Raw genomic sequence first — 72,089 nt, forward strand, 5'->3', positions numbered from 1 at the left:
AATGGTTAAAAATAAAATTAAAAATGTTATATGTATGATTCGAATTTGCAACCTAACAAAAACAAGTAAAAGCCTTTAACGAACTAAGCTAATAAAACTTTATATTTTAAATTTTACACAAAATTTGATAAACGCGCGACATTCATAACAATATATATATTATATATATATATATATATATATAATTTGTAACTTATAAAAATATGTATACATATACAAAATTATAAAATTCTTTCAACAATCATAAATAGTCTACTAGTTAAAGTGTTAACATTTCATACTTAAAACAAAAGTTTGAATCTCTCTAAAAGTAATTATTATATTTTGGTGCGCAAACATTGGTAGATGAAGTAAATGTGAAAATTTATGTCGAACTCTGTAATAGAGGTTTGAGTTAAGCATTATAATAAATACTGGTAAATTCGCATGAGATACACACAAAAAAGATAAAAAAAAAAAAAATTAACAACAAAAAAATTACTATAATTTGCAAATATTTATTCAATGTGTCTTTTACTTAATAAATAAAATTAGGATAGGAAATTTATTTATTTTATTATATATAATGTTATATATATATGAGTCTATATATATATATATCATTATTAACGAAAATATTTTTATTTAACATTATTATAAGAGATATAATTATTTTTTTTGGGTAAGAGCATGAAAAAATTATATAATATATAGTTATTCAAAATGTAACTTACAAAATATATATACATACACAAAATTATAAAATTATTTTAACAATTGTAATTGGTCTGGTGGTTAAAATATTAACATTTCATACTCAAGACTATGGTTCAAATCCCTTTAAAAGTAATTATTATATGTGGATGCGAGAACATTGATAGATGAATCGGAAATGGGAATGTTAGCTTGAGTAACGAAAAAATGGTGAGCACTATTAAAAAAACACCATATACTAATTGGTACTTATCACCTTACCAATCGGTATAGACCAATCGCTCTCAATTTACATAAGCTCTCTCGGTGTTACCTTATTAGGTAACGCCGATTGATTGATGACCAATTAGTGAAGGGAAATAGCGATTGGTTTATTAATCAATCGTTATATGCTTGTGGGGAAGTAGCGATTGGTTTATTTACCAATCGTTAAAGGCTTGGGGAAGTAGAGATTGTTAATAAACAATTTCTAAAGGCTTGTGGGGAAATAGCGATTGGTTTATTAATAAAAATTATAGTTTAGTTTAAAACACATTATATTTTAGTTTAAATAATATTACAATTCAGTTTATAAGATATTACAGTTCAATTTAAATGACATTACACTTCAGTTTATCCGACATTACAGTTAAGTTGAAAACACATTACAGTTCAATTTTATAAATATTACATTTAAGTTTTCGACATACTTGTTAACGTATTTAGTATTTAGAGGAACTTGTCTGATGATCCGCCATTACAAATTCGTTTTAAGAACTCAGTGTTTGAGGAAGGGTAGTCTTTTTCACGATTGTCTTCTTCGTGATAGTCGTCTTCTTCGCGGTAGTCGTTTCTTCACTTTGGATTTTTATAAAAAGAGTTGTAGAATGGAAAAAAGATGAAGAGTCGAGATACAGAGACAAGGCGGAAATGGAAGGAGATAAATGGCTAGGGCTTTGTGAAAATTGGAAGAGAAAAATGAGCTATTTTTGTAAAGAAAAAAAATACACCATGGTATTAATGTGGAGTCGCTCCCTATATCATTATTCTTTTAATTAAGGGATTTTTTTAATTTGTTTGGATTTTATCTATAAATATTTTGTTTGATAAATACTGTGGTATTTAAGATTTGTTTAAAATAAATTATCAAAATATTTTTTATTTAAATTTTAAAAAACAATTACAAAAAAATAATATTTTATTTGATAACATAAGTTATTTGATGGTCGATGTGATGGAGTTTTCAAAAATCCAATAAACTTTGTAAATAAAAATATCCAAAATCAAACGAGCTTAAAGGCTTGTAATTGTTAGGTTATTTGAGGATTTTGTAAAAAATAAAATTGATTGAAATGTAGATTATTTAAAATATTTAATTGTTAAATAACTATAATTTTTTTTATACTTAAAAATGATTTTTTAATAAAGTAATGTATTTTCATATTTTAGTGAATAAAATGAGTAATTTAGTTGTTAAAATAGTACTAATGTATAAGATAGAATTTATAAAATAAAAACTTGGGGCTTGTTCGATTTGGGTTATTTTAATAACACAAACAAAATTAAACATTATTGCATTCTTGCATCATCTATCACATCACTCAATTCATTAATCAAAATAATAAAATAATCTTCGATTTTAAATTATTATTTTTTATTTTATTTATATATCAATACTCTTTAAATCTTTTTTATCAAAAATAATTATCACCTCCTCAAAATCATTCACTTGTATTTTTCCCCATCAGGTCATTCAAATAACCTCAATCCGAATGAGCTTTATAAAATCTAAAAAAACAAATCCTAAAAAACCCAAATCAAACTAGCTGTAAGAGATCTTTGAGGTGGATTATTTGATATTTTTATCCATAACTCTCGTATCTCATTATATTTTTTTTCATCTATATAATCACTCTTTTTATCCACTAAAATACAAGAATATTCTTATTTTATATATTTATAAAATTTAAATTTTCAATATAAGATAAGAAGACATTAACTTAAATAATATATATTTTAATCAAAAAAATATTTAAAAAAACAAATAACAAACACCAAACAAGCCCTTAAAAGGTACTACCTGCAGCGAACGAAAAGAAGACAAATATGTGCCAGCTTCGTATTGTTTCAGTAGGTCGCCGTCAAACATTATATTATTAAAACTTTTCTTTTATTCTATTTTATAAAATAAAATATAAAGAACCCACAGCCGAGAATGTTCGTTGCCACAATTCTATTTTATATGCTTACCAACATCATCATCAATCATTTAGTTTACTTTCCATATTAATTTGTTGACATTTAAAAAAAACTCTAATTACATTCTACCATTTTAATTATTAAATTAATTAAAATAAATATAAATACATTTTAATGATTCATTTTATAAAATTTTCAAATAAATGTTTTTATCAATAAAATCTTTTAAAAAACAAATTCTATAAAATACCCAAAATCAAACTAGCTCAGAATAATAAAATGTCAACTTCCATCTACCACGTAGGATTCCCTGCCAGGTTGTATGGCGGCTGTCGCTAGCTGTTCTTCACCAACTAATTCCTTGCTACCTAAAAACTAAAAAAAATAAAAAATAAGTTGAATCTCTTTTGTGATTCGATTCGATTCAATCTCTTTCCTTCGAAGTTTACACTTCTATGTAGAAAAAAAATGTATTTCTAGGTTGAATCTTATTAATATGAATTTTATTTTATTAAGAAGTGACATAACTAAATGTTAAGGTGGATCATGTAAATTAAATAATTTTTTTGTAAACATTTTATTTTACCGAGATTGTAAAAAAAAGAGTGGAACTCGTTTAAAAATTAATTATAAAAAAGTTGGACGAACTAAATAAAAAAAATGAAATATAACATCTTATTCAATCTCAATTATTACATAATTCAACTTAATCAATCCTTCAAATTTGGTAGATGAGGAAATCGGGATTTCTATTTGTTTTCTAATTTCGTCTTCTTAATTATTTTTTAGTATAGTTAATATCACTATAAATTTTATATATTTCTCTTTTCAGGTAAATTTTTCTAACCTTTTCTCATTTTCTAATTGATTTGGTTATCAACTTCTCTTTGAGGAACTTTTAAAATATAAGACTTAAATAGATCTCTCATGTTATGTTAAATTATAGATCCTCTTTCTCATTTTCAAAATCTACTTCAATAAAATTCTCAAGCTTCTTAATCATGTCTAATTATGATAGTTAAACTATATCTCGTGTCTCTCTTTCTCAACAACACTTTAGACTTTGAGCAAAGTAACTCTTTCATAATTCACATCCGAATTGAGATATCTAGGAGGTTGGTTCTATTTGATAAAAAGTAAATTATTTATATTTTATATAAAATTACAGTGGAGTTATTTTGGTTGATTAATTAAATAATTTTATAATTTAAATATTTATGATTTTAGTAATAACTTTATATTAATAATCAAATAAGAGATTAAAAAAAAGTTATTAGAACTTGTTTAATTTTTTTTTGATTTTTACAAGTGTTCCTATAAAAAAAAAAATTGTATATCACTTTAGATTTAATTATAAAATCACTCCTTTCATTTATTAAAATATTTTAAATTTATTTATATTAAATTTTAAATATAAAAATACATTTTTAATTAAACAAATTAAAACCAAATAACATACTTTTTTTTATCAATCATTTTTTTTACAAAATCCAAAAAAATAATAAATATGATATTGTGGTGGTAGTAAAGTAATAATCTTGGGTACATATTTTCCCATAACTCTTTAGAGCTTATCCCTACAGTTTGGGAACGTAAATTTGGGAACGTTTTGAGCACATATTTGATTGGACACTTTTCGGAGTCCATCCCTAAAGTCCACAACATGTTTGGACACATAATTCAATGGACGGTATTTTCTAAGCTTAACTCGAAAATCTAATTTAATACATAATTTGGGATTGGACTACCGAAACTAAACTCGAATTGTCCTACGCGTTTTTCATTCGTCAATTCTATTTATAATATGTATTTGTCACTAGTGGCGAATCCAGAGTCAAATTTACGATTGCTCCAAAATTTATCAAGTATAAATTTTTTTTACTATATCAAAAATAAAAGTATAATTAATAATGATAATAATAAAGATACAAAATCACTTCGATACTAATAAAATATTTATCCTTTTATAATTAAACTACTACTAGACTTACAAACAAATGGAGACAATTGAGTTCTTCCGGTGCTTATTTGTTGAAAATGTTGTAAAATTTGTTTATTTTTAATTGTGACAAAAATCTCCTTCTCGATGTATACATCAAACTGTCGTTCATCCACTCATAACTAATTCTATTACGTAAATCAGTCTTGATAATTTTCATCACAAAAATGACCCTTTCAACAGAAGTAGTCGTAATAGGTAAAATCAATGCTAACTCAATCAACCGATATACCAATATAAAAACTCTATATTTCCCAGTTTCAACCATCTTCTTAACCAGACTTCCCAAATTTTGAATCGTAGAAAGTTCATTTCGTACATTTAATTTTGAATGTAAGTCTGAAGCTGTTTCTCAAGTACTATACGGTTAGTTAACGAAAAATTCTCTAGATAAAGTTCAGTAAGGTAGAGTATTTTACCAATATCAAATTGAGAAAATGAGTCATTTGGATCTAAACAAGCAATGCAAGTAAGTACCTTCGTAGTTGATTCTGAAAAACGATTGTTCATCTCTTGAATCATCGTATCAAGAACCTATAATTATATAAAAAAACGAATAAAAAATGCTATTAGAAAATAATAAAATTCAATAGATTATTTGACCACGAGTGATAAAAATTAATACCTCACAAAACATTCCAACACGATAGTGATGAAAATTAGTAATCATTTGCCCATTACGTCTGTTTCGATCACGAGTTCTCATATTTTCTTTCATATTCGGTATTAGGATCATATGCTTAGTACAAATGTGTTGAATGTTTCTCTCATCCTTCCTCTCTAAATTTTGTAACCTATCTTTCATCGTCTTAATCAAACTGACAGCTAGTACCATGTTTTGATAATTTTGTTGTAAAGCAAGTGACGATTCATTTGTGATCCCCAACAAATATTTCATGAAATGCATCACAAATATAAATTCATAATTCTCCATCTTATAAATCAAAATTCCTGTCATACCACTATTATCATCATTAGTACCATCATCATACACATTTTCTAGCACTTTTAAAACAGAAATCCACGAAGAGATCAAACGAAGAATAGTGATATTATGTGAACCCAACGAGTATCTCCTGTCCGTGTTAAATTGATTTCCCGGTTCTTTCATTTTCCACTAACAATATCTCCTTTCTGTAAACCTTCTAAGAGTCTATCATGTTCAACTTGTCTGAATTTATCTTTTCTTTTACATGAAGCACCAACAATATTTACAATCAGAGTAATATACTGGAAAACATCATTTACAATTCGATTACTTTTAACAACTTCCACAACAACTAGTTCAAGTTGATGAGAAAAACAATGGACACATATTGCTGGTGAATTTTTCTTCAATATGAGACCTTCAATCCATTATACTCACCTCGCATATTTGAGACTTCGTCGTATCATTGGCCCCTCAATCTTGATAATGATAATTTATGTTTCGCAAATAATTCATCAATAACTTTCTTCAAAGAAATAGCAGAAGTGTCAGACACATGCACAACAACAAGAAATCTTTCAATAACATAACCAGATTTGTTCATGTATCTTAAAACAACTCATATTTGCACTTTAACTGAATTATCTCTACATTCATCAACCATAAGAGAAAATACATTGTCTCTTATATCATTAAAAATGATATTTGTGACTTCATTGGCACAAGCTCGTCTTAAATCCTTTTGAATTGTTCGAGACTTCATTTGATTTTTTTCTAGGGCATTATCAATAATTGTCTTGGAAACCTCGACATTCAACTCTAAAAAGTTACCTTTATTTAAATATTTAAATGACTCATCATGTCCACGAAAAGGTAAACCTTGCTTCAAAAGAAAGTGTGTAACATCCGAAGTTGTTGTTAATCGAGTGCGATACGCAACCTTCATTACGCGCCCTTGTGGTAGTAGCAAATGTGACAGACTTTGTCTCTGATTTTGAAAAGTCTCAAGTTTTGTTCCTGCATTATTATGAATACTAGCTACACCACCAACATGCTTATTAAATATTTCCATTGCTTTTCTCCAATTACGTATTCCTAAATTAGTAAATGCCCCATCTCTAACTCGACATCATGTGTGAGAATTTACAAATAGATAGCACCAAAAATAAAATACAACATCTTTTGAAATGTTATACTCTAACCATGTAAACCTTTTGAACCAAGCGTCTTGAAAGCTCCTATGCTTTATACCAAATTGTTTTTGAGGATAGCTATCACCAAATGGTTAACAAGGACCTCTAATCAAATATTTTCTTCGAATTTGATCACTAATAGAAATATCAAATTCATTAATCGGTTTGCGTAGTCCTGGATCACTAATAACCTCATCCGGGTCGAATTGAACGCAAGATTGTTTATTCTTATTACTTTCTTCATTAGAACTTTTAGAAGAGTTAATACTTCGTTTTAAATACTTCTTCGTTACCTATATTACAAAAAATAAACACAATAATTAAATAAAATCTATCAAATTTGATTACTGTTTATCATTTTTTTGATTGAATGATTGATTAAAAACATAACAAGAGGAAATACAACATTTGAAACCCCCTAAGTTCTAATTCCCCTAAGTTCTAACCAATTCCAGTATTAATCTAATAATGAAATACATAACAAAAACCAAACAACCTCTTATGTTCTGATTGTTCTGAAGAAATAGAATGGAATTAATGAATAAATAATAAAATACAGAACATATGAAGAATGTATGAATAATAACATAAACCTATAACCTATGCATTTGAAGATTGAATGAATAATAACATAAACCTATAACATTACCACTTACTAGATATCAAATCAGTGTGTCGTCTCCAAGATTGATGACAAAAGATTTCAGGTCGGGGCATCGGGTTGTCGAAGGAGAGTCTGTAAACCTAATTTAATTATGAATTTATAATTTATATGGTTAAAGTTTTTGAAATTAGCCTCTTATTTATTGAATTTTTAAATAAATTCTTAATTTTATTATATATTCAACTTTATCTTTAAACAATTAATTTGTATAAATTAAACCTAAAATTTTCACAAATGTTAGAGGGTTCTTAAGCCCCTTCTTACCCTCTAAGATCCTCCACTGTTTATCACCACAACTCTGTATAATTAAAATTCATAGTTTTGTATAGAACATAATACCTATAGTTTTTTATAGAACATAATTTCTATAATTTTTAGTATAAGGGTTAGAAGATACTTTTAAAGAAATCATAAGTAACTGCATAAAAAAAAAAAACTTATCCTAATTTGACATTTTAACATAACAAAATAAACATGATGAAAAAATATAGCTATACATGGATTTAAAAATAGTTTTTGAAAACAATTTCAGCAAACTTTTCATAATTCACATATGAATTGAGATATCTAGGATGTTGGTTCTAGGTTTTCATGATGATCTTATTTTTTGTGACACTATGTCAGAGTTATTTTGGTTGATTAATTGAATAATTTTATAATTTAGATTTGAGTAATAACTTTATATATAAATAATGAAGTCACTGAGATTAAAAAATTAATCTATTAGAACTTGTTTTATTTGGTTTCTATTTTTTAGATTTTTAAAAGTTTTTTTATAAAAAAATTATATATCACTCAATTTAATTATCAAATCACTTATTCCATTCATTAAAATATTAAAATAATTTTCATTTATTTATATTAAATTTAATTTTTAAATTTAAAAATTCATTTTTAGTAATTAAATAAATTAAAACCAAAATAACTTACTTTTTATTTATAAATCATTTTTTTTACCAAATCCAAAAAAATGATTATTTTAGGATTTTTATCATGAATCTTAGTAATTAAATGAAAATTAAGTTATTTGAATTTTTAATTGATAAATTGTTATAGTATATTTTAATATTTAAATTTTATAAAACTAAAATAAAAATATTTTAATTAATGAATAGAGTGATTTGATGGTTAAAAATATATATATAATGAAATAATTGGGTTACAGTTAAAATCTAAAATATAATGAGTTTTTTGGAATTACTTTAGAATTTATTTAGTTTTATTAATAGTTTTCAATCAAATTATAATGTTAAATAACTAATTTCATAATTAAAATATTACAATACATATTTTTAAATTTTAAATAACAAATATTATTTTAATAATTAAACTAATTAAACCAATTAAACATTTAAATAACTTACTTTCATTTTTTTTAATATTTTTTCCAAACAGAATTGTTTTAATAAACACTCAAAAAAACCCATCAAATAGCCCGATCAAATAAGGTTTTAGTGTAAAACATAGTTAATCGATATTTTTAATTTGGAGCTAGTTTTATATTGGTTGTTTTTCTAAATTTGACCTAAAACTCAATAATATTTTTTTTATTTCTTTTCAACTATCTAATTATTATTATTATTTTTTTTTTGACATTCATTTTTTTTAATTTATATTTTTAAATAAATTTTTGGAGCCTACTAAAATAATTTATTTTATACTACTATTATTAATAAAATAAAAAATAGTTTGATAAATAAGTTAAATTTAAATGATTTAATCTATTATTAAAATTATTATTTTATATACGCGTTAGTAAAATAAATAATAAATAAACAAACAAATAAATAAATAAATAAATATACTAATATATATATATATATATATTAATGTTAATTTAATAAATTTATATTAATATTGATTTGTTTGTTTTTTAAGAGATTAAAAATCAAAATAAAGAGAAAATGAAAAATTATTTGATGTCATACATAAATGACCAAACAAACTAGTAACATAAATTTCAAACTTATTTCCTTAAAAAAACTCATAATTTATTGTTTAGCAATACATTCAGATCATTATAAATAACAAATCAAAAGAAGAAGAGAAAAAAAAAGGTAAAATCATATTTATATTTTTTATTTCATTTTTTGAGTGTAAGTGTTATTTTAGTTTAATTATCTGTTTAAAAATTTTCTAACAATTAAAAATCATTGACTGTAAATTAGAATTTTGTCTTAATTTCATATTTTAGTTTGAGTTATTTAATATATAGTTAATTTTTTTTAAATTTATATGGTTAATTGAAATAATTTATGCCTACACCTACACGAGACAGTCACACATATGTTGACAATTAATAATTTTTATGGACGTGATAATCATGCTAACACTATAACTGATAACGTAATTGACGTTTGTACCCTTGGATTTCGTTTTAAAATTCTCCAAACTCGATTTATTGATTTGGGGTTTTGGCCACCAAATTACGCCACTACTGTGAACGAAGCAGTAACTAATTAGTGCCTGTGTTTATAATTATAAATTTCCTAATATCTAATGTGAAAATGATATCATAACAGATTAATACATAAAGTAATGGTTATTTAAACCATATTTATTTGTGGGTGAAAGTGACGAATGCAAAATTTTCAATTAAAATCTAATTAGTTGTTGCCAAGTCTTTTTTACCGATATGATGGCAGGGCATTCTGGTCAATTTTGTATATATAGTTATGGGGAGGAGTACCGTTCTACGGTGATGTCTAGTTGTCTACAAAGAAATGAGCCACTACGGTCAAACGCGCAAATAATTTATTAAATTATATTTTTAGCTATTAATTAATATTGAAATATTAAATTATCTTATAACAAGAAGCTGGCAATACAACACACTCACCTTCCTTTCCTTCCCTTCCATAGTATATTATATTAAATTTATTATATTAACTATAACTATAGAGCTATGTTGAGTTGACTTAAAACTTAGTAATAATTTATTACACCCCTCCTCTACTTAAATTAAATAAAGAGCTCCACTTTTCTTTTCTTGTAACTAATTAGCATTTAATTCATCGTCTAAATATACAACCAAATAACAATTACAAATAATTCTTAAACACAAAAAATATATATAATTAAGAAAAAGATAAAAATAAGACAGTTTTATTTAATTTAACATTTAATTAGAACTACTTCAATTTAAGGGTTTTTTTAGTAAAAAATTACAATTCATCGTGTCATTTAGGTTCTAATTTATATTTTAACCTTACTAACCAGTTTAGGTAAAGTTATGCATCCAATCATGGAAAATTACTCAACCTTAAAACCTTTGTGAAGAATATATATATAACTAGGATTAGAATGATTTAACTTATTTATTAAGTATTTAAGTAGTATTTAGCTTATTCAAATTACTACCATCCTTATTTATGCAAATTTAAAATGATCAAGTATACTTAATTTTCTAATTAGTTAGCGTTTGTAATTGTGGGTGGTTTATAATAATTAATTAATAAAAACCTATATAGGAAATTTCTTATCATCAAGGCGGCCTGCTAAATAAGGTCAAAGAAAGGTATCCAAACAAGACTTATATTGTAAGCTTGAAATGTGACACGTGCTACAGTATTATTTGACCATTAAAACATGATAAAGAAAAAAAAGTATAACGCCTGATTGTCACCTCTGACTGCTCCTTTTTAAATACGCTTTTACCAAACGCGGTATGCATCTCCTCTTCCCTCCCGCAGTTTCTTCTCTCTCATAACTTTCCGGCGACCACCATAAAAACGTCAAGACTCCTCTCCGGCGGTCACACCTCAATCAATTCTTCACTGTTTTTGGTCGACGGAGAAAAAGGGTATTATATAATTACGATGACGAAGCAAAAGAAGCAGTTAGCTTACATATCAGTACCTTCTCAGATCATCGGAACTCTTTCATCTTCATCTCTTCAATCACTCCTTCTCTCTCCTAAGAAATCTTCCTGCAGCAATACCAGATTCTGGAAAAGTCCAAAGTTCTGGTTTTTGTCCCTCTTTCTATTCACCTTCATTGGAATGTTAAAGATGTGGTTCAATCTGGAACCCTGCTATCTCACTCGTGATCAAGATCCTCCATTTTCAGATGGGTTTTCGAATTCCAAGCTCGTCGTTGCTCCGACAAGAGAGAAAGTCATGAAAACAGAGATGGCGTTCTGGAAACAACCGGATGGGAAAGGGTATAGACCTTGTTTGGATTTCAGTCGTGAATATAGAAAAGCAAGCAGTGAGATTGTTAAAGACAGGAAAAAGTATTTGATGATTGTCGTCTCCGGCGGAATGAATCAACAGAGAAATCAAATTGTTGATGCAGTCGTGATTGCTAGAATTATTGGAGCCACTCTTGTTGTTCCAACCTTACAAGTCAATGTAATTTGGGGAGATGACAGGTAGGTTTGTTCTTATAATCTTATTAATTGTTGAATTCGAAATTATCAATTTGAATTTATTTTCATTGAATCTGTTTATTCTTTCTGTAAACAGTGAATTCTCTGACATATTCGATCTGGATCATTTCAAGAAATCTCTGTCAAATGATATCCATATAGTTTCATCACTCCCATCAACTCATCTGATGTCGAGGCCGGTGGAGGATAAGAGAATGCCGGCAAATGTCTCGCCGGAGTGGATCCGATCGCATTATCTCAGAAAGGTAACTAACACATTTATATACAACACTTTTAAAATAACTGTTTCTGTTGCTGCTGCTGCTGCTGATCATGATGATGATGATTTTGATGATGAACAGTTTAGGAGAGATGGGGTATTGCTATTACGTGGTCTTGATTCGAGGCTTTCTAAAAACCTTCCATCGGATCTTCAAAAACTTCGATGCAAGGTAATAATAACTAATGAATTATTACTTTGAATATTCTTAAATATTTAGTGGGTATTGATTCAAATTATTGTTTGTTCTAAATTCTAATGAAGGTTGCATTTGAGAGTCTTAAATTTGCACCGAAGATTCTGGAATTAGGAAATAAGCTTGCAGAAAGAATGAGAAGCAAAGGACCTTACCTAGCTCTTCATTTAAGAATGGAAAAGGATGTATGGGTCAGGACGGGTTGCCTGCCCGGATTGAAACCGGAGTACGATGAAATCATCCGCCGTGAGAGAGAGCTGAGACCGGAGCTCTTAACTTCGAAAACAAACATGACAGCCCATGAACGCCGCCTTTCTGGACTCTGCCCGTTAAATGCGATGGAAGTGACGAGGTTAATTAAGGCACTTGGAGCTCCAAAAGATGCTAGAATTTATTGGGCAGGTGGAGAACCGTTTGGTGGGAAATTAGAAGCATTGATGCCATTGATAAAGGAGTTTCCTAATTTGTTTAATAAAGAAGAACTTGCTTTGGAAGGAGAATTGGACATGTTTAAGAACAGAGCTTCTTTAATGGCGGCGATTGATTATATTGTTGCTGAGAAGAGTGATGTTTTCATGGCTTCTCATGGCGGAAACATGGCTCATGCCATACAGGTAATTGATATTAAATGAAATCAAATATGTTGCTTTAGTTAATTCAATTTGAACTAAAGAAAGAAGGAAAAAACAACAGGGACATAGGGCATATGCAGGGCACAAGAAATTCATAACGCCCAACAAAAGACAGATGTTGCCTTACTTTTTGAATTCGTCATCTTCATCTCTAAGTGAGGAAGAGTTTAATGGGATTATGGTGGATCTTCACCGTGATAACATGGGTCAACCGGAGATATCGACGGAAAAAATGGTGAGAGATGTCACAAAGTTCCCCGTCAGCGGATGCATGTGTAATGATCATCGGTGATAAAGCCGGGGGAAGAAGGACAGCAAAAGTCCTTAATGAAGACTGACTTGTAATTAATTCATGAACACGGCGGGCGGTTACACGGGAGAGTTAAAGATGGAATTTTTGCAGATTGATTCTTTTATTCTTTTATTACAAGAATTCGAGTGAATTTGATATGTAAAGTCTCTTATTGCATTGGATTTGTATATACCATGTAAAAAAAAAGTCAATTCTTTTGTATAATAAATAATAACATATACACATTTCTTTTTCTTTTACTTATCTTTCTTCTTTGATGATAACTAGGAATCTCAATTTGCCTTCTCCCTATTTATTATTATTTTTTTGGCACAATGTATGTAATATTATCTTATAAAAAAAAAAAAACTATAATCAAATTATATAATTTTTTATATATAATATATATTTTAATATATTAAAAATTTATATTATTATAAAAAAATAAACTTATTTATTTATTAGTGATCAGGACACAGAAATACAAAAATAATTTTCCTTCTATACTTAATTAACTACGGGTTAAATCGAAGAAAAATTGTCTCAAACGAAAACTCTAAGATGATAAAATAATACTTAACTATAGATTATCGGGTTCTCACACCCAACGCACAACTCATTATTATAGTGTTAACGAGTCAGATTGTTGGTTTACGGGTTGACACCGTCCTCGAAAAACATGGGGTGGTTCATTAAAAATGCATATAAAAGTCTTTAATTTGCAACATATACTTTATACTTTTCAAGTGCAAGATCTTAACCAACTAAAATTTAATAACTTTTACGTTTTAAATTCAACCAAGTATTTTTAAATACATATGTAGATATACTTGCAACATTTTAATATTTCTTATAAGTTTATTTTTAATGTTAGAGAATAAAATTTCGAGTGATTTTATTTTGAATTGTTAGTCATATAAATGATATATATTTATACACAAAATTACAAATATAAATTAATAATATTAAGTAGTCTAGGGGTTAAAGTGTTCATGTTACCTAATAAATAATAAAGACCAATATTTGAATCCTGCTAGGCATGTGAATACATTAGTATAAAGTAAATCAATAACGACGGAAAACACAGTCGTTATTGCTCATTCACTGTCGATAAAAGTGAATAGCCACAATAAAAGGTTTTGTCGCCAGCCGTCACTATTGCTTCTATAGCTAAAATATGGCCACATGAATAAATATTGTAGCTAAAAATGTGACCACAAGAATAAATACCATCGCTAAAGGATACTATGTTATTTTTATTTTTACTAAATCTATTAATAACAAGAAGAAAAATATTACAAATGACTTCGAAATTTAAATTTTTAATAAAAAATTATTAATATATTACCTAAATAAGCAAACATAACATTTAACAAATTTTCATCATCATTAAACTCGCATATAGATTAACAAATATTTAATCACATTACAATAATTAATAAAAATTTAGTTTAAGAATTATATTTCTTTTTTTTTTGTTGAAGTTAGTTTCTGAATGACCTTCCAAATCATTTTGAGTTATGCACTCATCAATCCGTATACCAAATCATTTTGAGTTATGCACTCATCAATCTGTATACCAAAATAATATAATTGAATAATAACTTCTGGTAACTAATTAACTAGTATAAAAGAAATACAACTAATTTTTTTAAACCAATTCTTGGATGACCATAAAATTTCTTATATATACGTAATTAAAACATGATTCTTTTTTTAGTTGGGAGGCTAGCCTGTTCTAGGATTTGAGAGGCCAGGAATCTCATCCACCCTTTAGAGTTATATACTGCCTTTGCTTACTATCTAGAAGATGACGATGGTCTGAACAAGATGATCTAATATTTTCACATTAAACAAAGGGAATAATGATATTCAAATTTAGCACTCTTCTAATATTTTGTCATTTATAAAACTCTCCTTTCATTGTTTAATTATATTTAAAACTATCTCTAATGTACAACGTATGTTATTTATTTAACATTAATTTGATTTTTATTTATTTCTTTATTATTATTCTAACCTAAATTATTTTTTCTTTCTTTTCTTCATACAATTGGTGTCCGCACGCGATTCGGCAACCAACAGGCGACCGCGACCAACCTTCTTCTTTATCAACGTCTTCTTCATCATGATTTTTCTTCATCGTTTGTTTTCCTTCTTCGTCCACCACTTCCTTTATTGACGGGTCTTCTCCGTCATCTGTTCTTTTTACAAGTATTTTCAGTCCTTATCTCATATCTAGGTTTCTATTTTTTACAGTTCTTCTTCTATTTTCAGTCCTTCTATTTTTTCAATTCTTTCAAGATCTATTTCATTATTCTACAAAATGAATGGATCCCCAAAATGAATTTATTTGCATTTACAGTCTTTATCTCAAATTTAGGTGTCTATGTTTTCAGAAATATGGGTTGATTTAGAGTTACTGCATCAATATGCAAATCTGTTTGTTTAGTCTTATCTCAAATTTAAGTTTCTATGTTTTCAGAAATATGATTTGATTTAAAGTTACTGCATCAGTATGCAATTCTGTTTGTTTATTTATTTTTGAAATGACAGACTGATTTCATAATATTTCACTTGATTTCATATTATTTCACCTTACTTACATCCGTTTGCTAAGAAACATATTGTATTCTGTTTATAGGCTACTTTAGTCTTACAAACTTAAAGAATTTACATCAGTATGCGAAAATTATCAGCTAATTTGAACATTGATAATGTATTATGTTTATGCTGATTTTATTTGTTTAAAGAAGACGTTGATGAAGAACAAGGTCAGTCGAGGTCGCCTGTTGGTTGCCGAATCGCGCATGGACGCCAATCGTTTGAAGAAAAGAAAGAAAAAATAATTTAAGTTAGAATAATAATAAAGAAATAAATAAATAAAAATTAAATTATTGTTAAATAAATAACGGACGTTAGAGGCAGTTTTAAATATAATTAAACAAGAAAATGAGAGTTCTATAAATGACAAAATATTAGGAGAGTCCTAAATTTGAAAAATCGCTTCAACCACATTCCTAGATTTATCATTATTCCCATTAAACAAATCAACACTCATAAATGCTATCTATATATAGAAATTACCTCTCTTTTTTTTATAGTGGTGATGGGACATGAAAATTCTTGCTCTTATCCCATACAAATTTAAGATAACCATTCAAAATTAATTATTATTATATGATCAGAATAAAATTTATTTATATATTTGAATTATAAGTTTAATTTATAAAAAAAAACTCATGTAGTTAAAACAATGTTTACAATGATAATCACTTAATCAGAATGAACATGAAACATTTAAATTATAATATAAAACTCAATTAAATTAAATTATCTAGAAATAAGTGAAATAAATTACTCCCATAAAATAAAGTTGGAAAGGAATCAACAAACCCCACCTATTATTGAGATATGACAATTCCTTTTTGATCCTCTATTACCAAAACTTGCTTGCTCCCCTGTTCCATCTCATATGGAGAGGCAATAAAGTAATTAATTTAATTTTTTAAAATAATAACCTTAATACCTCTTCCTGTGAGAAGAAACATGTGGAACATACAAATTTTGGTAGTAGAAAACCTTTACTTGACACAACTTATAAATAACAAACAAAATCCATTCTTACCACAAGCTTTTAATAATATGGCCGTGATCTGTCATTACGTGCGACTATCTTCACTATAGAAGGGGGGAAATCCGCTAGTAAATACTAGAAACAAATAGGCTTTCTACATATGCATCGTATGGTCTAAAACAACGATTTTTATCAGCTGTAGCAAAGAAAGAACCTTCATAGAAGCCAAAGTATGAAGAAATAGATATGCCTAACTACTTATTCTATGGATAAATGCTAGATCCAATCTCCTGGTCCCTGCGGAAAGGAAAAAGAATTCCACGCTCTTCCTTTTGGGAAGGGAGGATTAGCGAAATTCTATTGATTGGAGCTTTCTCCAGACCTCCGGGAAAAGCAGCATAAAAAAAACGGCTCGAATGGTACGATCCCTCCGTCACCCCTGAATGAAAGGGGCGATCTCGTAGTTCTTGGTCTGTGAAGATGCGTTGTTAGGTGCTCCATTTTTTTCCCATTGAGGCCGAACCTAAACTAGTGCTCGAGAGATAGTTGTCCATACACTGATAAGGAATGTATGGATTCTCGAGAAAGAGGAGCCGCGACGGTTCCCTCTAGACCGCCCGGATCAAATAACTATAAAATTAATCCAGAGTACTTGCAATTCACTAAACAAGTTGTCTAACATCAATAATGATTCAAATTCAAATTTAAAAATCATATTATGTGCAGAAAAGAATATTGATAATTTTAATGCCTTTACACTACAAATAATACAAAATTCAACTAAAGAAAGTCAAAAGCGTCATAAATGAATGATAATGATCAAAATAATAACTATAGCAGAATCCTATGAACTTACTCCAATAGGAATGTAAACTGTTTCTAAATTTTATGAATATCTTGTTAGGATTCCCCTTGTCCGTACCGGTTCTGAGGTGACTGTTCACTACTCGGAGAAGGCCCCATGAGGAGCCGTTCCCAGTCCGTCCCCGACCGACACACAGTGACCCACTCTCGCCGCAAAAGCATCTTGAGCAATCCGCAGAAGCCAACGGGCTCGGGACTAGGACCCCGTACCCAGCCCTCAGAGCCAATCCTTTTCCCAAAGTTACGGATCCATTTTTCCGACTTCCCTTACCTACATTGTTCCATCGACTAGAAGCTGTTCACATTGGAGACCAAATGCGGTTATGAGTACGACCGGGCGTGGGAGGCACTCGGTCCTCCGGATTTTCAGGGTCGCCGAGGGCTTACCGGACACCACGCGACGTGCGGTGCTTTTCCAGCCGCTGGACCCTACCTCCGGCTAAGCCGTTTCCAAGGTGGAAAGGCTGTTAAACAAAAAAGATAACTCTTCCCAAGGCGCCCACCGACGTCTCTGGACTTTCTAACGTTGCCGTCAGCCGCTATGTTCCGGTTCAGGAATTTTAACTTGATTCCCTTACGGAGTACGCGCGAAATGCGATATCTGTCGGGGTTCCCCCAACCCTTAGGATCGACTAACCCATGTGCAAGTGCCGTTCACATGGAACCTTTCCCCTTTTCGGCCTTCAAAGTTCTCATTTGAATATTTGCTACTACCACCAAGATCTACACTAACGACCGCTCCGCCCAAGCTCACGCCTTAGGTTTTGCGGCGACCGCTGTGCCCTCCTACTCATAGGGGCCTAAAACTTGCTCTAACGACCGAGTATAGGTCATGCGCTTAAGCGCCATCCATTTTAAGGTCTAGTTGATTCAGCAGGTGAATTGTTACACACTCCTTAGCGGATTTCGACATCCATGACCACCGTCCTGCTGACTTAATCGAACAACACCCTTTATGGGATCTAGGTTAGCGCGCAGTTGAGCACCGTAACTCAGCTTCTGGTTCATCCCACATCGCCAGTTCTGCATACGAAAAATGGCCCACTTGGAGCTCTCGATTCTATGGCACGGTTAACAAAGTAGCTGTACCGTCCTACCTATTTAAAGTTTGAGAATAGGTCGAGGGCATTACACTCCCGATGCCTCTAATCATTGGTTTTACCTGATAGAACTCGCATTCGAGCTCCATCTATCCTGAGGGAAACTTCGGAGGGAACCAGCTACTAGATGGTTCAATTAGTCTTTCACCCCTATATCCCAAGTCAGACGAACGGTTTTCACGTTAGTATCGCTTCGGGACTCCACCAGAGTTTACTCTGGCTTTGCCCCGCTCAGGAATAGTTCATCATCTTTCGGGTCCCGACAGGCATACTCATAATCGAACCCTTCTCAAAAGATCAAGGTCAGTCGGCGGTACAACCCACAAGGGGATCTCACCAATCATCTTCCTTACGCCTTACGGGTTTACTCGCATGTTGACGCGCACACACGTCAAACTCCTTAGTCCGTGTTTCAAGACGGGTCGAATGGGGAGCCCATAGGTCAGTGCTTGAAGCATGAAGATGCCAAGGCACGCCAAAAGGCTCACGCTGCAAAAACAATCAGAACGAAGGCGTGTCCACAAGCGTAACAAAAGCTCGGGCTTTGGCCTCCGTTCCAATCGACACTAGTCCACACCACGAGCCAATTGGTAGACTGAATATTAACCGTTCCGCATCCGACCATGGTGCATCGCCGACCCCCATCCACTTCCCTCCCGATAATTTCAAGCACTCTTTGTGAAATGTCTGTAAATCTAAATTACAGGTCTAGTATAGAGATGATAGAACCTAAGCATGTTTAAACATATAAAATACCAGAAACTGTCACATAAGCGGAAGCTAAAAGGTGAATTCATCATTTAAAGACATGTTTTACAAACATAAACATTTGATGCCAAAAGTTACCATAAAACATTCTGTTCTTTACTACAAAAAGGTCCAACAGTTTTGAAACATTACAAAGTACTTAGACTGTTTTAAAACAAAATGCAGCCATACAACAAGAGTTCACAAAAATACACAAAAAATAATCAGCTAAGGTCCCTCCTTCCACACTCAATCCTTTAAGTTGCTTTCACTCCAAGGATTCTCTCCAGTTACCATATAAATCTAAGGAGGAGTACCTACACCACACAAGCATAGTGAGTCTAATGACTCAACAAGCATTTAAAGGATTTCAAAACAATGTGTTGGGTCAAATTATTTGGACTAACGGTATTTTGATGATGAACTTGGTTAAAACTTAAATAAGAATGAAACTAAGCCGTCTAATTGTTTTTGTGCAGGTGCATCGAATCATACTTAGCTTGAAATAGGCTTATTAGACGTATTGGTTGTTAGACGTGCTATTAGTTAGACGTGCAGTCTAACAGATACGTAGTTAGACGTGCAGTTTAACAGATACGTAGTTAGACGTGCAGTCTAATAGATACGTAGTTAGACGTGCAATCTAACAGATACGTAGTTAGACGTGCAGTCTAACAGATACGTAGTTAGACATGCAATCTAACAGATACGTAGTTAGACGTGTAGTCTAACAAATACATAGATAGACGTGCAGTCTAACAGATACGTAGTTAGACGAGCAATCTAACAGATACGTAGTTAGACGAGCAGTCTAATAAATACGTAGTTAGACGTGCAGTCTAACAGATACGTAGTTAGACGTGCAGTCTAACAAATACGTAGTTAGACGTGCAGTCTAACAGATACGTAGTTAGACGTGCAGTGTAACAGTTGAAAGTTAGATGCAGAGAGTCTAACTCCTTCAGACTAGTTTGAAGTGACTTGTAGTTAGACGTACAGTCTAATAGTTGAAAGTTAGATGCATGACATCTAACTCCTTCAGACTAGTCTGAAGTGACCCGTAGTTAGACATGTCGTCTAACTCCATTAGACTTGGCGGTCTAATGGATCCTGCTATTAGACGTAGGTGTCTAACTTCATTAGACTTGACAATTTAATGGAGCACGTCTAATGCCTTGCTTCAGCAGTTGCTTGAAGTCAACATCCGTCTACCCACAATCAACTAGTTGTACGCTACTCCTGCTCCACTCATCTGTGTAGATCAATACGCCAGCCAGTTGCATCCAATGAATGAATGTCACGTAAGTAAATATTCTTCCCATTATTTGTTCCATGCAGAATATACAACGCACTACTAGATTGGTACGGCCATGATCTTTGTGCATAGAGTCTGATGTACTCATGTAATATGGAGGCTTTCCAATGGGTTCTTTTCACGTTTCAATACAGAAGATTCGACCGTTGGTACACGCTCTCTATTTAAAGATCTTCAAGGACAACGGACGAATTGCTGGACACTGTAGACACTCATTTTTCACCCCCAATTTTATAGTTTATGCTTTTATTAAATCTGATCCTATAAAATATTTTGAATTCATTCACGGGCTCATTGCACGATTTATTTTAAAGATGATTATTTTTAGAACAATTGAAGTTTTTGAAAATAATTGATTTTGGATTCTTAATAAGTTAAGATATTAATTTGTCTATGTTACAACACTTAGGAAAGTTATTATACTTAGAATATTTAAGGTTTTATTTAATTAATTATCTTGAATATTTATAAAAAAAAAGAATTACGAAATATATATTAACGTTTTTATATAAAGTCGTTAATTATATATTGTGTATTTTGTTTTAATTAGATTAGTTTTCTTAATTTGTTAGATTAGTCGTCTTAGATTAGTCGTCTTAGATTAGATTTGCGATTTTATTTTTTGAATAAGTTAGTTAGCATCTTATTAATTAATTAGAATTGTTCTTTAAAATAAGGAATAATTAAAATTAAAATTGTTTATTTGTTTTTTTTAATAAAATATTATTTTTTTTAGGATGAAGGGGTGTGTAAAGGGATAACAGTGAAAAAATAAAAATATAATGGTGCCTACCCAATCGTGAGAAGCACCCTGGTCAAAGAAGAAAAAATGATGAAGGAAGAAGTTGCCAAGAAAAAAGGGAAGAAGTTACAAACATGATTCAACCGTGAGCATGAAGACTTGGTCATTTTTAATTAAAAATTTAAATGACCAAGTATTATATCATTTATTAATTAAAACTTAAATCCCATTGGATATCACTTGACATTTAGTGACATGTCAAGTGGAGAGTGCTCCATTTAAAATATTTTGACATATTTTAAAATGGAAAAATCTTTCCAACGTCAATAGTGTTAAATGGGCCTTTGGGCCCTAAGGTTTCCCTTGTGAATTCTCTATAAATACCCCTTCTTAACACCCTAAAAGAGGACTCTCTACCGGTACCTTCACCTTCTTCTCTCTCTTTTTCTCTCTTCTTCACATTAAAAAAATGTCCTTAGACTGCATTTTTTTTCTAAAAATCTGCTCTCTTTCTTTCAAGAATCTAAACAAGAGCTCCAACTTATTTTGTTGGGTCATAAGCCTCATGTTTAGAATTTCCATCCTTCTTTGCAAAGAAGCAACCCCATTGTAAGCCTCTTTGCACAATTTTATTTTTATATATTTGAATTTGAATTAGAAATTGTTTTTTTATTTATTTTATCTTTGCACTCAAATCCCATACATTATTCCTCTTAAGTTTGCTATTTTGATAGGCGTGTAGGCTTTTTTTATTTTGTATGTATATATGTAACCTAGAAAAATTAAGACAAAACATAACTAAAAACTAAAATAAAAAGTTCAATGTAAATAAAAGGTCCTTGACAAAAAAAAGGTTTCTTTTTAAAAAACCAAAACCGGCCCTTGAATTGGCCATTTAAAAAGACTCTAAAGCATAACAAAAAACAGCAAGTAAAAAAAATAACAATTTGTTTTTGTATACAGTTTTATTTATTTATTTTATATATTTTTTTGAATGATTAGATTTAAGTATTTTTCATATATAAATGTATACTTATATGTTAATAAAGTTTTTTTTTGGATTTTTTATGCAATTTGGGATTCATTTGGATCACCATAAGTAAGTTAGAATAGGGTCATGTTGAAAAAAAGGCAATCTGTAAGTTTTAGCGACGTTTAGGACCTCTTGCACTTGAAGCTGACCCAGGACCGAGGATCCAGGACATAGGACCGAGCACCAGAAGACCAAGGATCGAGGATGGAGGACCGAGCTGCATTTATTTATTTATTTATTATATATTTATTTTATTTTCTGTTTTCTTTAGTCTTAAGGTTTGTTTGTTTGACATTTTTTTATTTTGCTTAGTTAAGAGTTTGTGGCTTGCTTGATCTTAGGTTAGAAAAATAAAATTAAACCCTAACTAAAATTGAACCTAGCCCAAGTTTAGACTTAGGATTTTTCTTAGACTTAGGACTTTTTTTTTGAATTTTTTTTAAAAAACCCAAAAAAAATAAAATAAAATTCTAGACCCTTTAAATAACTCTCTAATGTTCTTGAAAATTAATCTAGACTTAGGCCAATTAAATTTTGATTAATAATTTGTCTAGTTTTGATTTTTAGGATAACATTATGTGTAGATTATTTGCTTTAGTTTTTCTTTTGTCTTTGTTTATTCTTTCTTTTTTTTATATCTCATGCAAACTCTTTAAATGTTTAAAATGGAAAAATTCTAAGATGTAAAGCGTAAGAACTTTGAAAAAAGACCAAAATTAATTAGTAGAGACCTTAGGAGCGTTGTGGGACATAGCGTCTAAAAAACCCTTTACCACACGTAACCAAACGCCGAACTCACATCTCTTAATTTCCTAATTTTTGAAATTAGGTGGCGACTCTCTAGTCGTGAGAATGAATTAATATTGAAAAAAAGTTAAAGTAGGCCTATTACATACTTCCCATTAAAAAAACTCCCAATCTCTCCCAGATTCGATGGGAAGGTAAGATATAAAGTTGTCTATAATGCCTCATTTTTAAACTTCAATTTTTCAAATATTAAAATTAATTCCCCTCACGTTTTCAAAATAATTTTTTTTAAAGAGCTTCTTAGAATTTTCAAACTAGTCGATCAAAAAAATGTTTTTCAAAAATCGATCATAGACACACACGCTTTCTTACAAATTGCTTACTTGCTTACTGAGTTTTGTACATCAAGTGAGAGATATAATCAAAGTATTGTCTAGCTGAGTGATATTCTTAAACATACTGTAAGTTGAACAGAGTCTGTTTTGTTCAACAGTTAGCTAGAACCGAAACTGTATTTGATTCAAAGAAAAGTATAGTGAATCCTTCTGGTGGTTGGAAGAAGGGGTGACGTAGGAGAGTTTGCTCCGAACATCCATAAACAATCTGCTGTGTATTTTACATCCTGTCCTCTACTCTTCCATTGGTTCTTAGCTTCAAACCTGAGCAAACGTTTCCGCACTTGAATCGCTTCAAGTGTTTGCAAAGGTTTGTGAAGAATAGAAAGTGATATAAATCCCTACAGGATTTCTATCAAATTGTTTTTGCAAGAAGTTGCCATCAATAGTTTAACCCCCGTCTCTATTGATTACACCGATCCTATCAATTGGTATTAGAGCCCTATTTATATTCTCAAGTATCAAAGAACCTGAATCATGTCTATCATCAATGAGATCTTTTTGCTCTCGAAAGAAAAGTACGACTATTGGATGATGAGAATGCAAGCTCACTTGGCTGCTCTTTATTGTGATATGTGGAGTGTTATTACAAACGGTCCCATAAAGATTGCTAAGCTAAGCTGTGAGTGGACAACGGAAGATAAGATGACAAACAACTTGAATAACGTTGCCAAAGATATCATATATCAATCAATCAACATGAACATATTATGCGAGATCAAGTCCTGCTCCTCTACTAAAGATATTTGGGAGAAGTTGATTCAAATTTATGTCCGTAACGTTCAAAATAAGAAGAACCAAAAAGATCAGAAAGTTTTTATGTGTGCTGAAAATAAGTCCAAATGGGCCGATAACGATTCAAAGGATTCTCCTATTGAAAAGGATATAGAAGTCGTTACATGCTTGATGGCAGATGATCAATCCAAGGTAAATGATCTTTCCCTACAAGAATTTACCAACGATAAGTTAACTACTACACTAATGACATGGCCATTGAGTACAAGTAGTTATCAGATTCTTTTTATGAAATGAAAGCAAAATATGAGACCAATATTTCTTCTTCATACAAAATCTCTAAATCAAATGTTCTTGAAAAGAAAGTGGTCGAGATCTCGTATGAGAATGAGATGCTCAAGGAACAGATTCAAACTCTTTCTTCTGAAAACAAAAGGTTAAACTATATTGTTAGTGCTTGGACAAGGTCTGGAGAAGTTGTCAAATATCAGATTAGTCTGTTGAAACCTGATGGATCCAAATCTGGTTTAGTATTTGATAGCAATGACCCAAACCAGTCCTGTAAGAAGTTAAACTCAGCAACTGATAAGTTTAAGTCAATAAGCTTTGTCAAAGGGAGCCTAACTGACACTGAAACTGATCTAATTTATGAAGAGTTAGCATTAAAAGATGAAATAACTTATGTTTCAGCAAATATTAGTTCGTTGAAAATTAAGTTAGATGCAGCTAGCAAGTTAGGCAATCTAAAACCTAACAAGAAGTCAAAGATTTCTAAAATAAAATCATCTTCTAAAGCTAAGGGATCAGTGACTAGCATAAAGACGTTTGCTAAGTCAAAAACACATGCATTAATCACAAAACAAAATGTGAAATCCATCAAAATAACTCAAATATGGATTCCTAAAGGACTGATTGACCGAGGACCCAAGTGAATGTGGGTACCAAACGATTGTAAATAATGTTTTGTGTAGGTACATGCAAGTGATTTCCTAGAGGACTCTGTTTAGTATCTGGACAACAACTGTTCCAGACACATGACAGGAAACAAACGACTTCATACAGATATAGCAGATTGCTCAGGTCCTAAAATCACTTTTGGTGATAACAAGAAGGGTAAGACCATGGGTAAGGGTAAGATTATCCATGGTAATCTAACCATTAATGATGTCTTACTTGTTGACAATCTGTGTTATAACTTGATTAGCATTAGTCAACTATGTGATAACAGTTTGTCAGTTGATTTTCAGACTCATGCATGCCTATTTAAGGATCAACATGGTAATACTTTGCTAACTGGAAATAGAGTAGGAAACTCTTATAAAATGAACTGACAAAATGAGACTCCTGATCCTATGTGCATGACTGCGAAGAATGACCAGAAATGGTTATGGCATAAAATATTAAACCATCTGAATTTCAAAACTATCAACAACATCTGTTCACATAATTTAGTGTTTGGTTTACCTAAATTAAAGTTTTCTAAGGACAAGGTTTGTACTGCTTTCTAGTTAGGCAAACAGGGTAGATCATCGTTCAAAAGTAAAAGAAAATCTCAATCCAGCCGCTACTTAGAACTATTACACATGGATCTGCTTGGTCCAATTCCTGTAAAGAGCCTAGGAGGAATTAGATTTACCCTAATTGTCATTGATGATTTTTCACGATTTACATGGGTAGCATTTTTGCAATCAAAGGATAAAACTGCTAAAAATTTGATTAAGATCTTTAGAAGAATTCATGACCAGAAATCGTTAAGTATTGCTTGCATTAAAAGTGATTAGGGAGCTGAGTTGTCTAGTGCTAGAACTCCATAATAAAATGGCATTGCTGAGAGGAGAGTGAGGACACTGAAAGAAAAAGCGAGATCCATGCTTGCTGAATCAGATGTTCCTTAGACACCCTATGAACTATTTTACGGAAGAATTCCTATAGTGTCATACTTTAAAGTATTCAGGTGTAAATGCTTTATTCATAACAATGGAAAGGATTATCTGACAACTTTTGAAGTTAAATTAAATGCTGGATTCATGCTGGGATATTCATCAGTAAGCAAGGCTTACAGAGTATTTAACAACAGAACTCAAACCATTGAGGAATCCCTACATGTTGTTTTTGATGAGTCTGTTGAAAGCAATTTCATTGATCCCATCGACTATGCTAACAGATTAGAAGCGACAAGTCTTGAGTCTTTGTGTGAGGATGAATTTATAGCTAAACGGATTTCATTGTCTGATCCTATGGCTGATCCCGCCGAGATTTAACCAGACGTTCAAACTCCTGTTCAACAAGATGTTGAGAGTTCGGACGCAAAGCCATCTGGTTAGATGACTAATCCTTTAGGACCCAACTTCAGATGGAACAAGAATCATCCACCAGAATTGATCATCGGAAATCCTAACTATCCTCGTAGGACAAGACGTCAATTGATGGATGAAATGGCCAATTCTTCCTTTATTTCTCAAATTGAACCCAAAAAATTGGTGAAGTAGTGCTTGATCCAGATTGGATCAATGCTATGCAGGAAGAGTTAAACCAATTTGTGAGAAATAAAGTGTGACATCTAACTCTAAGACCAATTGATCAATCAGTTATTGGAACTAGATGGGTCTTTAGAAATAAGCTTAGTGAAGATGGCCTAGTTATTAGAAATAAAGCCCGATTGGTTTCTCAATGATACAGACAGAAGGAAGGCATCAACTTTGATGAGTCTTTTGCACCTGTAGCTAAACTTGAGGCAATTAGAATCTTCTTGGCTTATGCATCATTTAAAAATTTCAAAGTTTTTCAAATGGATGTGAAAAGTGCATTTTTAAATGGTAAACTAAATGAAGATGTTTATGTTGAGCAACCACCTGGTTTTATAGATCACACTTTACCAAGTCACGTTTTTAAACTTGACAAAGCTTTATATGGTTTGAAACAAGCTCCTAGAGCTTGGTATGACTCGTTGACTAAATTTTTGTTTGATCATGATTTCGTTATTGGAACTGTTGATAAAACACTGTTTAGCTTTACTAAAGATTCTCACATATTGCTTGTTCAAGTATACGTTGATGACATTATATTTGGATCAACTAACCCCAAATTGTGTGAGAAATTTGCCAAGCTGATGCATGACATATTTGAAATGATCATGATGGGAGAGTTAACCTTCTTTCTCGGCCTTCAAGTTCGTCAGCTGGAGAAATGAACATTCATCAATTAATCCAAATATACCAAAGAGTTTCTGAAGAAGTTCATGATGGAGAACTGCTCTGCTGCAGCTACTCCAATGAGCTCCTCCAGCAAACTAGACAAAGATGATGGTGGACAGGGTATAGATATCATTGCCTATAGATGTCTTATCGGATCCTTTCTCTATCTCACTACAAGTAGATTAGACATTCAATTTGATTTTGGTGTCTGTGGAAGATTCCAGGTTAATCCGAAACTCTCTCACTTTACTGCTGCTAAACGCATTCTTAAATATCTGAAGGGAACTCAAAATGTGGGACTATGGTATCCGAAGGATTCCAATTTCAATTTAACTAGCTTCTCAGATACAGACTATGCAGGGTGCAAAATCGATAGGAAAAGCACGAGTGGAACTTGTCAGTTCCTTGGAGATCGTCTAATCTCATGGTTCAGCAAGAAGTAAACATCGGTTGCCACGTCTACAGTTGAAGCTGAGTACCTTGCTGTAGGGAGTTGTTGCTCTCAGTTTTTGTGGGTTCAACAACAACTAAGGGACTATGGGATTGGGGCAGAAGAATCTCCAATTTTCTGCGACACCACAAGTGCTATAGCTTTCACCTACAATCCAGTTTTGCATTCTCAGACAAAACACATCGAAATCAGACATCATTTCATCCGAGAGCATGTTAGTTAAAAGTAGATTTGTCTTGAATACATTCCAACAGATCAAAAAACTGCAAACATTTTCACGAAGCCTCTACCCGAGAATAAGTTTTCTCACTTTAGAAATATATTAGGACTCTTTGATCTTGACTGATTTTATTATATGCATGAACTGAGGGGGAACTTATTGTTCAAATGTTACTGGACAGACAAGTAGACAAAGGTCTCAATACATCTAATGGATTAGTAATTTAAGAAGCACAACTACTTAGACATAAATTTGCTCAAGCAATTTTTATCTTCATTTGGATTCATGTCTTGGTTAATAACCTGCACCGTTAAATGCCTCCGTCTAAATAGATGTTTAGACGTTTATAAGACATGAGCAATTGGATGCTCACGTCTAACCAAACACACGTGTTACACGTGGTGTATATGCGTAATTAGACGTTCAAAGTCTAATAGACTTTTGACCGTCTACAAGACAAACATGATTAGACGTTGACGTCTAATAGACGTATATCCAAATTAGAAGTAAAGAATGTAGAAAGTAATTAGATGTCTAACTACTTATGTAATTAGACTGTTCATCTTCTGGCTATTAGGACAACTGTCCACTGTCATCGTATCTGTCCATGTACTTTTCCCGCCAAAAATAAAATAGTCACTTCTCAAATGAATTGAAGACATGTGTCTTTCAATTTTTAAAGAGTAACAAAAATTTCTGATGACTTTCCTCTACACGTCTATCATTAATAGATCTTTTTCATGATTAAAATTAATTGATAGTTGCGTCTCTTGGGAATAGGTTTCTTAAGTTTTTGACGGTTCATATAATCATAAAGTTAACAGTCACACGTTAACTTTCCTATATTTAAGAAACTGTCATACTCAAGGGTTTGAGTATCTCATTTCTGAATCCCCATTTCTCTCTCTAAGAAATCCTTCCTTTAGCATTCGAATACCTAAGTTCTTTCGTTCAACTTGCTAAAATGTCTTCTCTTTCTCCAAAATCTCTTCAAATAAATTTTAAATTTGTCTCCACGTTGGTGATTCCTGAAATGGTTTCAATGTTTGAGTCTCTAAAAGCTTCCGGACTAAAGTCATTTCTCCGTACCCACTACATCTTTCACGAACATGCAATTCTTGAATTCTTTGAAACTGGCGGATTTCATCATAACAAGTGCATCCGTGCAACCATTCTTGGTAAAAGCGTATGTTTTTTCTGAGGAAACATTTGCCATGTTCTTTCGGCTTCCAACTGAAGGGATCTATGTGTTTCTTCCCTCCTATGATGAAATCCTGTCCGAGATGAAAATAGCTTTCTCGGATAAATCGTTCGAAGGGCATGTCTTTCCGGTCGCCTCTCACGGAAAGAGTAACTGTCTGAAGATTGAGTATGCCCTACTCAACTACATAATTTCAAAATCCATTTTTGCTAAAGATTCGTCCTACATCTACTGCAACAAAGTTTTTGAAATAATGGTGGACATCACGAGAGGTGTAGCCATCAACTGGTCGAAACTCCTCTTCAATAATTTGGTGAAAATGATTTCTTCTTGTAAGAAGATTTATTTATACAATGCTCCTCTCAGCACGTTCCTCTATTGTCTCCTCTCTAAAGCCGGTCACGACTTTCACTTCAATCCTTCCAAAGTCCTGAACAACCAAAAGGTTCTCGACTATGTTCTACGGGTAGGTAGGTTTAGGTTGAAAAGAAGAAACCGGGCAACATATCTAGCTGAAAGGGCATACTAGATTTTCTTCCCCTAATGATGTTAAAAAGGGGGAAAGGGAAAAGATTAGCCTTAGAATTAGGCGGAAGAAAATATTTTTGATGTTTATAAATATTGTTGTTTTTGAATATTTTTGAAATTTTTTTCTAATGTTATGGATCTTTTGCTTTGAAAAATATGAATAGTCTTTTGCTATCTATTGCGATATGAAGTTTTGACTGTACTTATACATTTATAATCTTTTATTTAAGTTTTAACATCATCAAAAAGGGGGAAATTGTTGGGTCAAATTATTTTGACTAACGGTATTTTCATGATGAACTTGGGTAAAACTTAAATAAGAATGAAACTAAGCTGTCTAATTGTTTTTGTGCATGTGCATCGAATCATTCTTAGCTTGAAATAAGCTTATTAGACGTATTGGTTGTTAGACACGCTGTTAGTTAGACGTGTAGTCTAATAGATATGTAGTTAGACGTGCAGTCTAATAGATAAGTTGTTAGACCTATAGTCTAACAGATACATAGTTAGACGTGCAGTCTATCAAATATGTACTTAGACGTGCAGGTTAATAGATACGTAGTTAGACGTGCAGTCTAACAGATACGTAGTTAGACGTTCCGTCTAACAGATACGTAGTTAAACGTTCCGTCTAACAGATACGTAGTTAGACGTGTCGTCTAACAAATACGTAGTTAGACATGCAGTCTAACAGATACGTAGTTAGACGTGCAATCTAACAGATACGTAGTTAGACATGCAGTCTAACAGATACATAGTTAGACATGCAGTCTAACAAATACGTAGTTAGACGTCTAGACTAACAGATACGTAGTTAGACGTGCAGTCTAACAGATACGTAGTTAGACATAAAGTCTAACAGATACGTAGTTTTGACGTGTAGTCTAACAGATACGTAGTTGGACGTGTAGTTTAATAGTTGAAAGTTAAATGCAGAGAGTCTAACTCCTTCAGGCTAGTCTAAAGTGACTTGTAGTTAGACGTGCAATCTAACAGTTGAAAGTTAGATGTAGGGTGCCTAACTCCTTCAGACTAGTCTGAAGTGACCCGTAGTTTGACGTGTCGTCTAACTCCATTAGACTTGGCGGTCTAATGGATCCAACTATTAAATGCGGGTGTCTAACTTCATTAGACTTGACAATCTAATGGACAACGTCTAATGCCTTGCTTCAGTAGTTGCTTGAAGTCAGCATCCGTCTACCCACGATCAACTAGTTGTACGCTACTCCTGGTCCACTCATCCGTGCAGATTAATACGACAGCCAATTGCATCCAATGAATGAATGCCACATAAGTAAATATTCTTCCCATTATTTGTTCATTGCAGGACAATCCTAGAAGAATATTCAGCGCAGTACTAGATTGGTACGACCATAGAGTCTGCTGTACTCGTGTACTATGGAGGCTTTCCAATGGGTTCTTTCTACGTTTCAATACAAAAGATTCGATCGTTGGTACCTGCTCTCTATTTAAAGATCTTCAAGGACAATAGACGAATTGTTGGAAACACACGCTTTCTTACGAATTGCTTACTTACTTACTGAGTTTTGTACATCAAGTGAGAGATAAAATCAAAGTATTGTCTAGCTGAGTGATATTCTTAAACATAGTGTAAGTTGAACAGAGTCTATTCTGTTCAGCAATTAGCTAGCACCAAAACTGTATTTGATTCAAAGAAAAGTATAGTGAATCCTTCCGGTGGTTGGAAGAAGGGGTGACATAGGAGAGTTTGCTCCGAACCTCCATAAACAATCTGTTGTGTATTTTAGATTATATCCTCTACTCTTCCATTGGTTCTTAGCTTCAAACATGAGAAAACGTTTCCGCACTTGAATTGCTTTAAGAGTTTGCAAAGGTTTGTGAAACATAGAAAGTGATATAAATCCTTAACAGGATTTCTATCAAATCATTTTTGCAAGAAGTTGTCATCAATAGTTTGACCCCCGTCTCTATTGATTACACCGATCCTATCATAATGCAATGAAATAATATCATTCTTGTCCAAAGAGTAAGTTATGCAGAAACATGATCATTAAAAAGATGCATGTGAATTGTAAACGAATTTAATCAAGGTGAATGTACAGTCATAGCTTGAGCACATGAATTGATCCTAAACCCTACAGAGCTGAACCTGAAGGGAAGGATCCGTGACTTTTTGAGCACATGAAGGGTACTCTTCAGAGTCCATCTCTAAAGCCCACATTTCTGTTTGGACACATGTCTGTGTGGGTAGATATTCTGGGAGCTCATCTCTAGAACACAGTCCCATATAATAATAAAATTAACAATAATTTTTGGTATCAAACCACCATAGCTCATCTTGGTTGGCCATCATTCCATAAAATCCATCAATGCCTTATATGGTTTCACCATGATTATAAAAACAGAATATGCTTTCTAAAACAAAACCATGCAAGGAAAACTTGATCAGCCTTTGTAAACCAAGAACATGCAAGGCAGAACATATTATAATTTTGGAAAACCATGATATAAATCTATAAAAACGTCTCATACTTTGAAAGCATGATGATCAACCTTGTTTATCTTTAAAATCATGCACATGCAAATTCAAATCAAGCTTTAAGAATAACATGCATCAGTTATAGAAAATACATGAATAATATTGCATGTGTGGGTTTCTAAAGTGGGTTTTAAGAAAGATACTTGCCTTATATCCTTAAAGCTTCTAAGATTGATGGATCTTCAAGGGCTCTAAGATTGGCCGTTCTTCAAAGGCTTCTAAGCTTGCTGGTTCTATTTCGTTTTAGAGAGAGAAAATGGTATCACTAAGAGAATGACTCAATAGTGAGCCTTATATAGCCCAAGTCCTGATGGGGTGGGATGAACAAGTGTCAACCGATCCTAAATAAAATGCATGTATCTATATATTTTTGACATTTGGCTAATGCATGTGCTATGCATGGGTTATTTGAATAAAACCATGGGCTGTTTAACAAAACCATGGGTTGTTTAAATAAACCATGAGTTATAATATAAAACTATGGATAGTTTAAATAAACCATGGGTTGTTTAATTAAAACCATTGGAAGTTAATTAGACTATGAGCAAGAGTCAAATAATGAACAGGACTTGTCCAATGGAATCATGGGTCTCGGTCTAACGCAAGATTCTCGGTCCTAAGTCAACATAAGGGGTCTTAAGATAACATTCTAAGTCCTAAGACAACATATTCTGGGTCCTAAAGAAAATGTCTCGGTCTTAAATCAGATTTCACGGTCCTAAGGCATCCGTCTCGGTCTCATGTCTTGGATTTTTTGGAATTGTATTTCCTCGGTTGTGTAGAAAATTATACTAAGTTTTTGTCCTTGGCCAGGACCGAAGACCCTTGGTCCTAAAGTCATATTTGGGTGTCACAATTCTACCATACTAATAAAATTTTCAATCTCGAAATTAAACATACCAAATAATTGGGGATAATCACGTTGAATGTTCTGCTCTACTCCCCATGTTGCTTCATCACTTGAATGGTTGCTCCAAAGGACCTTAACCATTTTGATCTTCTTGTTCCTCAACTTTCTAATTTGTGTAGCAATAATCTGTGTTGGGACCTCTTCATAAGCCAGATATGGAACCCACTGCACTTCTTCATGATGAATGACATGGGTTGGATTGAGAATATATTTCATGAAGTTGGACACATGAAACACATTATGAATTGTATCCAAACTTGGAGGAAGAGCTAGTCTATAAACCACATTACAGACCTCTTCAAGGATCTCAAAGGGACCAATATATCTGGGATTTAACTTGTCTTTCTTCCCAAATCTAACGATTCCTTTGCAAGGAGAAACCTTGAGGAAAACGTGGTCGCCTCTATCAAACTTCAGGTCGCGCCGCTTTTTGTCTACATAACTTTTCTATCGACTTTGAGCTGTTAATAACCTTTCCTTGATCTTTCTTACAAGTTCCACGGTATTAGCTACTAATTTTGGCCCAATGAAAACACGCTCACCCACTTCATCCCAATGCAAGGGAGTCCTACACTTCTTCCCATACAAAGCTTCAAAGGGTGCCATACTAATTGAAGTCTGAAAACTGTTGTTGTAAGCAAACTCAATCAAAGGTATCATTGGCTCCCAATTGCCTCCACAATCGATTAAACAAGCTCTCAATAAATCTTCTAAAATCTGGATCACGTGCTCAGAATGACCATCTGTTTGAGGATGAAAGGAAGTACTGAATGCTAACTTGGTGCCTAGACCCTTGTGCAATTTTTCCTAGAAATGCGAAGTGAAACGTGGATCATGATCTGATACGATTCTTGATGGAACTCCATGTATCCGAACGATTTCTTGTAGGTATAACTCTGCATATTGGATCATTGCGAAAGTTGTTTTAATTGGCAGAAAGTGATCTGACTTTGTGAGACGATCCACTATGACCCATATTGCATTCATCTTACGAAGGGTCACGGGTAAGCCAACAATGAAATCCATAGATATATCATCCCATTTTGAAACAGGTATGGGCAATGGGAATAGAAAATTAGAAGGCTTTTGATGCTCAATTTTCACTTGCTGGCAGGTTAGGCATTCACTCACATACTTCATGATGTCCTTCTTCATTCCTGGTCACAAGTATAACATCTACAGATCTTTAAACATCTTGGTACTACCTAGATGAACAGAGTATGAAGTGGAATGTGCCTCAGCTAATACTTCTTGTCTTAATGAGTCAACAAATGGTACCCATAAAAGATTATTTTAATAGACCATGTTGTTCTTAGTTGTATACAAAAAGGTGTATTTCTTTTCATCCCTTTGCCTCCAAAGAGTTAGTTGTGGATCTTGAGCTTGACCCAACCGAATTCTATCAATAAGATCTGGAACAATAGCCAAAGTTTCTAGAATACACTATTGCTTTGGCTCTATCACTTCCAGGTTCAGCCTTTCAAATTCCAGAACTAAGTTTGGTTGTGAAGTAATCTGATTTAGCGTACTTGACTTACGGCTTAACGGGTCTGCTACCACATTAGCTTTACCTGGTTGATAAAAATTTCGCAATCGTAGTCTTTAACCAACTCTAGCCAGCGTCTTTGTCTCATGTTAAAATCCTTTTGATTGAACAGATACTTCAAGATTTGATGATCTGTGAAGATCTGGCACTTTTCTCCATAAAGATAATGCCTCTAGATCTTCAAATAGAACACAACTGCTACTAATTCCAAGTCATGCGTGGGATAATTCTTTTCGTGGGTCTTGAGTTGCCTTGAAGCATTTGCTACAACATTTCCATTCTTCATAAACACAGCCCCCAAGCCATGCTTTGAGGCATCAGTGAACACAGTAAAATTTTCTACTTCATCTGGAATTGTGAGAATAGGAGTTGTTATCAAACTGTTTTTCAATGTTTCAAAGCTGTCTGCGCACTCCTCAGTCCAAACGAACTTGTGATCTTTTCGGGTCAAGGTAGTAAGAGGCAAGGTGATCTTGGAGAATCCCTTGATGAACCTTCTATAATAGCCGGCCAAACCCAGAAAACTTCTCACCTCAATCACACTAACGGGTGCACCCCATCCCTTTACTACTTCTACATTCGCAGGATCAACCTCAATGCCCCTAGGTGAAATAATATGACCCAAGAATGCTATTTGACTCAGCCAAAATTCACACTTGCTTAGATTTGCGAAAAGTTGGTTCTTCTTTAGCACTTGCAAAAAAAAATCCAAATGTTGTGCATGATCTTCTTCTGTTCGAGAGTAGATCAGAATGTCGTTGATAAAGACCATCACAAACTGATCTAAATAAGGGTGAAATACTCTATTCATCAACTCCATAAAAACAGCTGGTGCGTTAGTTAACCCAAAAGGCATCACTAGAAACTCGTAGTGCCTATAACGAATTCTGAATGTTGTCTTCTTCACGTCTTCATCCTTGACATGAATTTGATGGTAGCCTTATCTTAAATCTATCTTGGAGAAGACTGAAGCACCTTTTAATTGGTCGAATAGATCATCGATTTTAGGTAGAGGATATTTGTTCTGGATTGTTACTTTGTTCAACTCACGATTATCAATACAAAGACGTTGGGATCCATCATTCTTCTTCACAAGTAGCACTGGTGCCCCCCCCATGGAGACACACTTGGGCGGATAAAACCCTTACTCAAATAGTCTTCTAGTTGATCTTTCAACTCCTTCAACTCCATGGGTGTTAACCTATAAGGTGCCTTTGAAATTGGAAGTGTTCCCTTCTTCAACGTGATGCCAAACTCTACCTCTCTTAATGGTGGTAAACCATTGATGTCTTCAGGAAACACACCAGGAAAGTCTCTTACAACTTTGATGTCCTCTAATCTTGGTAGTTGAACTCCTAGCATAGTATAAGAAGTAGCCAACACTATTCGAACCCCTGATTGAAGTGGCTATTGAGCTTTATAAGAAGGATTGGGTGGAGGTGTTGCTCTAAACTGGAATGTTCTCCCATCTTGATCAGTTAAAGATACTGTCTTTTTCTTACAGTCGATTTGATCCTCATGATGAGTTAGCCAGTCCATTCCTAAACTGACATCAAAACCAGCCATTTTTACTATCACAAGATTTACTAGCATCTTGTACTTTTGGATATGTCTTACAGGCCCTAACATACTTATTAATGTTTAAACTCATGCCTGATGGTAGAGAAATACTATACAAAGTCTTAGTTTCATCAGGTCTCAAACCAGATTTTTGAACAAAGTTGGCAGAAACAAAAGAGTGTGTTGAACCAGTATCAATTAAAGTATTAGATAAGGTGTTGGCAATTCGAAGATTACCCGTAATGATGGTGGAATCCGGGTTTACTTCTTCTTGATTCATTACAAACACTCTACCTGGAACAATGGCCTTCTTCTGTGGACAATCACGTAAAAGATTCCCTTGTTTCTTGCAGTTATAACAGAAGTTGGTCCCATACAAGTATTCTCCTTGGTGAAACTGGCCACATTGAGTACAGACTGGGTTTGACATAACTGGAGCTTTGGCCAAAACTGCTGGCTTAGCAGACTGTATCTTCTTTTGTTGATTTTGTTGTTGTTGTGGCCCTTGATAATATTGACCCTGGTATGAATTCCTTGTCTGCTGTTGGGGTGCATATTAATTAACAGACTGCCGGAAAGGCCTTTTAGAGTTGGGTCCTTGCAAATCCCTTCCAGCATAGCTGTTTCTCTTACCTTGGGACTCCTTTATAATGTCAGCGTTGTCATTTTTTTCCATCAGCGCCTTCTCAATTGTTTCTCTTATAGTGGTCGCTCCATTAAGACGCACGTCCCTCCTGATAGTAGCATTGAGCCCCTCCATAAAATGGTTAAGATCCATGGCAGCACTCCCAAGGATCATGGGAGCAAAATATCGTCCCCTCTCAAACCTCTTCACATAGTCATCCATAATAGCGTCACCTTGTCTGATTTCCAGAAACTCACGGGCCAACTTGTTTCTAGTGTTATGGGTGAAATATTTACCATAAAAGGTGTCCTTGAATTCTTCCCAGGATATAGTAGAACGGTCTACATCAGACTTTTCTCCTTGCCACCATATGCGAGCATCGTCTCTAAACATAAAAGTTGTGCACCGCACCCTATCCCCATTATTGATTTGCATGAAATCAAAGATTGTTTATAGGGACTGGATCCATTCCTCAGCAATCAGCTGGATTGAAGTCCATGAATTGTTTGTATATCGGCTGCTGCCCTCCATCAATATTGTTGTTGCTACCTTAGTTGTTATTATTGTTCATATTGGCATGAAACATTTCCCACATTTGCTCTCTTTGGATTCGGTTCTGATCCCTCAATGCCTCTACCAGCCCTATTAAAACATCATCCCTGGCTGGTTCGTTTGAAGAAGTTGCAACATTCGTCCTAGTCCCTCTTCTCATGGCTCTAATAGAAATAAAACTACCTCTTAATAAAAACTTATCATTTTATAAGAATGCATAAGCTGGGTTGCAGCCCTATCTCATTACTGTATTGGCAGTACTCATTTAATTATAATAATAACAAATTTATGATGCAAGTTATCAAATAACTTACAGAATTTGAAGAAGAGCTCTTGGAGGTGCAACCGCAAGCGCATGAGTGTGGGAGTACAAAGGATTGGGACCATTGCTCTGATACCAAATGAAACATCCCTAAATCTAAATTACATGTCTAGTATAGAGATGATGGAACCTAAGCATGCATGAACATATAAAATACCATAAACTATCACATAAGCGGAAGCTAAAAGGTGGATTCATCATTTAAAGAGATGTTACAAACATAGGCACTTGATGCTAAAAGATACCATAAAATATTAAGTTCTTTACTACAAAAAGGTCCAGCAGTTTTGAAAAATTACATAGTACTTAGTCTGTTTTAAAACAAAATGCAGTCATACACCAAAAGTTCACAAAAATACACCAAAAATAATCAGCTACCTCCTTCTACACTAAATCCTCCAAGTTGCTTTCACTCCAAGGATTCTCTCCAGCTACCATATAAATCTAAGGAAGAGTACCTACACCACACAAGCATAGTGAGTCTAATGACTCGACAAACATTTAAAGGATTTCAAAACAATGCAAAAAAATAATATCATTCTTGTCCAAAGAGTAAGTTATGCAGAAACATGATTATTAAAAAGATGCATATGAGTTGTAAACGAATTTAATTAAGGTGAATGTACAATCATAGCTTGAGCACATGAATTGACCCTAAAACCTTTAGAGCTGAACTTAAAGGGAAGGATCCGTGACTATTTGAGCACATGATTGGAAGGGTACTCTTCGGAGTCCATCTCTAAAGCCCACATTCCTGTTTGGACACATGTCTGTGTGGGTAGATAATTTGGGAGTTCGTCTCCAGAACTCAGTCCCATATAATAATAAAATTAACCATAATTTTTGGAATCAAACCACCAGAGCTCATCTTGGTTGGCCATCATCCCATAAAATCCATGAATGCCTTATATTGTTTAACCATGATTATAAAAACAAAATATGCTTTGTAAAACAGAACCATGCAAGGAAAACTAGATCAGCCTTTGTAAACCAAGAATATGCAAGGCTAAACATATTATTATTTTGGAAAACCATGATATAAATCCATAAAACGTCTCATACTATGAAAGCATGATGATCAACCTTGTTTATTATTAAAATCATGCACATGCAAATTCAAATCAAGCTTTAAGAACAACATGCATGAGTTATAGAAAGTACATGAATAATATTGCATGTGTGGGTTTCTAAAGTGGGTTTTAAGAAAGATACTTGCCTTATATCCTTAAAGCTGCTAAGATTGATGGATCTTCAAGGGCTCTAAGATTAGATGTTCTTCAAAGACTTCTAAGCTTGATGGTTCTATTTTGTTTTAGAGAGGGAAAATGGCATCACTAAGAGAATGACTCAATAGTGAGCCTTATATAGCCCAAGTCCTGGTAGGGTGGGATGGACAAGTGTCAACCGATCCTAAATAACATGCATGTATCTATATATTTTTGACATTTGGGTAATGCATGTGCTATGTATGGGTTGTTTGAATAAAACCATGGGTTGCTTAACAAAACCATGGGTTGTTTAAATAAACCATGAGTTGGAATATAAAACTATGGGTAGTTTAAATAAAACTATGGGTTGTTTAATTAAAACCATGGGAAGTTAATTAGACTATGAGAAAGAGTCAAATAATGAACAGGACTTGTCCAATGGAATCATGGGTCTCGGTCTATGGCAAGATTCTCGGTCCTAACTCAATATTCTGGGTCTTAAGATAACATTATGCGTCCTAAGACAACACATTCTGGGTCCTAATGAAAATGATTCGGTCTTAAATCAAATTACACGGTCATAAGGCATCTATCTCGGTCCCATGTCTTGGATTTTTTGGAATCATATTTCCATGGTCGTGTATAAAATTATACTAAGTCTTTGGCCTTGGCCAGGACCGAAGACCCTCGGTCCTAAATTGATATTTGGGTGTCACACTTTGACTTTCTTTTCAAAGTACTTTTCATCTTTCCCTCGCGGTACTTGTTTGCTATCGGTCTCTCGTCAATATTTAGCCTTGGACATAATTTACCACCCGATTGGGGATGCATTCTCAAACAACCCGACTCGATGACAGCGCCTCGTTGTACGACAGGGTCCGGACACGACGAGGCTCTCGCCCTCTATGGCGTCCCCTTCCAGGGGACTTGGGTCCGGTCTGCCGCCGAGGACGCTTCTCTAGACTACAATTCGAACGACGAAGCCGTTAGATTTTCAAGCTGGGCTGATCCCGATTCCCTCGTTGTTACTAAGGGAATCCTTGTTAGTTTCTTTTCCTCCTCTTATTGATATGCTCAAACACAGCGGATAAACCCGCCTGACCTGGGGTCGCAGTCGATGCACCATAAAAGAAGCACCAAGGGTCAATAAATCCAAAAGAAGTAACACGGGATCGAAATAGTTTCTCAACCGTGTGTCCTATCATATGGACTTCTATTTCGGCCAACTGCTCCATAAATATGCACAGGAGGCCAATATACGTCCCATAACACACATCCCCTCCAAAGAAAATAAAATGAGAGGAAATGGTGCGACACGAAGTGAGACGCCCAAGCAAAGGTGCCCTCAACCCAATGGATTTAGGCGCAACTTGCGTTCAAAAACTCGATGGTTCACGGGATTCTGCAATTCACACAAAGTATCGCATTTTTATATGTTCTTCATCGATGCGAGAGCCGAGATATCCGTTGTCGAGAGTCATTATTTTTATGGAAAACTAACACCAACACATATTCATAAATAAACGGGTTTAGAATGGGAAGTCTTTTTAACATTCATTGGCGGTTTATGCCGGAGTTTTGTTTATGAGTTGGGGGAACATATAATCTACCCAAAAGAGGATACAAAACATGCACCCCAATTACATGAAAGGAATAAACTGACCAAGGTCAATCATAACCCATTTTTTTAACATGTTCTCTAGTTATTTGAAATAGTTTTTGACAATGATCCTTTCGCAGGTTCACCTACGGAAAACTTGTTACAACTTCTCCTTCCTCTAAATGATCAGGTTCAGTGGATTTCTCGTGACACCACAGGCGGCGAACCGTCCAATTCGCCGCGATCCGAACACTTCACCAGACCATTCAATCGGTATGAGCGACGGGTGGTGTGTACAAAGGGTAGGGACGTAGTCAACGCGAGCTGATGACTCGCGCTTACTAAGAATTCCTCGTTGAAGACCAACAATTTCAATGATCTATCCCCATCACAATGAAATTTATAAGATTACCCGGGCCTGTCGGCCAAGGCTATAGACTCGTTGAATACATCAGTGTAGAGCGCGTGTGACCTAGAACATCTAAGGGCATCACAAACCTATTATTGCCTCAAACTTCCGTGGCCTAAAATGCCATAGTCCCTCTAAGAAGCTAGCTTTAGAGGGGCACCTCCGCATAACTATTTAGCAGGCTGAGGTCTTGTTCATTAACGGAATTAACCAGACAAATCGCTCCACCAACTAAGAACGGCCAAGCACCACCACCCATAGAATCAAGAAAGAGCTTTAAGTCTGTCAATCCTTATTATGTCTGGACCTTGTAAGTTTCCCCGTGTTGAGTCAAATTAAGCCGCAGGCTCCACTCCTGATGGTGCCCTTCTGTCCATTCCTTTAAGTTTCAACTTTGCGACCACACTCCCCCGGAACCCAAAGACTTTGATTTTTTATAAGGTGTCAGCGGAGTCCTAAAATATCATTCGCTGATCCCTGGTCGACATCGTTTATGGTTGAGACTAGGATGGTATCTGATCGTCTTCGAGCCCCCAACTTTCATTCTTAATTAATGAAAACATCCTTGGCAAATGCTTTCGCAGTTGTTCGTCTTTCATAAATCCAAGAATTTCACCTCTGACTATGAAATACGAATACCCCCGACTGTCCCTGTAAATCATTACTCTATTCCCGAAGGCCAACATAATAAGATCAAAATCTTATACTATTATCGCATGCTAATATGTTAGATAAAATTAGATCGGTTAAATAGAACTTAACAAAAACAAATCTCTTGTGCAGGAAAAGTCAAGCTACTCAACCGGTCAAGCAATCCAACCGAACAAAAACCTGACCGAACAAGAAGACAAGACCGGTCAAATCAGAAGGCCAAAATCATTGAACATTCGACCAATCTGAAGTTATGGAAAAACCGGAAGTCAGCCGGTTAACATAAACAACCGACCAGTACAAATAGATACTTCGAGTATCTATTGAGGATGATACCGAAGGGACAGACTTTAGTATTTCCATATTCATAAAAGTCTGAAGACAGTATGCAGGCTACAGAAGATCGTCCGACAAGATCTTTCCACTCCAGGATAAATTAGAGGCGCAATCCTCCAGGTACAGGCAACAGTCCAATCGACAGTTGCCATATTGAGTAAAAGACAAACCTAGCCGGTTTGACCTATACACTGGAAGTCTAGACCGCCAGGTCTGCAGCCTAGACCGCCATGTCTGAATTACTGAACCTCTGCTCATCCAATCAGATTCAAGGAAATGAAATGTGACTGTTGGCACATTTCACCTATAAAAGAAGGAGCTGAAGAGGAATAAATGCAGCACCAGAAACAAGTCAAAAACGTTTACCAGTCCTACCAACTACAAGCTCTAAGATTTATTGCAAGTTTATTTCTCTACAAGGTTTAGAGCTTAAGTGTTTATTTGAAGAGTGATTACAATTTCGGTTAAAATTGTACGAGTGTTATCGAGCAGAAAATAAGTCTCGATCGGATTGTGTTTGTGTATTCCTTAGTGAATATATTTCTCGCGGTTTTGAGAGAAAGGGGTGACGTAAGAGTTTATCTCCGAACATTCATAAAATCCTGCCTTCTAATTTACTTTCTGCCGGTCTTGTGCTCTAACCGACTCTGCCTAACCCAACTTACTGAATCCCAAAACCGACTCAGCGATCCAAAACCGACCTCATCTAAATCCGGTTCTGTCCATCTAGTGTGTGTGCTGCTTCAACCTGAAACAAACCACTTCCGCACTTGAACTAGGTTCAAGGGTTTGTGACAGTTTGTGTAGTATTAAAACCCGGTGTTAATCTCTAACAGGATTAATCACCAACCTTTGAGTAAGACGCGCTAACCGGCCAGACCCCGGTACGCCAGCCGCGACCTAGATCCTAACAATTGGTATCAGAGCAGTTAGTTTCAATACTCAAGCAAGCATGTCGTTTGATAGGCCCCCAATGCTAGAAGGTGACGACTTTGCCAACTGGAAGGCACGCATGCACCTGCATTTAATCACCATGGATGACGAGATGCAGTTCATCCTGACCGAAGGACCGATAAAGATTGATAAAGACAGAAAAGACTGGACAGCTGAAGACAGGAGAAGAAACAATCTGGACAACCATGCCAAAAACCGCATCTCTAACGGTTTGGATAGAAATACGTTTTGCAAGGTCCGAGATTACAAAACCGCAAAGGAAATATGGGAAGCGGTGATTCAAATTCATGAGGGAAATGAAAGAACCAAGGAAAACAAGATAATGGTGGCTACCCAGAAGTTTGAAAACATCAAGATGAAACCAGGAGAAACAATGAGAGAATATAGTGACCAGTTCACAGATGTGATAGACGAGCTATCAACTCTTGGCAAAAAGTATGACAACAAGGAAGTCATCATGAAAGTGCTAAGATCTCTTCCAAGTGCATGGGATATAAAGACAATGGTGATGAGGGAATCAAATTGTCTAAGCAAGATGAATCTACACGATGTATTCGAAGATCTTAAGGCATATGAGTTTGAAATGAGATCTAGGACTGAAGATGAAGTCTCAACCTCAACCTCAACTAGAGCATTGGTCACATCCACAGAACCGGTTGTCCCTGCACCGATCAGAACCGTTGAACAGTTCACCGAGGATTCCATGGCAATGCTTGCACAGAAATTTGGCCGATTCATGAAGAGAAGCCAACCGACAAACAACAACAACTATAACTACAGTGATAAATCTAATGTTAGATGTTATAACTGCAACTGTTTGGGACATTTCAGGTGGGAATGTAGAAACCAAGGCGGGATGACCGGAAACCGGACGATCAGAATCACCGAAATAACTATCAACAAACCGGTGAAGGAAGTGAAGTTCAGAAAGCACTGATAGCCGCTGATGGAGGAAGCTTATGGGCTCACAATGACAGTGATGATGAACTCACATGCCTCATGGCAAACGAGGAACATGTATTCGACTCTCCCTGTGTTGAATTTACTAAAGATGAATTATTCAATGCACTAAATGATATGGTAGCAGAATATAAGAACCTATTAACATTAATACCTACCCAACTGAACTTTAGAACCGACCCCATAGCACCTACCTTGACCGAACCAAAAATCATTCAACCTGATAGAATCCTGCAAACCGAGACAACGTCGGAACTATCCTCTGAGACCAAACAGTTCGAGTAATCAGTCCAAGAGCTGACCGAAGAGGATGAGGCCCGAATCCAGTATCGAATAGCCGCATGGAAAAGATCCAGTGACATGGTGAACCAGATGTCTAAGTACAAAAGACATCCCAAATGCAAATTTGGTGTTGGGTACAAAGACAACGAATCCACCAACCGGAACCATCTAGACAAAATAAAGCTTACAAAAGGCAACCTTCCCTTCGTAAAGTTTGTCAAGAGTTCTTTAACCGACGATGAGGAACTAAGTGCCTCATATCCGGAAGACAAACTAATCTATGTAAGTCCAACTAACTCCGAAAAATGGCTTCACCCTGAGAAAAGGATAATCAACCGACCCAAAGGTGAGAAAGCCGAACCACATAGGTTAAACCAAAGACCACCTCTGAATAAGGCACCTTTAGGAAAGCAGTAAGACTCCAAACCGAGTGCAGGAAAACTAGTTAGAACCATGACCGGGAAAGTTGTCCGACTTATTAAAGTCTGGATACCTAAGGGACTAATCGCTTGTGGACCCAAGTAAATGTGGGTACCAAATAGTTGTAAATTTGTATATTTTGCAGGATATGAAGAAACGGCTAGGAAACTCTGAGTGGTATCTAGATAGCGGCTGCTCTAGACACATGACTGGAAACAACAATCTTCTAACTGACATCAGAATAGAAACCGGTGCAATGATTACCTTCGGTGATAATTCAAAAGGTAGAACTGTGGGCAAGGGTAAGATTGTCCATGGTAACTTAACAATTGATAATGTACTCTTAGTTGAAAACCTGCATTTTAACCTGTTAAGCATTAGTCAAATGTGTGATGCTGGATTACATTGTAGAATTCCTTAAACATGCATGCTTAGTTAAAAATTCTAAGGTATCATACTGCTAACCGGAAATAGGTTAGGAAATATATACAAAGTAGATTGGAAAAATAATGTAGAATACCCTATTTGCATGGTGGCAAAAACCGATCAAACCTGGCTGTGGCATAAAAGGTTGAACCACTTAAACCTGAAAACTTTAAACTATATTCGCGGTAAAAAGCTAGTTGAAGGAATTCCTGATATAGTATTCAATAAGGATAAGGTCTGTTGAGCTTGTCAAATGGGTAAACAAACTAAGTCAACCTTCAAGAGTAAATGACACATTCAATCTAACCGATGCTTAGATCTTCTTCACATGGACTTATTTGGAACGATTAAGGTCGTCAGCCTAGGAGGTATGCTTTATACTATGGTAGTTGTTGATGATTATTCTAGGTATACATGGGTAATATTCTTGACATCCAAACGTGAAACCGCATCAAATTTGATTACACTGCTTAAACGTTTACAAAATGAAAAATCAACACGCATTAATAGAATTAGGAGTGATAGAGGAACCGAATTTACAAATAGTACTCTAAATGCATTCCTCGATGAATCCGGTATTAGACACGAATTGTCTAGTGCTAGGACTCCTCAACAGAACGGCCTGACTGAGAGAAGAAACCGAACTCTCAAGGAAGTCGCACGGTCCATGATAGCCGATTCGGGTATTGCCCAGAAATTCTGGGCTGAGGCTATCAATACTGCATGTCACACACAAAACTGGTCTCTGATTAACAAGTTTCACAACAAAACACCGTATGAAGTATACTTTGATAGGATTCCTAACCTTAAATATCTTAAGATTTTCGGTTGTAAATGTTACATTCACATAAATGGCAAAACTTACCTATCCGCTTTTGATGCAAAATCCGATATTGGGATCATGTTAGGTTACTCAGTAGTTAGTAAAGCTTATAGAGTGTACAATACTAGAACTTTAACCGTGGAGGAATCATTTCATGTCGTTTTCGATGAATCGGTTGAAAGCAATACTACATCATCCTTTGATCTACACAACAGATTGGAAAACAACAATATCCACTTTGATAGTGAAGATGAGATTCCATCTTTTAGACGGTTTGTCCATGACCAAATGGGTAATGATGAAACCCAGCCGGATCAAGCTGTCACACGGCAGGAAGCTGACACCTCGGTTCAAACTGAGGAAATCGGTCGGTCTGATACTCTTGTTCAGCCTACCGATATGTCTAGCCTTGATCAAGTAAACGGTGATTTGGTAGACACTCCTGAACCGAATCTCAAAAGGAACACAAATCATCCTCTTGAGCTAATTATAGGTGATCTTTCAGAACCCGTTCGAACTAGGCGAAAAATCATGGAGGAATACTTTAATTCCGCTTTTATATCCCAGATTGAGCCGAAAAGAGTGGATGAAGCATTGTCAGATCCGGATTGGATCTTGGGAATGCAAGAAGAGTTAAACCAGTTTGAGAGTAACAAAGTTTGGTACCTAGTCCCTAGACCGAAAGATCAATCGGTCATAGGAACAAGATGGGTATTTAGAAATAAACTCAATGAAGACGGTTTGGTCACGAGGAACAAAGCCAGATTAGTGGCACAAGGATACAAACAGGAAAAGGGCATTGATTTTGAAGAATCATTTGCCCCTGTAGCTAGGATTGAAGCCATTAGGATTTTTCTGGCTTTTGCTGCTTTCAAAAATTTTAAAGTTTTTTCAAATGGATGTCAAAAGTGCATTTTGAATGATGAACTACGTGAAGAAGTATATGTTGAACAACCACCCAGTTTCAAAAATGTTGACCTACCTAATCATGTATACCGCTTAAACAAAGCATTGTACGGTTTAAAGCAGGCTCCTAGAGCTTGGTATGATACACTAACCGCATTTTTGTTAAAACATGATTTCACCATCGATTCGGTGGACAAAACACTATTTAAATTTGAGAAAAAAGAACATATCCTACTTGTTCAAATATATGTAGATGATATCATCTTCGGATCAACCGATCCTAAGCTATGTCAAAAATTCTCAACATTGATGACTAACAAATTTGAGATGAGTATGATGGGAGAATTAAGCTTCTTCCTAGGCCTTCAGGTTAAGCAACTCGATGGAGAAACTTTCATCAGTCAACCTAAATACACAAAGGAACTTCTAAAGAAATTTGGGATGGATACATGCTCCTCAGCCGCTACCCCAATGAGCTCATCGATCAAATTGGACAAGGATGATGACGGTCAGGCAGTAGACCTGACAGCTTACCGAGTAATCATCGGTTCTCTCCTATACCTGACAGCAAGTAGACCGGATATACTATTTGCGGTCGGTGTGTGTGGAAGATTCCAGACTAATCCAAAACAGTCTCACTACACAGCCGCAAAGCGAATCTTGAAATACCTAAAGGGAACCCCTGAAGTTAGTCTGTGGTATCCAAAAGACTCGTCCTTCAACCTCACAAGTTACTCAGATGCAGTGCATGTTGTAAAGTTGACAGAAAAAGTACCAGCGGAACATGCCAATTCCTAGGTGATCGACTTGTTTCATGGCACAGTAAGAAACAGACATCGGTTGCCACGTCAACCGCAGAAGCTGAATATCTGGCAGCCGGAAGTTGCTGTTCACAACTGAAGGATTTCGGTATCACAAATGAAGAGTCCCCAATATTCTGTGATAACACAAGTGCCATAGCAATCACATACAATATGGTTCTACATTCTAGAACCAAGCACATCGACATAAGACATCACTTCATCCGGGAACATGTCATGTTGAAGCATATCCGGCTGGAATACGTATCAACAGAAGAACAAGTAGCCGATATCTTCACAAAGCCCCTACAGGAAGCTAAGTTCTCTCACTTCAGAAACATACTTGGTTTAACCGATATTAATCAGCTTATCTCTTAGAAATGTCAAAAAGGGAAAATCGGTTCGGACAGACAAAACCGGTAGTTCCTCCTAAATTGTCGGATTCCAAATTCACCAAGGTACCTATTGAAGAATCGCTTTGTCTATCAGTTAGAGTAAATCGACCGGTTACTTAGTGCATGCACCAATTAACCGCATCAGAACAAATAACTGAAAACAGACCGGTTTGGAAATAATGTACTCCGAATTATTTGGTCTTCGAATAAAAGTGGAATAATTATCTGTGTTTAGAGTTATCTGTTCTGAAAGGATACCTTTTCAAAGCAAAATGGTCATACCTCAAAAGACGTGAAGATATGATATCTTTCACCGTCCAGGCCTACGACTCACATCCTAGGTTGTAGACACGCTTATTTCATGCACTATGTTTTATCCTATGGTCAATAGAGTACATCAACTGTCACCCACTGGATTATACTATCACCCCTCTACTAATATATAACTTAGGCAAACATTAGACAAAATGTTAACAAGTATCAACTTATCCTCTCACTAAGACAAAAATGTCTCAGTTTCCAAACATTCTTCAAGTTGATTTCGATTCAGCTCAAAGTACAAAGCACTATGAAATTTTCAAAATGCTTAAGGCACTTGAAGATACTGGTCTAAAATCCTTCCTAGATGACAAACATGTCATCTTCCCCGAAACCGTCCTGGAGTTCTTTTATAACGTCAGGGTTTTCCGTGGTACCCCTCATTTCGACACCCTCATTCAATCTAGGGTCGGAGGGACCGTGTTTGATTTTTCGGAGAGTGACTTTGCTAGATGCTTCGATCTTCCGAAGCAAGGGATCACTGATCTGAACATCTCTGCCGGACTAAAAGCCGAAATCTCCTTAAGCTTCTCTTGGTCAAACCATCCGGTTAGTGACCACGGTGCTAGGTCATCATTGAGAGCTGAATAACAGCTTCTCAATGATATCATCAGTAGGGGCATCCTAGGTAAGGATGTGACCAACACCTATTGTGCTACAACTTTCAATATGATGACCGCTATCACAACAGATACGCCGATCAATTGGTCCAGGGTGTTATTCGATGTCCTGATCTGGATGATCAGCATCCGTCAAACCGGCCTTATTCCTCAGATCAGCTGCCTACTCATGGAACTCGGTGTTCCACTTTGTCAGGGTGAAGGACTGAAATCAGGCCCAGGTCATAACCAAAGAAGTTGTCGACTCATTCTATGAGCGGTTCGAGAAGGCATGGAAGAGGAATAACCGACACCTCAACTCCTCCGGCAATTAAGTCATTCCTTACTACAACCGGTCATTTTGCTGCACGAACCGGTTGTATCGATATGATCATTTCGGCTTAGACTATGTTTCTTTTCGGCTTCAACTATGTCCCTTTTGGTTTCCTGTATTTCTCTCTCATTAATGAAAAGTAACTTTCAACTTCCAACTACATGGGAAATTACACAAACTTAGTTACTTTCTAACTAGATTCTCCACCTCGAGCTCCGCAACCGGTCAAAAGTAACTCCTTCCCAAGTAGTTTTGGAAACATAAATATTCCCTTCATAAATAAGACAAAACTGAATTTCAGCATTAAATACCCTATTTTCCCTCCAATCTCAAATCTATATAAGGGACCCCATCTTATCAATTCAACATACCTCCAAACAAATCAGAATCCCTTAAACTTTCTCTCTCTTGACAAACTTTGAAAGAATGTCGAACCGCACACTAAGAAACTATCTATGCATCGACTTCAACTCCGTCCTCACGATTGAGGATATTGAAGTAAAGGAAGTCCTCTTTGAATCCCTAATCGACACCGGCCTTCAGGATTTTCTCGAAGAAGCCGGACCCGTTTTCATTCCAGAAGTAATGGAATTCTTCAGAAATGCTATCATATCCGATGATGCCATTATCTCCATGGTGAAAAATCACCATTATGTTCTTCGCGAAAGCGAATTCTCCCGGATGTTCAGACTGCCCACTGAAGGGTTCTCTGATTTCCCATCCCGGGTAGGCAGTGCAACGGCTGACTATGCGCAATTTTTCTCCGGAACCGAAGTACCGGTGGAGAACCACGGTTTGAAAACCCGCCTCGCCCATCACATCCAACTCCTTCACGAGATCGTCAACCGATCCATTATCTGTCAATCTCCGAATCAACACTATTCAACGAAACTCTTCGACATAATGACCTACATCATTAGTAACACCCCCATCAACTGGTCATCGGTCATCTTCAATAACCTGAAGACAATGGTCGAGACACAAAGGTTTTGGGTATGCTCCTCACATTAGCAGGTTCCTTTGTACACACAATCAACATCTTGGACCGGGTACCCCAGTGTGCTTCTCAAGTGTCCTCCACAAGGAAATAGTGGTAGACAGATTCAATAGAATGGTAGTTACATAAGTTTGTTCTTTTATGTACTGTAAACCGATTCTGTATCGGTATCTTCTATGTCATTCATTTTTAATGAAATGATCACTTAAATCAATGTGCTCAAATTTCAGTAAAGTCCAAAATTCGGTTCGGAATTGCGAAATTAAAAATCGGTCTAAAAGTTCAACCGGTTAAACATAATTCGAGTCATCTCCGGTTAAATAACCGTCGCGTAAATAGAACGGTCACATTACAGAACCGCCTCTTCACGGTTAATTAACCGCTTCATAATCGGTTACAAGAACAAATCGCTTCATCGCCGGTTAAATAACCGCATCAAAAGCCCGCTCAAAGTTTCCCGCCCATCACTTGCCGCCCAAAGCATTTTGGAATGAAAATTCCCGCCTAATCCTGATGTGACGGTTCGCGGCGGTTGAAATTCCAACCCACGACTATAAATAGGGTCCTTAGCCATTTTCTTTCATTCTCACGTGAATCGGCTTTCTCTCTCTAGCTCTCAAACCTTCCAAAACAATCAATCCTTCGATCTTTTGTTCTACTCTACCTACAATGGGTCGCGACTCTGTGCTGTTCACCCACATCGTCCAAGTCGACTTCGATGAAGTTCGAGCGAACGATTCGGCGGAGGCAAAGAAAGTGTTTACCCAGATTTCCAAGTTCGGTCTCGAACATTTCTTGACCGGACCATTCGTCTTATATCAGGATGCGGTCCACGAATTCTTTCAAACCGCCATCCTCACCGAAGGGACGATAATCGCAAATATAGGCGGTCAAACGCTCAAACTGACGAAGGAGTCGGTTGCTGAAGTACTACATCTACCAACCGAGGGGAGCGACTTCTCGGTGGTCACAGACGAGGAAACTTTCCAGGCGGCTTGCCGGGATCTTTCGGATACGAAGGTTCCTATCGCGGTAACCGGTAAGAAAACCTCACTTAAACCGGAGTTTAGGCCACTATGCAATATTTTCGCCAAATCGGTTCAAGTGCGAGGAGGCAACTATGATAGCCTCACCCGGATAAAAATTGAGATGATTGCCGGTTTGGTCAACGACATCAAAATCAATTGGGCGAAGGTAGTTTTCACAAACTTATGTGAGATGGTGGATCCGACATCCAAACGGTCCTGTGGATACGCCATCCCACTCGGTAAACTGATGCGTCACTTCAACATTAACACCGACCCTGGTGTTTTCCTCCCCCCAGCAAAGTTATAAAATCTCATCAATTTATTAAACCGGAGGACAGGCAAGGCAAAAAGAAGGCCTCCGGTTCTACAAGCGGCCGAAAGAAGAAACAGACTAAAAAGAAAACGGCTCCGGTCAAAGAAAAATCCGGAAGCAAGGGGGATAAGCAACCAACCGGATCGGCTAATCCGCAGTCCGACACCCTCAACACACCGGAGAAGATCAGACTGGCAAAGGGAAAGGACCGTAGGTCGAAGAACAATCGGTCCGACATGATGATGTTGATGCCGACTCGAGCAGACTACAAGAGGAAGATGAATCCGCGGATGAACACATCTGGAAAACGGTCGAGGACCTCGTCAACAGGATCATCGAAGAGATTCATCAACAGGCTCACGCGGCAACCGACGTCTACTATCAATAGGCCCTGAACCGCATGAAATATTCTACAACAACATGCTATCGGATCTGACAGTTGACCGGAAATTCGAGAAGCTGGTTGAGATGGATACGGAGGTAGTCAACCTCACAAAGGCTTAGAGCGTCATGACCGCCCTACGACGAAGTAGGATGGTCGAACTGCATGCTCGGTTACTGGGGCTCACCGAACACATCCGACGTCTCCAAGGAAAGCATATCCCAGGGACAGCGGACTCTCAACTTGAGCTCTTGGTGTTGGACATGCTAGCGGTCAAGGAAAGGGAACTGACCGAGGAGATGGCACAGCTAGAAGCAATAACTAAAGATATGGTAAAGAACCTTATCGAGGAATTTGTCAATTTCGCGAATCGGCCGTGGCAAAAGAAGATCAAAGAAACCGCGACTAAATCCATCAAGATGATTGAGTCGACAAACAAAGAACTAAAAACCGCGGTCGGACGGATCACGTCCGTTGAAGACAATTACGGAATGACCGATCAGTTGTACAGCGACCATATTGACAGAACTATGGCATTGGAAGAGGCAACTAAGAAGCTGGTGATCGACCTCGCTCTTACCAACCAAAAGGTCGGTATGACGGAACAAACCCAATCAACAACCGATCAAAGGTTGAAGAAGATTGATGAGGATCTGGCTCAATCTGGTGTCCAAGCCGACTCTACACTTGAGAGGGTGGTAACGCTTGAAGAAAAGCATGCCAAAACCGAGGCTGAACTAAAAGCGGTCACAGAACAGGTGGCGGAGTTGATAGCGGCAAAACTGGCAGCCGACAAAGCACTCGAGGAGGCAAATGCGCTCGCGACCCAGAAGCTTCACGATGCCTTGGACGAGCAAAACCGACTTCAAAAGGAAACGGCAGAGGTAGATGCGAACCTGGCCGGACGACTACAAACATTAGAAAACATGGGACCGGCCATAGCGGTTCAGCAAAATGAAGATGCGGCTCGACTAATCGGTCAACAGACTACATACAATGATTTCACCGAGGCTCATCACAAGTCCAAAGAGGTTGCTCCCCCGTCTGGTCCGACTACAAGAAAGAGAAAGAATTCTTCCAAGAGGGCGGCGGTTTCAAAGTTATTGGACAGAGTTACCGACACGGTGGTCGACCCTCCAAGCAACCCGATTTCAAATGAAGATCTCGATGAAGAAGAAGTACCGCTAAGCAAAAGACCGCGAGGTCTTGACGTAGCTCCAATCAGATCGTTTGCTCCTCCCACTTCCCCTTTCACCGACACTTCAGGCGGTCAAGGATCCTCATCCAGGCCGGTTTCAGCGGTCAAGGGAAAAGCAACTAATGAACAGCTGGAAAAATTCTTGCCGCCCAGATCGAAGAAATAGGGGCTTTCTTTACTTATATTTCCTATGTTTACTTTAGTTTAACTTTATATATATCAAGTATTTTTACATTAGTATATTTCATATATATATATCAAGTATTTTTGGAAACCGGCCTACACTTGCATTCTTACATAGTTTTGAATATTTTAGATAAAATAATCTAAAAGGGAGAAATTGTTAGATAAAATATAAAAATTTTCCAAAATTTTTTCTCAAAACTTTCTCAAACTTTTTCGAAAAATTCATCCAAGTCAGTTTCCAAAAATCCGACCAAATAAACTTTTAACAATCAGCCTACATTTGCATTTTACATAGTTTTGAATATTTTAAATAAAATAATCAAAAAGGGAGAAATTGTTAGATAAAATTAGATCGGTTAAATAGAACTTAACAAAAACAAATCTCTTGTGCAGGAACAGTCAAGCAACTCAACTGGTCAAGTTACTCAACCGGTCAAGCAATCCAACCGAACAAAAACCTGACCGAACAAGAAGACAAGACCAGTTAAATCAGAAGGCCAAAATCATTGAACATTCGGCCAATCTGAAGTTATGGAAAAACCGGAAGTCATCCGGTTAACATAAACAACCGACCAGTACAAATAGATACTTCGAATATCTGTTGAGGATGATACCGAAGGGACAGACTTTAGTATTGCCATATTCATACAAGTTTGAAGACAGTATGCAGGCTGCAGAAGATCGTCCGACAAGATCTTTCCACTCCAGGATAAATCAGAGGCGCAATCCTCCAGGTACAGGCAACTGTCCAACCGACAGTTGCCATATTGAGTAAAAGACAAACCTAGCCGGTTTGACCTATACACTGGAAGTCTAGACCGTCAGGTCTGAAGCCTAGACCGCCAGGTCTGAATCACTGAACCTCTCCTCAACCAATCAGATTCAAGGAAATGAAATGTGACCGTTGGAACATTTCACATATAAAAGAAGGAGCTGAAGAGGAATAAATGCAGCACCAGAAACAAGTCAAAAACGTTTACCAGTCCTACCAACTACAAGCTCTAAGATTTATTGCAAGTTTATTTCTCTACAAGGTTTAGAGCTTAAGTGTTTATTTGAAGAGTGATTACAATTTCGGTTAAAATTGTACGAGTGTTATCGAGTAGAAAATAAGTCTTGATCGGATTGTGTTTGTGTATTCCTTAGTGAATATCCTTCTCGCGGTTTCGAGAGGAAGGGGTGACGTAGGAGTTTATCTCCGAACATCCATAAAATCCTGCCTTGTTATTTACTTTCTGCCGGTCTTGTGCTCTAACCGACTCTACCTAAACCGAATTACTGAATCCCAAAACCGACCCAACAATCCAAAACCGACCTCATCTAAATTCGGTTTTGTCCATCTAGTGTGTGTGCTGCTTCAACCTGAAACAAACCACTTCCGCACTTGAACTAGGTTCAAGGGTTTGTGACAGTTTGTGTAGTATTGAAACTCGGTGTTAATCTCTAACCGGATTAATCACCAACCATTGAGTAAGACGCGCTAACCGGTCAGACTCCGGTACGCCAGCCGCGACCTAGATCCTAACATAATATATACAAAACGAAGGCTTGCTTTGAGCACTCTAATTTCTTCAAAATAACAGCGCTGGAGGCATGATCCGGCCAATTAAGGTCAGGAGCGCATCGCCGGTAGTAGAGTCAAGACGATCGATACTCACCAAGGCGGACCGATCGACCCAACCCAAAGTCCAACTACAATCTTTTTAACTGCAACAACTTAAATATGCTATTGGAGCTGGAATTACCGCGATTGCTGGCACTAGACTTTCCTTTCAATGGATCCTCGTTAAGGGATTTAGATTGTACTCATTCCAATTACCAGACTCAAAGAGCCCGATATTGTTATTTATTGTCACTACCTCCCCGTGTCAGGATTGGGTATTTTGCGCGCCTTCTGCCTTTCTTGGATGTGGTAACCATTTCTCAAGCTCCCTCTCCGAAATCGAATCCTAATTCTTTGTCACCCGTCACGACCATGGTAGGTGTCACAAGGGAAATCAACGCAACAAATTTTTGCTTAATTTTTCACGCTTTGTGGCTTGTTTCGTGCACCAAAACAATCAGCCAACTCCGAGGTTTATTTCTTGCACAGAAATAAACAACTAACACACAACAATGCAATAAGAATGCAGGAAAGAGAACATACACAATTACGGGCCACGCCCAACTTTATACTTGTATTAAAACTCACTCAAGACAATATAAAGAGGCTACAAACTCACTTGGATGCACATAAAATGACTCTCATTAGTTGTGGATATTTTTCTATCTCAAAATCCAACTAAACATCATTGTGCAGCTCAAGAGTTATATTTATAGACAAAGAAATAACATCTGCCTAAGAAAATAACGAACTTAGGACGTGGGGTCTAACTACCAGGCAGTGGGTGCTGATTCGTGGGTCTTAACTGCAAATAGTGGGTCTTTAACTACCCACTATCCAGTCCCACGTTCTTCCTCGGTCTAACTGCGTCACAAGCTGCTGGACGTGGGTATAACTGCAAGTAGTGGGCTGTAACCGTCCACTACACCCACATTATTCCTCAGACCCAGCTACTGCTAACTTTATCCCCCACCTCGGTCCATTATGCCGACTTTTCCGATCCTCAACCCATCATTCTGATATTTCCGGGTCCTCAACTCATCATCTCGACATTTTAGGGTCCCTCATCTGGTTGCCCTCGGTCCTCTAACCGTCACTGGTCGACTCTGTATTTTCCGCACTCTATGCACCAATTGACTCAATGCACTGGCCGATGTCACTCTTATGCCCATGCTGCACGCACACGACTCCTTCTAGGCATCCCACTCGGTCCTGGCACTCCGCAACCATGCCAAGACAAACACGCATGCTAACATCCATCTCTCGGTCCTTTTATTCAAACTCACGCCCCGAAGAAATCTTGGTTTCTTAGCACTTCTCATTTCCGGTGCTCTGCCGCACACCTGCGGCTCTTTTTAGGCACCTCTCGGTCCTGGTCTTCCGAAATCAAGCCAAGACTGAGGCCACATTTCAAGGCTGTAATAGACCACCCCTACTAGAGGAACACAACGTCCTCGTTGGGGCTCGCACCAAACCTGCCTCGCCCAAGTATTCCAGCAACATGCCCTCGGTCTTCTCAACTAAACCCTGCTTCAGCATTGCCATTAGGACCATGTACTTGTATAATCTATCCACTCTCAGGACAGAGGTCTTCTTGCTCGCATTCAGAAATTTTCCGCACCCAAGTATTTGAAAAACTCTTCCTCGGTCTTCTCATTGAAACAAGCCTTAAGCATTACCATTAAGACCGTATACTTGGCTGATATACCCACACACGAGATAGAGATCTTCCCACTCGCAATTGGGAATTCTAGAACAAATCCCTTTGAGAGATATCTCCCCAATCTCCCCGGAATCTGTGATGGTCGCTGCAGCAGACCCACTTCCATCTTCTTCTCGGTTTTATCTAGTTTACACACTAAACAAGCCATTAGCTTCACCCGTGGCTGATGTCTTAGTCCTCCTTGATTACCTTTCGAGCATCTTTCGAAAGTCTAGACCCAACAAGCGTTGGGACCTTAACACAGGCCGACACTTGGCCCTCTCTGGCCTTCATCTCCAAACCAGTGGACATATCTGCCTCCTCTTCCCCCACTCGACTTTCAATTAGTTGAATGGTTGTAAGGCATCCCGACTTATTCTTATTTGGAGAGTTGTACGTTCCTGCTATGAATGAGGGGTTATTAGGATCACCAATGAAAATCCCTTCCAAGTGAGGCATCACCACCACCTTCGCTTGGACCAGGAACTCAAGTCCTAGGATGACTTCATAATCATATAGGGGGACAACCATCAACTCGACCTGCCCTGCCAACTTCCCACCTGGAGGTCGGCTTTGGCCATGTCTTTATTTGGCATGGCTTCAGAATTCACGGCCTTCAATCGGCCCTTGTGTGGGGACATCACCAATCTCAGCTTCTGAATCTCTCGGTCTGCAACAAAGTTATGTGTGGCCCCCAAATCAACCAATGCCATCACCTCTCTTTCATTGATGCAGACTTTCACAAACATCAATCCCTTCCTTGGAAATGATTTATCTGCATGCAAAGCACTCAATAGTTGCATCGGATTCACCCTTGTAGGAGCTTCTTCGCTAGGCTCCTCATCTTTCTCGACCAAGAGTGTTGTTACCCTTGCACGCTTTGGACAGTCCTTTATGCGGAGGTCTCCTTCACAAATAAAGCACCCCTGGTTGGCACGGTCCCGGAAAACAAAACTCCATTTTGTTTCCTTCTTGTTGCTAGATCCCTCGGACTTGGCGGCCTTTGTTTCATAAGATTTAGCCTTTCCCTTGTCCCTTTGAGTGTGTTTCATAGCATCAAGATTCTCACCCCCGATTGCTTTGAAGTCCACTAAGCGATCAACCGCAGCAACGACCGAGGGCAAGTTCTTCACGTCTTGCCTCCTTAGTTCGGTTTGCGCCCACAGTTGCAAACTAGATAAAAAGTTGAATAGTTTATCTTCTTCGGACATGTCTTTCACATCCAACATTAAAGAGCTGAAATCCCTCACATAATCCCTGGTCGAACCGGAATGTTTTTGTTGGGTCAAATTATTTTAACTAAGTGTCAAAGTAGTTTGACTATTGGAATTTTGATGATGAATGTATATAAAACTAAATCTATGTCGTCTAATTGTTTTTGGTGCATGTGTATCGAAATCATTTTATATTAGACTTAGTCTTAATGTGGTTCATTAGAATGATTTGGCATTAGATGCATTGGGTTAGACGTGCAGTCTAACAGATGGAGTCAGACGTGCAGTCTAACAGACGGAGTCAGACGTGCAGTCTAACAGACGGAGTCAGACGTGCAGTCTAACAGACAGAGTCAGATGTGCAGTCTAACACACGAAGTCAGACGTGCAGTCTAACTAGTGAGAGTTAGACGTGTAGTCTAATTAGTGAGAGTTAGACGTGTAGTCTAACTCCTTCAGATTACTCTGAAGGGATATATAGTTAGACGTGCAGTCTAACTAATGGAAGTTAGACGTGCAGTCTAACTAATGGAAGTTAGACGTGTAGTCTAACTCCTTCAGATTAGTCTGAAGGGATGTGGTATTAGACGTGTTGTCTAATTCGATTAGACCAGGTGGTCTAATGGATGCTGCTATTAGACGGGGGCGTCTAATTTCATTAGACGAGGTTGTATAAGTGAAATGCGTATATTGCTAAGCTTAAGTCGTTGCTTGAAGCTAGCACCCATCTACCCACGATCAACTAGTTGTACGCTACTCCTGCTCCACTTTTATGTGAAGATTAGTACGACACCTAGTTGCAACCAATTGATTAATGCCACGTCAACAAATATTCTTCCCACTACTTGTTTTTATAGGAATATCCTTGAAGAATATTTGGCGCACTACTAGATTGGTATGGCCACATTCCTAGTGCTTAGAGTCTGATATGTACTATGGAGGCATTCCAATGGAAGCGCACCACATGTCATTATGGAAGATTCGATTGTTGGTACCTGCCTCTTATTTAAAGATCCTCAAGGACAATAGAAGAATCATCGATCTATCGATACTCAGATTATTCTATCTTAACTATCATATTGAGAGAGTTGTTTTCTTGCTTTTACTGAGTTTTCAATCAAGAGAGAGTTAGAATCAAAGCATTGTATTAGCTGAGTGATATTCTTCATATAATAAGTTAAATAGAGTCTGTTCTGTTCAACAGAGAGTTAGTCGTGCGATTGTATTTGATTCGTTGAAAGTTTAGTGAATCCTTCGGTGGTTGAAAGAAAGGGTGACGTAGGAGAGTTAAATCCGAACATCCATAAATATATTGTTGTGTTGTTTCTTTTTGTCATATTTTCATTCTTGGTTCTTTTTGCTTCAAACCTAAGAAAACGTTTATGTACTTGAATCGTTCAAGAGTTTGTAAGGGTTTGTGCAAAATAGAAAGTGATCTAAATCCTTAACAGGATTTTTATCAAATCGTTTGTCCTAAGCCGTTATCAATCGCCAGACCCCCGTTTCTATTTATTACGCTGATCCTATCAGTTTTATGTTTCGAAGGGATTCTCTCGCCCTCCATTACGAGTTGCGAGGTAAAAACTGCTCCTTCAGTTCACGCTTTAGGATTTCCCACGAGTCAATCTTAGCTCGATTTGCACTCGCATCATCTAATAAGCGCGCTATCCACCACAACTTAGCATCCCCCGCAAGGTACATATTGTGATCGAGACTCTTTCCTCCCCAGGGATCTTTGCTGTTGTGAAATATGTTCCATATCCCACAGAAAGTTCTCTAACTCTTTGGCACTTCTCACGCCACCAAAGGGTTTTTGTTTAGGAACTTTGAAATGATTTGAAGAAATAGGTGTCGTTACCTTGTCTGCGGCTACAACTTTCTTCAAAAGCTTGATCTCGGTATCAAGCTGCTCCAGTCTTGACTCCAAGTCTTACTCCAATGTTAGCACCCTTCGGCTAACAGTTTCTGCCATTTCAGAAATGTTATCCCGCATGGACAACAATTCCAAATTCAGACTGTGTATTTGAACGAAAATAGATTCATCTCCACCGGATGTTATGTGACCAACCAAGTCCTTAAGGCGTCGCACCCTTGCTTCCATCTCATGGACAATACTCTTGGTTGTCTTGGATTCAACCAATTTTGAAAAATCTCCCGTAGTTTGGGCTCTGATACCACTTGTCACAAGGGAAAGCAACGCAACGGATTTTTGCTTAATTTTTCACCCTTGTGCGGCTTGTTTCGCGCACCAAAACAATCAGCCAACTCCGAGGTTTATTTCTCGCACAAGAATAAACAACTAACACACAACAATTCAATAAGTATGTAGGAAAGAGAACACACACAATTACGGGCCACACCCAACTTTATACTTGTATTAAAACTCAATCAAGACAATATAAAGAGGCTACAAACTCACTTGGCTGCACATAAAATGACTCTCACTAGCTGTGGATATTTTTCTATCCTAAAATCCAACTAAACTTCATTTTGCAGCTCAAGAGTTATATTTATAGCCAAAGAAATAACATCTGCCTAAGAAAATAACGAACTCATGACGTGGGGTCCAACTGCCAGGTAGTGGGGTCTAACTGCCAGGCAGTGGGTGCTAAATCGTGGGTCTTAACTGGCAATTGTGGGTCTTTAACTTCCCACTATCCAGTCCCACGTTCTTCCTCGGTCTAGTTACGCCACAAGCTACAAAAAGTGGGTATAACTACAAGTAGTGGGCTGTAACCGTCCACTACACCCATGTTTTCCCTCGGACCCAGCTGCTGATGACTTTATCCCCCACCTCGGTCCATCATGCCGACTTTTCCGGTCCTCAACCCATCATTCCGATATTTTCGAGTCCTCAACTCATCATGCCGACATTTCAGGGTCCCTCATCTGGTCGCCCTCGGTCCTCATCTAACTATCACTAGTCGACTCCGTATTTTCCGCACTCTATGCACGCATTGACTCAATGCGCTGGCCGATGTCACTCTTATGCCCATGCTGCTCGCACACGACTCCTTCTAGGAATCCCACTCGATCCTAGCACCCCGCAACCATGCCAAGACAGACACGCATGCTAACATACATCTCTTGGTCCTTGTATTCAAACTCACGCCCCGACAGAATCTTGGTTTCTTAACACTTCTCATTTTCGGTGCCATGCCGCACACCCGCGGCTCTTTTTAGGCACCTCTCGGTCCTGGCCCTCCGATATCAAGCCAAGACTGAGGCCACATTTCAAGGATGTAACAGTAGGCCACTATCCTACCATCGAAAGTTGATAGGGCAGAAATTTGAATGATGCGTGGTCAACACAAAGGTCGTGCGATCCGTCGAGTTATCATGAATCATCAGAGCGACGGGCAAAGCCCGCGTCGACCTTTTATCTAATAAATGCAGCCCTTCCAGAAGTCGGGATTTGTTGCACATATTAGCTCTAGTATTACTACGGTTATCCGAGTAGCAGGTACCATCAAACAAACTATAAATGATTTAATGAGTCATTCGCAGTTTCATAGTCTGAATTAGTTCATACTTACACATGCGTGGCTTAATCTTTGAGACAAGCATATGACTACTGGCAGGATCAACCATGTAGCATTACTTTTCAAACACTTGACTTGCATCTTCCAAACAAAGTACATGAATAGGTGAAAACAAGTCAAGATGTCGTACATAAAAGGGACGAATGTTGTTTAGGTTGATAGATGTTGAACACCTAATACCCATATAATATTCCACATCCAAGACAACAAGAAGCACACTGGTGAACCATCGATTATTATTGAAGATACGACATAAAAAATGGGTCAAACTAACCACATTAGGGTCCATCCCGTGTAGCAAAACTACCCAAGACAAAATATGCATCTAACCAACATAATCGCTTCCATCATTGAGGTAACCAACACAGAAATCCAACCAATGCCAAATGTTTTTATTGAATTTGTAACATTATTGAATAGGAAAGGAGCGAATAGACTTCGTTTCTCTAGGCAAGGATCGGTCCACCACAAACAATTCAATCACCACTCACACGCTTTACGTACACTTCATCCACCCTATTAAACAATTAATCTACCAACATCAAAGTTAGCAAAAAACCACTTAACAGAGCCAAACTAGTCCCGCTACACGTGAAATTTTTGACACATTGACAAGGCGCAATCATTCTTGAGAATCATTTCCTGGCTAAATCCCACAAATCGGAATAAACTCAAACCAATGCTGAGTTGAATCCTCTCGGTCGGGGATGATAACTGCGTCTAGTATTTGTCATCGTCGGTCGAGACCGAGGGGCCAGATCACTTGAATCTAATCTTGTGACCCAGCTTGAGGCGATAAATTATAAGGTCCAACGATCATCCGCAACTTTCTTTGAAGATGTTCCCTAACTGAATTTCGACTATCTCGAACCAACCCACAAATTGGAATAAAATCAAACCAATGCTAAGTTGAATCCTCTCGGTTGGGGATGATAATTGCGTCTAGTATTTGTCATCCTCGGTCGAGACCGAGGGACCAGATTACTTAAAGAGAAGTTAAAAAAAGCTGTAGAGACCTGACAAATGTTGCATTGTATCAACAGAAGTACGTTATCGATACTTTTCCTAAGATGCTTCAATATATGTTCTTCTACTATTGTTGTACTAACATTTCCCATTTTTTATTCCAAGGTTAATAACTCCTATTAGATGAAAACAAAAGATAACATTAAACATGAATACATTAAAACAAACACATTGAGATTGTCTAAAAAAATAATGAACCTCGTATGACATGTTGTCAATGTTGAGTCTCATATCTCTGTGCTGGTCATAAAAACTCATGCCACCGAGAAAGAACAGTGAATCGGTGGTTGCATAAGCAAGGTTTACTTTTCCCTTGAAGATTATTGAACATCTTATACTAAACCCAGGGATCCCCATTACTTTTCCAGTTTGTCATTTTGTCTAATCTGCATGTTTGACAATTCAAATGTTCAATAATGACCAGGCATGTAACCTAAAACAGTCAATTAACTCTAGTAACCATAATATATTAATACAACACTGTAATGTATAGGATTTATAACACTGCAATACTTTTGTCAAGCCTCTCAAAATAGGCTGCATTTGGCTAAATTTTCATCCAAAATGTTGCATCATTTGTTTTCTCCAGCTTTTAGCCAAAATCAATAATTTTGTTGTCTTCATTATTTTAATTTAATCACAACAATAGAAGATCAACCAATTACAACTACAAACAATTACACAACTACAAATCGCTCAAATATTATATCAGTATGATGAAAACAGACAATTTATGTGCAACTATCATTACTCATACACACCAAACATCTACACTATCTTCTTTCCAACAGATACTATACAGTAGGGCCTACTCCAGTAATTCAATGATTTCTATCTTCAATTTGTACCTGACCTGAAGGCCGACCAAATTACTGTTTCAGGCCGACCAAATTACTATGATAGTTGGACAAGTCTCTTCAGGTATAAAACAAGACTAGGGAAAGAAAAATTGTATGATGTATCCAACTACAACATTATCTAATAGATATATAGAGAAAATGATTCATATTTAGGTCTTTCCTAGCTAATATACAAAGGTTGAAGTCATCTATACATTACACCAATCACTAGCATAGTAATATAAACATATAACGTGGTTCAATTTTATACGAACTGATTACAAAATAGATAGAAATTGGGCGGTTTAAATCATCCTCCATATTACTAACACAAAATGGCATGGAAATATAATGCATAATACATGGGAAATTTGACCATTGTCACCTAATTTGATGAGGCAAATAATAAAATCCAGTAACACCAAGAATTGCATAACATACTTGGTAAAGCAATGCAAGGGCATGAAATTGCACAAGTGCAGCTCTAGATTGAATTGCTTCTTGGACCTCATTGCTCCACCTATTAACAATCCCAGGGCTTATCAGTCATCCAAGTGAAAAAAAATCAATTAGAAGTATTCATGGTTTATATACAAATATTTCCAACAATATAATTGAAGCAAATGGATTCCACTAACAAGGATTGCACTAGCAACCACGGAATTCATATCGACGATAACTTGTTTCAAGTACTGCTGAATTTATCGACGATCCGGCAAAGAACAAGTATAGCATTTGCACGATACATATCAGTCTTGCTAATGTCCTTCATAAGTGAGCTTGTGACAATAATCACCTAAAACCACAAGAAAAAAATAATAGGTTTACGATCAGCAAGATGAAAATAATACAACATTGTCTAAATATGTGAATGAGAATACCTCATCTGCACATGGAGAAAGCTCCTTTATAATCAAATAAATCATCCTCCTTAATCCAATGTCTCTAGATTGGAAAAGCTTTGTTACAACAAAAAATGCAGATAGTAGATCAACAAAACCCTAGGGTTTAAAATAAGATTGATTTGGACGGATGACTCCTTTATAGACGCATGTAACTAGTCGGCACCAACCAAGGCAAGCACAGGCATCGCAGAAGTTTGGAAGTGGTGGTTGCAGATGCGAGGTTTACATCTGAAGGTTCCCTTGAAGATTAACAGTAGTGCGAGAGAGGAAAGGGAAAATGAGAGAAAAGCTACCTCTTATATGACTAAATAAATGGGATGCCGATTGGTTTAAAAAAAAATCGCCACTATGACTAAATAATACGGCAAAAATTAATATGCCGCGTCTCTTCGTAGTTTTTAATGGAATAATAGTGATTGGTTTAAATACAAATCGCTATTAACAAGGTAATAGTGATTGCTTTTCAAACCAATGGCTATTACCTTGTTAATAGTGATTGGTATTTAAACCAATCGATGATAATGCTCGCTATTAACCCTTTTTACTAGTGTATTATGGATGATACGAGTATATAATCCACTAATTATTATGAATATTGATACGATTTTCAGTATTCACTCAATATGAATCATGATATTCATCTTCGAAATTCTGCAATCGATTCTTCAATTGCAATGTGGCCTTATCATGAACAACTTGATTTCTTCGATTATTACAATTATTTCAGACTTTAGCAGCTAATATCAGGTAAATCTTACAAAATATCCACTCACCATGAGTTTTAATTTTATTCTTAATGTGAGCATAAAATGTTGATATTACGGATATCATGAAACGAATATCAAGAATTCTAATCATTTTCTCATGTTACAGAATATTAAGAACACTCATCTTACAGATATTACCCTAATGTACATCATCATCATACAATAAGACACACATCTTCAGTCGCATAGCAAACTGGTTTGGAGTTGACGGAGCACAGGCCACCAACACCAAACCATATGACATAGAAGATGTACTATTTTTTCCTTTGTCTTTAGACTATATTAGCTTGGTTGATTGTTTTTTAGTAGTAGTTAATTAATTAAAAAATATTGTTTTTTGAATCAAATAGGAAGTTGTGGTGCTCGACATTTCTAAAATGATTAAGAATCATTTTATTGTTGATCGTCAAAGTGATATTGATATGTATATGGATATAGACAATATTTTTTATGAGGTAATTCAACAATTAATTTTTTTTTATATTTATGTCGTAATTTTGGTGTCTTATAATTTAGAATGTTTAATTTCAGGAGCTTCTTTTATTGGTTGAACAAATTGGTAGACATGTTGAAGTAGGCATATCAGAAGAGATCGTCAATCTTAGAAACCGGGACCATTTAATTCCCGAGACTCAAGCATCTTTTTTTACAAATAAAGGAGGAACTAATAATTTTTGTGTTATATGTCAGGTAAATCATATTTATACAATAACTATCTTCTTTTATTATGATAACAACTAATTGATTTTCTCTTTTTGAATTTATAGGAGGAATATATGATGGAAGATAAGATTAAGATTGGAGGTCTTCATTGTGGGCATGAATTCCATGTTGATTTCATAAAGAGATGGCAACTTATAAACAACATTTGTCACATCTGCAAATCTCCTGGAATTGCCTATAGCTAAAGAAAGATAATATTCTTTTTCAGTTTTATAATAAGTTTATAAGAAATATCTTTAGTTTGTTTTAAGAATATAAATGTTCAAAATATTAATTGTTAATAATTCATGTTAGATAGATTTTGGTTTTAAATTTATAATTTATTTTCTCAATCTTTTGAAATTATCATGGATGGTTAACAAGATTCATACACTACAACAAAACAGACCTACGACGACGCTTAAAAAGGCAGACCTACGACGACGCTTAAAAAGGCTTCTGCCAACTCTTAAAAGCGTCGCCAAAAATATGGTGGGGATGTTTGAAAGAGATCCCCTGGATATGTTGTTCATCTCGGCATGTATCTTCCTTCTATCATTTCCAGTGTCGCGGGACCTGGGATTCTCATCAAATCATCGAGGGTCTTGAACTATCAAAAGGTTCTTGACTACATTATCCAAGTTAGGAGGCTCAAACAAAATAAAAGAAATCGGGAGATCTTTCTGGCCGAAATGAATCAGTAGGAATCTTCTCTTGATGATGTTAAAAAGGGGGAAAAGGAAAAGATAGGGCCTTAGACTTAGGGGGAAAGAGATTTAGGAGAAAATCTTTTGTTGTTTCCATCATTGAAAAATTTTCATTTATCAATCATGTTATGTATCCCCTAATATTTTGAAAATATGAATACATGATCTTTTGCTCATATTGTTGTGTTGTTTATTGATTATACATATAGTTATCTTCAATCTTTTAATTAAGTTTTAACATCATCAAAAATGGGGAAATTGTTGGGTCAAATTTATCTTGATCATTGTTATTTTGATGATGTATGAGTGAAACTTAATTATGATTAAAAGTAGAATCAATAAAGATAAGTCGTCTAATTGTTTCTATTCTGGTGCATTAGATTTGGCTAAGTTAGACGTGGTCTAAGTAGGCTAATTAGATGTGATACGTAATTAGATGTTGCAGTATAACTGATATGTAGTTAGACGTGCAAGTCTAACAGATACGTAGTTAGACGTGTCAGTCTAACAAATACGTAGTTAGACGTGTCAATCTAACAGATACGTAGTTAGACATGTCAGTCTAATAGATACGTAGTTAGACGTGCCAGTCTAACAAATACGTAGTTAGACATCCTAGTCTAACAGATACGTAGTTAGACATGCAAGTCTAACAGATAAGTAGTTAGACGTGTTAGTCTAACAGATACGTAGTTAGACGTGCAAGTCTAATAGAGACATAGTTAGACGTGCCAATCTAACATATACGTAGTTAAACGTGTCAGTCTGACATATACGTAGTTGGACGTGCCCGTCTAATAAATATGTAGTTAGACGTGCCAATCTAATAAATACGTAGTTAGACGTGCCAGTCTAATAGATACATAGTTAGACGTCTCAGTCTAATAAATACGTAGTTAGACGTGTTAGTCTAACAAATACGTAGTTAGACGTGACAGTCTAACAGATACATAGTTAGACGTGCAAGTTTAATAGATACGTAGTTAGACGTGCAAGTCTAACTCCTTCAGATTAGTCTGAAGTGATGTAAGGTTAAACGTTGCAGTCTAACTCCATTAGAAGTTGTAGTCTAACTCCATTAGACGTGGTAGTCTAATGGATCTCTCTGATAGACGTTGGCGTCTAACTCTATTAGACTTGGTGGTCTAATAGAGCACGTCTAATTCCTCGCTTCAGCATTCGTCTGAAGTTAGCATACGTCTACCCACGATCAACTAGGTGTATGCTACTCCTGCTTCACTTTCTCTTGCAGTTCAGTACGCCAGCTACTTGCATCAAATGAATGAATGCCACGTACGCAAATATTCCTCTCACTACTTGTTCAGTACAGTATAGTTGCAGAAGGATATACCGCGCACTACCGTTCAATACGGCCACGTTCCAGAAGCACAAAGCCTGTTGTACTTTATCCTTTAGGGAGCCATCCTATGAGCGCGTGCCACGTGTCCATACAGAAGATTTAACCGTTGGTATCCTTCCACTATATTTTGCTGCTCAAGGACAACGGACAAATCGCTAGAAGAATTACAAGATACTCTACTCACATTATCGAATCACTCTTGCACTTATTGATTGTACATCATACTTAAGTTCAAGAGAGAGAATCAAAAACACTGTTATAGCTGAGAGATATTCTTAATCATATTATAAGTTGAACATAGTCTGTTATGTTCAACAGAGTGTTAGCTATTTAGTGAACTGTATTTGATTCAAGAAGTTTAGTGAAATTCTTCCGGTTACTGGAAGAAGGGATGACGTTAGAGAGTTAGCTATGAACATCCATAAACATATTGTTGTGTTCTTTCCTTCTGTCTTTCATTATTCATTGGTTCAAGACTTCAAACCCAAATAAACAATTCCGCACTTGAATCGTTTCAAGTGTTTTGGAAGGTTTACGAAGAATAGAAAGAGATATTAATCCCTAACAGGATTTCTATCAAACCATTTTTCCGAAGTTGTTATCAATAGTTAGATCCCGTCTCTATTGATTACACCAATCCTATCACAAATGATGGGAAATGAACTACTTTAATGATGACAGCTACCTAATCCTAATTCAATTCATACTCAGTTATTAATTTCATTTGGAAAGGGATGTATTTGAATTTAGTTTGACACAAATTCAAGATTTCATTGGCAGTTTCTCTAGCATCCAAATCCCAGACAAAAGTTTTTATAAATAGGACCATTGTAGTTAAATAAAGAGCTGGAGATGGGGAAAATTGAAAAAATAGAGCATGAGTTGAAATTCAACCAAATTACTCACTTGGCCAAATAAGAGACCTCAACTCATACATAATGTCTAAAACCTTATAAAATTATTGCATGCATTGATATTAAATTTGTGAACAAAGAGATAAAAAAAACATCAATAACCATGCTCATTATCAGCGCAAAATGATGATACTTCCATCTACACAGTATAATCATGCCTCTACAGGAACCACAAGGACGATAGAGAAATCCACATAGTTAGAGCAAAAAATCAGTTTAATGAAATAAGTGCAATACCCTATCATGTACATGAAAGTGATGGTAAAAATGGTAAATGAAATTTCCATCAAGACGTTGAGTTTACCCATAGGAAAAGAATCAACTTTACGTCATTATAGTCCCAATAATCTCTTACTCTATCAACTTTCTTCAAAGAATTCCAACATTTGGCTATGTACTCCTTCGCCTTCTTATTTCTACTATGAGTTTCTCTCTACAAGAATAATCAAATCTGACAGACCGAAATTGTTTAATGTGAAAGTGTTAAACATGTCAAAAACATGTTAAAATGCCAAAATGTGTTAAACATGCCAATAATGTGTTAAACATGCCAAAAACATGTTAAATGTGCCAAACACGTATTAAATGTGTCAAAAACGTATTAAACGTGTCAAAAGTTGTTAAACGTGCCAAAACATGTTAAACGTGCCAAAAATTGTTAAATATAAAAAAAATAACGTGTTAAACGTGCCAAAACATGTTAAACGTGCTAAAAATTGTTAAATATAAAAAAAATAACGTGTTAAACGTGCCAAAAACATGTTAAATATATCTAAAACATATTAAACGTATTTAATATGTAAAAAATGTGTTAAACGTACTAAAAATATGAAAAATATGTTAAACTTGTTAAATATGCTATATTGTCAAAAATGTGTTAGACTTGTCAAAAACATTTTAAATGTGTTAAACGTGTCAAAATGTGTAAAACGTGTCATAAATATGTCAAAAATGTGTTAAACATACCAAAAATATGTTAAACATATCAAAACGTGTTAAAACGTGTTAAATATGTCAACAATGCGTTAAACGTGTCAAAAACGAGAAAAATTTAAATGTGTGAAAACGTGTCAAAAACGTGTTAAACATGTCCAAAATGTGTTAAGCATGTCAAAACATTTTAAACGTGCAAAAAATTGTTAAGCATGCAAAAACGTGTTAAGCCTGCAAAAATATGTTAAACGTGCCAAAAACGTGTAAAATTGATTAAAACGAGTTACATACTAATTAAAACTAAAAACATATTAAGCGAGTCAAAACAGATCAAACGAATCAAATAATGGATATACGAGTGAAAACGTGGTGAATAATTAAAAACATATTAAATTATGTAAAATGAATCAAATAATTATTAAACGGATCAAAATGTGTTAACCGTGACAAAAACATATTAGATATTAATCGAGTGAAAAACGTAATAAATGTGTTACAAATTGTCGTTTATCTGGATCGTGTCGTTCGTGTCGTTCGTGCCGTTCGTAGCGATTAAAAATAAAGCTATTCAAAATTTGAATTTATTTGATTTGAAAAATATGGCCGTTAAATTATAAGCAGGAAAAATGGTTTATATATAAGACATGATTGCATACTTGAAGTTCAAGTTTCTCTAAATATAAGACACCAATTTGGTACACTTGAAATTCAAGTTTCTCTCTTTTTTACATACGAACATAAGACATCAATTGAATACTTGAAGTTTAAGTTTCTCTCTTTTTCGCATTCGATTATGATCCATCGTTGGACGGGAAACTAATATTATCTTCATCTTCGTCATGGATCAATGGATTGATTTTTACATGACTCGATTGGTGGATAATGTTTCTATTATATTATAGATGATACGAGTATACAATCCACTAATCATTATGAATATGGATAAGATTTTAGTATTCATTCAATATGAATCATGATCTTCATCTTCAATATTCTGCAATCGATTCTTCAAGTGCAATGTGGCCTTAACATGAACAACTTGATTTCTTCGATTATTACAGTTATTTCAAACTTCAGCAACTAATGTCATGTAAATCTTATAAAATATCCAGTCACCATGAGTTTTAATTTTTTTTTCCTAATGTGAGCATAAAATGTTGATATTACGAATATCAAGAAACAAATATCAAGAATTATAATCATCTTCTCATGTTATAAGATATCAAGAACACTCATCATACGGATATTACCCTAATGTTCATCATCATCCAATGAGACACACATCTTCAGTCGCATACCAAACTGGTTTGGAGTTGACGGACCACGCGCCATTAACACCAAACAACTACTTACCATATCACATAGCAGATGTATTGTTTTTTCCTTTGTCGTTAGACTAGATTAGCTTGGTTGATTTTTATTCAGTAGTAGTTAATTAATTAAAAATAATGTTTCTTCAATAAAATAAGAAGTTGTGGTGCTCGACATTTCTGAAATGATTAACAATCATTTTGTTGTTGATCGTCAAAGTGATATTGATATGTATTTGGATATAGACAATATTTTTTATGAGGTAATTCAATAATTAATTTGTGTTTACATTTATGTCGTAATTTTGGTGTCTTATGATTCAAAATGTTTAATTTCTAGAGCTTCTTTTATTGGGTGAATAAATTGGTAGACATGTTGAAACAGGCATATCAGAAGAGAGTGTCAATCTTAGAACACAGTACCATTTAATTCCCGAGACTCAAGCATCTTTTTCTTCAAATCAAGGAGGAACTAATGATTTTTTTGTTATATATCAGGTAAATCATATTTATACAATAACTATCTTCTTTTATTATGATAACAACTAATTGATTTTCTTTTTTTGAATTTATAGGAGGAATATATGATGGAATAGAAGATTGGAGGTCTTGATTGTGGGCATGAATTCCATGTTGATTGCATAAGAGATGGCTACTTATAAACAATATTTGTCCCATCTGCAAATCTCCTGGAATTGCCTATAGCTGAAGAAAGATAATATTCTTTTTAT

The 72,089-nt window shown here is 35.9% G+C and overlaps 4 protein-coding genes, 1 non-coding gene and 1 pseudogene across 5 annotated transcripts; 2 read left to right on the forward strand and 4 right to left on the reverse strand.

The window, feature by feature from the left end:
* Positions 1–6,870, reverse strand: part of LOC124917581 — a 7,481-nt pseudogene extending 611 nt beyond the window's left edge.
* Positions 6,871–11,312: 4,442 nt separating this feature from the next.
* On the forward strand, positions 11,313–13,676 carry LOC124917593 (O-fucosyltransferase 20-like). The gene is made up of 5 exons (XM_047457986.1): positions 11,313–12,027; positions 12,122–12,290; positions 12,387–12,476; positions 12,569–13,114; positions 13,194–13,676. The coding sequence occupies exons 1-5, from the start codon at positions 11,474–11,476 to the stop codon at positions 13,422–13,424; spliced, it is 1,590 nt and encodes a 529-aa protein (XP_047313942.1). The 5' UTR covers positions 11,313–11,473; the 3' UTR covers positions 13,425–13,676.
* Positions 13,677–35,422: 21,746 nt separating this feature from the next.
* LOC124917582 (uncharacterized mitochondrial protein AtMg00860-like) lies at positions 35,423–36,106 on the reverse strand. The gene has a single exon (XM_047457978.1). It carries the CDS (start codon positions 36,104–36,106, stop codon positions 35,423–35,425), a length of 684 nt encoding a protein of 227 aa, XP_047313934.1.
* Positions 36,107–36,657: 551 nt separating this feature from the next.
* On the reverse strand, positions 36,658–37,828 carry LOC124917583. The gene is made up of 3 exons (XM_047457979.1): positions 37,444–37,828; positions 36,882–37,314; positions 36,658–36,796 (listed from the first exon to the last, which is right to left on the reverse strand). Exons 1-3 carry the CDS (start codon positions 37,826–37,828, stop codon positions 36,658–36,660), a joined length of 957 nt encoding a protein of 318 aa, XP_047313935.1.
* Positions 37,829–40,840: 3,012 nt separating this feature from the next.
* On the reverse strand, positions 40,841–40,996 carry LOC124917597. The gene has a single exon (XR_007097169.1). It is a non-coding gene; the product is annotated as a 5.8S ribosomal RNA (ribosomal RNA).
* Positions 40,997–65,809: 24,813 nt separating this feature from the next.
* Positions 65,810–66,340, forward strand: LOC124917584 (probable E3 ubiquitin-protein ligase ZFP1). The gene is made up of 3 exons (XM_047457980.1): positions 65,810–65,887; positions 65,964–66,122; positions 66,200–66,340. The coding sequence occupies exons 1-3, from the start codon at positions 65,810–65,812 to the stop codon at positions 66,338–66,340; spliced, it is 378 nt and encodes a 125-aa protein (XP_047313936.1).
* Positions 66,341–72,089: the final 5,749 nt, after the last annotated feature.

The sequence above is a fragment of the Impatiens glandulifera genome, unplaced genomic scaffold, assembly GCF_907164915.1.
Source record: "Impatiens glandulifera unplaced genomic scaffold, dImpGla2.1, whole genome shotgun sequence".
Lineage (NCBI taxonomy): Eukaryota > Viridiplantae > Streptophyta > Magnoliopsida > Ericales > Balsaminaceae > Impatiens > Impatiens glandulifera.

Coding starts and splice junctions, on each gene's coding strand:
- LOC124917593 (XM_047457986.1), top strand. CDS start 11,474: ATGACGAAGCAAAAGAAGCAGTTAGCTTACATATCAGTACCTTCTCAG. Junction 12,028..12,121: donor GTAATTTGGGGAGATGACAG/GTAGGTTTGTTC, acceptor TTCTGTAAACAG/TGAATTCTCTGACATATTCG. Junction 13,115..13,193: donor ACATGGCTCATGCCATACAG/GTAATTGATATT, acceptor AAAAAACAACAG/GGACATAGGGCATATGCAGG.
- LOC124917582 (XM_047457978.1), bottom strand. CDS start 36,106: ATGCCTTTTGGGTTAACTAACGCACCAGCTGTTTTTATGGAGTTGATG.
- LOC124917583 (XM_047457979.1), bottom strand. CDS start 37,828: ATGTTTAGAGACGATGCTCGCATATGGTGGCAAGGAGAAAAGTCTGAT. Junction 37,315..37,443: donor CATTATAAAGGAGTCCCAAG/GTAAGAGAAACA, acceptor AATATTATCAAG/GGCCACAACAACAACAAAAT. Junction 36,797..36,881: donor ATGAGTTTAAACATTAATAA/GTATGTTAGGGC, acceptor TTTTGATGTCAG/TTTAGGAATGGACTGGCTAA.
- LOC124917584 (XM_047457980.1), top strand. CDS start 65,810: ATGATTAAGAATCATTTTATTGTTGATCGTCAAAGTGATATTGATATG. Junction 65,888..65,963: donor TAGACAATATTTTTTATGAG/GTAATTCAACAA, acceptor GTTTAATTTCAG/GAGCTTCTTTTATTGGTTGA. Junction 66,123..66,199: donor ATTTTTGTGTTATATGTCAG/GTAAATCATATT, acceptor TTGAATTTATAG/GAGGAATATATGATGGAAGA.